This window comes from Peromyscus maniculatus, chromosome X (assembly GCF_049852395.1).
Source record: "Peromyscus maniculatus bairdii isolate BWxNUB_F1_BW_parent chromosome X, HU_Pman_BW_mat_3.1, whole genome shotgun sequence".
NCBI classification, from domain to species: Eukaryota; Metazoa; Chordata; class Mammalia; order Rodentia; family Cricetidae; genus Peromyscus; species Peromyscus maniculatus.
The window spans coordinates 41900580-41972668 of record NC_134875.1 but is presented as its reverse complement, the minus strand read 5'-3'; the positions used below and the strand labels follow the sequence as shown (position 1 = coordinate 41972668).

At 40.4% G+C, this 72089-nt stretch overlaps 2 protein-coding genes across 8 annotated transcripts; both read left to right on the top strand.

Annotated features, from left to right (window-relative positions):
* The first annotated feature begins 15092 nt into the window (after positions 1-15092).
* On the top strand, positions 15093-16199 carry LOC143270817 (periphilin-1-like). 3 transcript variants are annotated; one of them, XM_076561944.1, is made up of 2 exons: positions 15093-15230; positions 15414-16199. In XM_076561944.1, the coding sequence occupies exons 1-2, from the start codon at positions 15113-15115 to the stop codon at positions 16193-16195; spliced, it is 900 nt and encodes a 299-aa protein (XP_076418059.1). In that variant the 5' UTR covers positions 15093-15112; the 3' UTR covers positions 16196-16199. The 3 variants fall into 3 exon arrangements, with proteins under 3 accessions (XP_076418059.1, XP_076418058.1, XP_076418057.1); XM_076561943.1 differs by having other exon boundaries at positions 15093-15739; positions 15860-16199; XM_076561942.1 differs by having other exon boundaries at positions 15093-16199.
* Positions 16200-24073: 7874 nt separating this feature from the next.
* On the top strand, positions 24074-70838 carry LOC102917954 (interleukin-13 receptor subunit alpha-2-like). Of its 5 annotated transcripts, none has more exons than XM_076562875.1 (11): positions 24074-24110; positions 33636-33749; positions 55927-56041; positions 57405-57556; positions 58518-58671; positions 59186-59306; positions 63289-63473; positions 64753-64898; positions 66223-66367; positions 69746-69861; positions 70693-70838. In XM_076562875.1, exons 3-11 carry the CDS (start codon positions 55960-55962, stop codon positions 70747-70749), a joined length of 1158 nt encoding a protein of 385 aa, XP_076418990.1. In that variant the 5' UTR covers positions 24074-24110; positions 33636-33749; positions 55927-55959; the 3' UTR covers positions 70750-70838. The 5 variants fall into 5 exon arrangements, with proteins under 5 accessions (XP_076418990.1, XP_076418989.1, XP_076418988.1 ...); XM_076562874.1 differs by lacking the exon at positions 24074-24110 and adding an exon at positions 25830-26122; XM_076562873.1 differs by lacking the exon at positions 24074-24110 and adding an exon at positions 29233-29278.
* The last annotated feature ends 1251 nt before the right edge of the window (positions 70839-72089 follow it).

Here is a 72089-nt window from a genome sequence, read left to right as displayed (position 1 = left end):
ACCCTCTGGAGTGATGGAAGGATCTTTCTACTAGCACGTGGAGGAGACCCGATCTAGTGTTGGTGTGGCCCTGGAGTTTGGTTTCTGTCTTTCCTCAGGACAGTGAGGTTCCTCTTTGGATTCCTGAGCACTGAATGTGCCCTGTGGCTGCTGATGAAGCCCAACATGACAGAGACCTAATGTGACTCCATGAAAAAAATCTACCCTTCTGATGCCAATAGAGATTGAGAGCCCAATATGGCCAGCTTTGGCAAGCATTAATGTAAGCCTAGGAACTGTAGCCATGAGATTGGATTCTCCAGAAGAGCTGCCAGCTAAAGTCATGCTGGGATCAAGAAAAACGGGCCTTGGCGGTTCGTGTTCCTGGAATTGTATCCATGCCAGTGGATGTCCACACAATCCAGAAGAGAATCTGACATTTCTGCTGCTGCTGTTGCTGTTATAACAATGGCACACACCGCTGCTACTGTTTCTGGGATTACCATTTCATAATTGCTTACTACAGCTAGCACAGTGGAGACCCTGACAACAAAAGTAGCTACCACAGTTAGTTAATATTTCATTCTATTGGGCGTGAGAAATTCAATTCAGTAGTTATATACATCTCAATTGGCTTTGAAAATTATAAACTTATAAACCAAATTTCCCATTGCTTTTGGGATACTAACGAGTATGGCTAGTTAAGGAAGGGAATGGCTCAGTTGCCTTTAGCCTACTGACTATGGGTGAGATAGGACCTCTGTTGGTCTTTTCTGTATCAAACACACAGATTGCAAGCCCAGTGCCAGTTTGAGATCTTTGGCAGCAATTAACCATACAGCTCATACATGATTAAGCCAGTATGATAATGAGTATTCAGAGACGGGTAATACCTGGGTGGCACTCAACATCCTAAGACAGAGCACCTGTGTGGCTTGGGCAGGCGTCTCCATGATGGGTAAGGTGACCTGCTGATGTCCCACGCAACCCAAGTCAGAAGCTCATTTTTTAATAAAAGGGGGACCTGCAGGGCCCTGGCCCCCGTTTTGGGTAACTGTTGCCTTGCTTGCAGACCTTGACCTTGATATCCTCCCAATGATAATTCCCTGCCAGATTCCACCATCCTGACTGCTTAAGGGAAGTTCCTTGTGTGTGTATCCTAAATAAAGAGCTTTAACAGCTTAGGTCCAAGATTGTAAAACATCAGTAGCGAACTTTTACCCTCTGGGGTCCTCCCATTGTGCTGTAAGCCTGTATTTAACCTCCTACCCCCTTCAAGAAATGACATTCAACATTTAAAATTAATATATATTAATAATAATTATACATATAAAATTGATTGAATACTACAAATGTAATCTATGAATACCACAAATGTGATTAATATCATGAGTGTAGGTAATGAATATCATGAGTGATGAGTGTAACTTAAAATAAATAAATAAATAAATAAATAAATTTAAAAAACAATAATGTTACCGTTGAATGAGTGCTTGGAACAAGGAGCTAACTGACTGGAATTAGCCATAGAGAAGCCAGGAATACAGATAGGGAAGTTGGACAGGAAGGGGGAGGGAGGGACTTGTTAATCAAGAGCTCTCTTTGACCTGGGACATGTGGATAGAAGGTGTGCTGGCTGGGTCTCCGGTAAGAAAGGGAAGGTCAGCTGGCCACTCCTTCTGTGCTTCTTTGTGGTAATATTGTGTTCCCCAAAATATTGTGCACCCTAATAAACTTATCTGGGGTCAGAGACAGAACAGCCACTAGATACAAAGGCTGGAAAATGGTGGCACACACACCTTTAATCCTAGCACTCTAGAGGTAGAAATCCCTCTGGATCTCTGTGAGTTCAAGGCCACATTGGAAAAAGCCAGGCATGATGACACATACCTTTAATCCCAAGAAATGAGCCTTTCATCCCAGGGACTGTTGGCAGAAAGGAAAGATATATAAGGCATGAGGACCAGAAACTAGAAGCATTTGGCTGGTGAAGCTTTCAGGCTTTGGAGCAGCACATTTCCGCTGAGATTCATTCTGGATGAGGACTCAGAGGCTTCCATTCTGAGGAAACAGGACCAGCTGAGGAATTGGCAAGGTGAGACAGCTGTGCCTTGTTCTGCATCTGATCTACCAGCATTCACCGCAATAAGTGGCCTCAGGTTTGATTTTATTAATAAGACTCTTTAAGATTCATGCTACACTTCTTTGATCTATAAGGTTTTGACCCAATATCTGATTCTCTAGTTTTCATTGGTAATGGACCCATTGGTAATGGAGCCATTGGTGATGGAGCTCAGCTGTGTGTGAGCTGTAGGGTTAACTGCTGCCATAGATATAAAAGTGGCGCTGGGCTTCCAATCTGTACGTTCGACACAGGAAAGAACAAAGTCCTAACCCGCCCATAGCCAGTGCATTAGGGCAACTGAGCCATTCCCTTCCTTAACGAGCCTTACTGCAAATTGGAGCCTTTGTAAGATGGTATCCCAATAGGAAGTAGACTCAAGTTTTATTAATTTTATAACTTTTAAAGCCAATCAAAATGCATATTACTGCTGAATTAAATTTATCATACCCAGTAGAATGAAGGAGTAATTAACTGTAGTAGCTACTTTTGCTGCTAGGGTCTCCAATTTACTAGCTGTAGAAACCAAGTGTGAAATAGCAATCCCAGAAACAGTAGCAGCAGTGGCTGATAACGCTGTAGTAGCAGCAACAGCTGCAGTGAAGTCAAGTTGTATTTTGGAGCATGTGAGCACCATCTGTGTCTACAGCCATGGTCCACTGGCATGGACCCAACTCCAGGAACATGAACCACCAAGGCCCATTTTCCTTGATCCCAGTGTGACTTAAGCTGGTAGCTCTGCAAAAGAACACCTAAGAACCACAAAGAAAGACAGAGACAGCATACAAGAAGCAGAAGTAACAGTCTCGTTATGGTTACATTTCAAGCTCACAAATTTTAAGGTATCTTTCAAAGGGGGCTAGATGAATTCCAGGGGGCCATAAATGTTGTACAAAGCCATTCCTGAAAAGGTAGGTGCTACACCAGTGTGAAGAGGATGGCAAACATGAAAAAGCTCTGCTGGCATGGTGCTGTTAACAAATGGAGGTCAGTGACCATACTACCAAATGTCAGGGTTGCCCTTTAATCTCCAAGGTGCCTGAGTGACATGTTCTCAAACATTCTTGAAAAAGCAGTTACCATACATTCCCTTCTGAAGAGTCCAACCACATGGCTACAGTTCCTAGGCTTACATTAATGTTTGTCAAGGTTGGCCGTCTTGGGCTCTCAATCCCTACTGGCATCAGAAATAATATTTTAAACTGCACCGTTTTTTCTTGTTGGCTCAGTTTATTCATTAATCACTTAATTTATTTATTTATTTTTTTATGTATTTGTGTGTGTGTGTGTGTGTGTGTGTGTGTGTGTGTCTGTATGTCTGTGTTGTGTTGATTTTCCATAAACCTCAGCTGCAGATGCCTCGTGCAGGTTCTGGCATCCACCATTCTTAGCTTCTTAGCTGCTTCTTGGTCTTTTGAAAACAGCCATCAACTAAAGTAGCTCCCCAGTAAGGGGTGGGGGGTCTGGAAAGCACAGGTTTGTAATGGCATTTCTCCCCAGGGATTCAGTGAAAACAAGTGCAGGAGAGAAGGCTCCACACTTCACAAACTGCTGTGGTATTTGAACTGCCAAAGTCCTACTCTGCTACTATGGAGCCTTTCACCCATGATCATTACTCTTTCCTACTAATTGATACATGCAAATATTCAACCAGTTTCATGTTTCTTGAAGTATGTTTGACGTACATTAATATTGGCCACATGTTACTACAAGAGTATGGATCATGGCTTGATGTACTTGGGATGCCTTAGCTCAAGTAGTATTGCATAGGCTTCTTTCACTCATCCTGTTGGGGTTGGGGGCACTGGAGGTCTAAGAAAAGCCTGTAGTGATGCAGTCCATTCATTCTGAACTGTAATTACCTCAGGTCTCGTTGAAACAAATAATCTAACAACACTGGAGAAACTGTCTTATTGATTTTTCTTTAATTGTTTTTCATTAGTTGTTTTTTGAGAGATTCTTTCTATGTGTTTGATCATATTTATCCCTGCCAACTATTTCTCAACTCATTCCCCCACATTCCTACCCACTTAATTTTGTGTCTTCTTAAAACAACAACAACAACAAAACGTTTCTTTAAGACCAAAGTGTAGTGCCAGATATCCTTGGGTGTTTGTTCTTCAGCTGGAGCAATGTCAACTTCCCAGAACTACACTCTTAAAAGGAAATTGCCCTTCCTTTCCCAGCAGATAACACTTGTCAATAGCTACTAGGTATGGAGGGGGATTGTGTGCCCAGCTCCCACTTCCATGCTGGGATTTGGTCTGCCTTGGGCTTGCACAGGTTTGTTTTCTTTTTCATGGTGTTGCAGTTTGTGTGAGTTCATATGTGCTACTGCCCTACTGTGTCCAGAAGTTCCTTGTATTCCTCCACCACCTCAGATTATTATACTCTTTCTTTGTCCTCTTTTTCAATGATCTCTGAAGCCTGTGAGGGGAGAATGAGGTACCTAGGTTCCCTTTAAGGCTGAGCATTCTTCTGTCTCTTATTCTCTGCACCTTGGCCAGTTGTTGGCCACTATGTTAACCACCGTTTACTCCATTTCAGAGCTCCTTAGATGAGGAATAAGAGATACAATGATCTACGGCTGTAATGTGTAGATGTAACCAACCGTCTTATTAAATAAGAAACACAGAAACAATGTAAAAGAGAAAGCTGAGAGGTCAGAGCTCAGAGCTAAAATCTCACCCTTCCTCCTGCTGTCCCGGCTTCGCGAAAAGAGACCTACCTCCTGTCGGTTCGTTTTTTTTAAAGTATGTTGTTCTGCCTTCTCATTGGTTGTAAACCCAAACACATGACTGCCTCGTCACTGTCTGAATGTACAGCCCCCTAGGTCTTAAAGGCATATGTCTCCAATGCTGACTGTATCCCTGAACACACAGAGATCTTATGGGATTAAAGGCGTATGCCACCACCGCCACACTCTTGCTATGGCTCTAATAGCTCTGACCCTGAGCACACAGATATCTATGCGATTAAAGGCGTGTGCCACCACCGCCACACTCTTGCTATGGCTCTAATAGCTCTGACCCCCAGACAACTTTATTTATTAACATACAATCAAATTAATATTTCAGTACAAATCAAAATAATATTTCAATACAATTAGATTACCACCACATTTCCCCTTTTCTATTTTAATAAAAAGAAAAAAAGCAAAAGGTTATGACTAACAAAAGAAAAACTATATACAAAAGTACAATAACTATATACAATATATACAAGTAATAAATACCTAAACAGGTATTTGACGAATCAGAGAAAATAATTCCATTATCTATCCTATTTTGGTAATTCCAAGATGTATCTAATGTACTTTCTATCCTAATTAATGTTCAACTATAACTAACTAATCTTCAACCATAACTAACTAATCTTCAACTCCCTCAGAGACCCAAGAAGGGAATAATATTAGCTAACAAAAATAAAAACAGGAAGTGCATGCAAGCAACTTCCAAAAAATTTTGTGAGTTGACAGAAACAGGCAGCTGCCTGGGCAGTCACCTGAGGTTTCTCCGCAGTGTTGGGGCATCATCTTCAGCCTATAGGCTTAGTGTATCTGACAGACTCATTTGTGAAGTAGGATGTACACAAGGTCAACAGTTCAACCTCACATTGGGTGAGAGCAGTCCACGTACCAGAAACACCTGAATTCCACTAGTGTCCTGTCATGATTCAGGATTTTAAATTCTGGAAATTGTTGACAGTTTTTTAATTCAGCTGTCCATTCTTCTTGGCTGTGTATATATGGCTTCATCTCAGCATCCCCTTCTTCTCCACATCCCTCTATTAAATGCCAGTCTACTTTTGAGAGGCATGAGCTTTCAGCTGCTGTTCCATTGTACAACAGAATCCATCGGCCCTCTGCCTGTTAAGCTGCCTTCGAAGAAAAGGGCACCGTATCTTTTCCGGATGCGAAGGCCACTTCAGGGATGGGGCCATATTGTCCTGGCCTCAGAAGATGCCTTTTGATAAAGCCATAACCACACTTGTTTTGGCAAGAATCAGTAGTCCCTTGTTTCGTGATCTGTCTGTCCATTTTGTCCTGTTGATTCGAGGATACTTTGTTGTCCAGTGGCTAACTTTTGCCAGAATGAAAGTTGACTCCATATGCAGTTTCTTCAATGCCCATATTTTCTCTAAAGTAGATTGGTACTGCCAGGAGCCGACATGTCTCAAAAAAGAAAAATTTTCTAAGTTATTAAAACATTTTAAATGCCATATTCTGTAGATCTCTGAAGGGTTTGAAGATGACCTGTCTAAAACATCTCTGCTCAATTTTTAAAACATATCTAATATGACTACAAGTTCTATGATAATGTCTAACTACTAGCTTTTATTTCTTTATATCCTAATAGTTGATAATAATAACATTCAAGGATCAAAAATTTGCATTACATTGTTAAATGAATGGTATAAATACAATTAGAAATATACATATAGCATTTTCTAACAATATCAGTTTCAAATTTGTGTACAATATAAAACAATTCAATCCAATGTAAAGTATTTAAAACTAGTAATTGTCTTTTTCTTTTCTTTCTTTCTCTTTTTTTTTTTAAACAAGAACCTTAAATCTAATCTCCTTTGCTTAGCCTTTTTCCTAACCCCTGACAATAACTTGTAACCAACCCCCCTAAATACTGAAAATTATCCCAGACCCAAAACCCATTAAAAAGACCAAAAAACCACCCGCCCCACACCACCTCTTTGGGAATGTGGGCGTCGTATTCTTAAAATTGCTTCCTGCTGGGTATGGGCGAAGTTTTCTTTATCCTGAAAGAAAAATTTTAGGTTAATTGTCAAATTCTAAGAGAGGTAACTATATCCTTCATTATCCAGTCTGTGTATAATGCCAAAGTTCAGGGTTTATCTCAAGTCCTTATTCAAGTAGTCTTTGAGACTGGATCATCTCAGCTAGTCATCTCAAAATTGCTCTGAGCACCTTGTAGTTCAAAGCTGATCTGTGGATGATGTTTGTCAGCTTAATGATATTATTATTGTCCACGTGGAATTGTTGTTGTTGTGGGGCCCCATCTTCTTTCTGGAGACTTCAGTTGATGTTAGGCCTGGCCATGATTTCCTGCAGAAAACTGATAAGAGACTCGAACACAAAAACATATATATGCAGCTAGCCTTTTTTCTAGAATTAGTTAGTACTCTATGTGACCATTCATATCTTAACAAAGTTTAAAATGTATATATATATTAATCTTGTAAATTTTGATATAAAATTTATACTTTGAGAAAAGTTTAAAGAATCAGAATAGAATCAAAGAGTTGAGATTAGTAATAGAATAGTCCCTTAATTAATTTTGCTTTTGTCCTGTACCATAGCAGAAGATGGCTCTTATTCTGGCATGATACAGGGAGTTTGCATTTTCCTTTTAACAACATGCTTGATTTTAAAGAAGGAGAGAGCCATTCTCCAACTCCAAAGTCAGCTTTAAATTTTAATTGAACTGGGACTGTTAGAAGACCAATAGTGTTAAATCTTTAGAGAAAAGCAGAAACAAACATTTAGGAAGACATAAAATTTTTTTTTTAGATAATATATACCCATACACCGTTTCACTCTGTTTCTTGGGATAGATGATTTGTCCCTTTTCTTCAGTTGTCTCATTTGTCCAGTGTTCTTCAGATTCCTTAACCTTCATTCTCCTAAAAGACAAAAACAAAAACCTTTCCCCAAGACTAATTTTGGGGATGTTCCTTTTTGGCAAGTTATTATCTGATTAAATGAAAAGGCATGTGTTATTGATACAAGTTAGTTTAAATTGGATGTTCATGCTGGTTGATGAACTATCACCTCCTCTAATTAAGAGGTCTCTCTTGTTCAAATCGAACCTTTATCAATTTTGATGGTACCCACAGCTTATCTTCTCCTGTAGAAACAAAAGCAAAACCACGTCCCCAATGTAATACATACCCTGGTTTCCATTCTGAGGTCAGCACATCCTTAAAGTATATAGGCTGATTTAATTCTGTAGTTTTTTCTATTATCCAATGTCTCTCTGCAGCTGTTGTTCCTTTCTCATTGGCATTCAGAAAATTCAAAGTTAGAACAGCATTATGCAGTCTATTTCTGGGGGTTTTTGTTACCCATTTCTGTTTATTTAGCATATCCTTTAGAGTTCTGTTTGATCTTTCTATAACTGCTTGACCTGTAGGATTATGTGGTATGCCTGTAATATGCTTTATATTGTAATAAGCAAAAAACTGTTTCATTTTAACAGAGACATATGATGGAGCATTGTCAGTTTTGATTTGTGCAGGTATACCCATGATGGCCATAACTTCTAGCAAATGAGTGATTACAGAATCAGCTTTTTCAGAACTCAAAGCAGTTGCCCATTGAAATCCTGAATAAGTATCGATAGTGTGGTGTACATATTTCAATTTTCCAAATTCTGCAAAGTGAAACACGTCCATCTGCCAGATTTCATTTCTCTGAGTACCCTTTGGGTTACATCCTGCTGGTAATGGCGTCTGATTGTAGAAGGAACAAGTAGGACATTTCTTTATTATTTCTTTGGCTTGTTGCCAGGTTATGGAAAAATCCTTTTTTAAACCTTTACTATTAACGTGATGTTTTTTATGAAATTCTGAGGCCTCCAGCACATTTCCTATCAATAATTTATCAATCTCTTCATTGCCTTGTGCTAGAGGGCCTGGCAGACCAGTATGGGATCGAATGTGAGTTATATATAAAGGATGATTCCTTTTCCTGATTGTATCTTGTAATTGAATAAATAGTGAAGTTAATTCTGAAGCATCAGGGATAAATTCTGCAGTCTCAATATGTAACACCACTCTTTCAGCATACTGAGAGTCAGTTACTATGTTGAGAGGTTCTGAAAAATCCATTAATACCAACAGAATAGCATACAATTCTGATTTTTGCACTGAATTATACGGACTTTGAACCACTTTACTTAAATTTTCTGATTTGTAACCTGCCTTTCCTTCTTTGTTGGCATCTGTATAAAATGTACGAACTCCAGATATGGGTTTTTGCCGTACAATTCGAGGCAAGATCCATTCAGCTCTCTTTATAAGATCAATTCTATTGCTTTTGGGATATTTGCTGTTAATTTCTCCCAAAAAATTACTGCAAGCTCTTTGCCAAGGTTCACTTTCTGTCCATAATTTTTCAATGTCCTCCTTAGTTAATGGTACGACAATTTCTGCTGGGTCTATGCCTGCTAATTGACGAAGTCTCAATTTTCCTTTGTAAATCAAGTCAGAGATTTTTTCCACATAAGTTTTTAATTTTTTATTTGGTTTATTTGGTAAAAATATCCATTCCAATATAATATCTTCCCTCTGCATTAATATTCCAGTAGGAGAACGCCTAGAAGGTAAGATAACCAAAATGCAATCCAGCTTTGGATCAATACGATTCACGTGTCCTTCATGCACTTTCTTTTCTACCAAGGCTAATTCTTTCTCAGCTTCAGGTGATAATTCTCTTGGACTATTTAAGTCCTTGTCACCTTCTAAGGTTTTGAACAAATTAGTCAGTTCATCATTTTTTACCCCAACAATAGTTCGTAGATGAGAAATATCTCCAAATAATCTTTGAAAGTCATTAAGAGTCTGTAGTCTATCTCTCCGAATTTGCACCTTTTGGGGTCTAATTTTTTGTAGCTCTATTTTATATCCTAAATAATTAATAGAATCTCCTCTTTGTATCTTTTCAGGAGCAATTTGTAATCCCCAGCGAGGCAAAATTTTCTTTACTTCTTCAAACATTATTTCTAAAGTATCTGCATTTGAGTCAGCTAGTAAAATATCGTCCATATAATGATAAATTATAGATTTAGGAAATTTTTTACGTATCACTTCCAATGGCTGTTGTACAAAATATTGGCACAGAGTTGGGCTATTCAACATTCCCTGTGGGAGGACCCTCCATTGAAATCTTTTAACCGGTTGAGAATTATTATAAGTAGGCACTGTAAAAGCAAATCTTTCTTTGTCTTTTTCTTGTAAGGGTATTGAAAAGAAACAGTCTTTTAAATCAATAACTATGAGAGGCCATCCTTTTGGTAACAGAGTAGGCAAAGGCATCCCAGATTGTAGAGAACCCATTGGCTGAATTACTTTGTTAATTGCCCTAAGGTCTGTTACCATTCTCCATTTACCAGATTTCTTTTTAATAACAAATACAGGAGAATTCCAAGGGCTGGTTGATTCTTCAATATGCTGAGCATTTAACTGTTCTTCTACCAGCTCTTCTAAAGCCTGGAGTTTCTCTGTTGTTAAAGGCCATTGCTGGACCCATACAGGCTTGTCTGTTAACCATTTTAAAGGTAGAGCTGTTGGTGTCTTTGGAAGATCGTCAGTTATTGTGCCCTGTTCTTGTATAATATGGATGGCTGGTGACCACTCATTAGAACAATATCTTCTAATATTTCTCTCAGTAACATGTGCTAGTTTATGATTTGTTTCTGAGATTGGAGGGATGTTAATCTGAGTATTCCATTGTTGCAACAAGTCTCGACCCCACAGGTTCATAGTTATGTTAGCCACATATGGTTTTAATTTTCCTCTCTGTCCTTCTGGACCTATACATTCCAGCCATCTTGCACTCTGTTTCACCTGAGATAATGTCCCAATTCCTAACAGTTGAACGTTTACCTCCTGAAGAGGCCAAGTTGGATGCCAAAATTCTGGTGCAATTATGGTAACGTCCGCACCTGTGTCTACCAGACCAGACAACAAAACACCATTTATTTTTATCGTTAATTTTGGTCTTTGTTCATTAATAGAAGTTTGCCAAAAAATTTTCTTTATGTTTTCTCCTGAATTTTCTATTCTCTCTGTTTCATCATTCTGACCAGCATGATTTATTCCAATAGGCATTTGGTTATTTAATCGCTCTCCAGAGCAGGCATTTCCTCTATGGCTGCCAGAAAGGTTTGAACTGGATTTGCACTGGGGGCCTGCCTGAGGCCCCTCTGGGAGTTTCCCGAAGACTGAGGCAAAGGATTACCCTGTCTGTCCTTTGTTGATCTACATTCGTTGGTCCAGTGTTTTCCCTTACCACACCTTCTGCATACTCCAGAAGGAAGGGGCATTCTGTTGCCATTGTTCCTTGAAGAAACATTGTTTCTGGAAATGACCTGTCTACAGTCCCTTTTCAAATGTCCTTGCTTTCCACATCCAAAACATCTAACACTCCTCAAACCTTTTGAAATTACTTCTCCTACCCATGTATCATCATGCTCATCAGCTTCAACATTAATTGTTTCTCTAATCCAATCTTCCATAGGTGCAGATCTTGCCCTTAATGGCCTGATTATTCTTTTGCATGCTGCATTCGCATTCTCAAAGGCCAAAGATTCAATTATTGCCTTACCAGCTTCTGAATCCGAGACCGTTCTCTTTACTGCTGAAGCCAGTCTTTGTAAAAAATCTGTAAAAGACTCTTTTGGGCCTTGCTTCACCTTTGTAAATGACTCAGATTTTTTTCCTGGTTCCTCAACTTTGTCCCATGCATTCAAGGCTGCCGTTCGACATAAAATTAGGGTTTGGACATCATATAAACATTGTGCTTGTGCTGAAGCATATTGGCCTTCGCCCATAAGCTGATCCTGGCAAACTTGTACTCCTTTATCCCTCCATTGTTTTTCTATGTTTTTAGCCTCCTCCTTAAACCAAGTCAGAAATTGAAGTCTCTGGCTGGGTTCCAGAACACCTTGTGCGAGGTCCCGCCAGTCCTGTGGTACGATCCTATTATATGTTGACCAAGTGTTTAACATTTGCTTTACATATGGGGAATGCATGCCATAAGATACTATTGCCTCCTTAAACCTTTTTAAATCCAACATTTCAATTGGAGCCCAAGTATTTTGTGTAGCCATTTGATCAGGCATCTGCTATACTGTTACAGGATAAATTAAGGGTGACTGTGTGAAAACAGGCTTTCTTTCTGCAACCTTATGATCCCGACTTGAAACAACTTCACTGTTAATTTCTTCTGTCTGAATTTTTACAGGTTTAACAAGTTCTTCTAACGCTGTTATCCTGGCACTTAAATTGACTATCTTTTTAAATATTAAAATGTGGATTATTATAGTGATGAGGTGCATAATTCCACCAATACTAATATTATATAGTTGTTCCATTGCCAGACTGCCTAAAATTTCGAACAAAAACCAATTTTCTTCCAATGTACACATAAAACCCATTTGTTTTTTAATGTGGAAAAAAATTCTCTTTTAGATAGTTTCCTTTAAAATATCTGATATATTATGACTTACCAAATCTGCGTAGAACAGTAGAAATCCGAGGGGATTTTCAAAGCAGCCACCTAGTGTCCCAGGTGTAAATCCAGAGAGAGAGAGAGAGAGAGAGAGAGAGAGAGAGAGAGAGAGAGAGAGAGAGGAAAGAGAGAACGCACAAGAAAGCGTAGCCGGCTAAAGCTTAAATGCAGCCACGTGTTCCCTCTTGTGCCGAGTCAAGGCTTGGGTCTGGCTTCCTTAAGCTCCGACCACGTGCGTTGGCTTTACAGGCAGGGCCCTGTTCGGCAGGGCAGGTCTGAGTTGTTTGTAGCACCGGCTTTAGGCAAGCTGCTCACAGACCTAGGCCCGGGCTAGAAGTTGCTACCCGGACTAGGACGCCAGCAGCTCGGACTAAGAAGCCGATCGCCGCCGGCCGCCGTGTGCCGCCGCTGCCGCCGCCGCTGCCGCCGCCGCTGCCGCTGCCGCTGCCGCCGCGGGCCGCCTGCCGCCCTTGCGGGAAAGCGGACCTGCCGCCAAGCCAAGCAGTTTTTAATGGATTCTTGTCACGTTGGGCGCCAGATGTAGATGTAACCAACCGTCTTATTAAATAAGAAACACAGAAACAATGTAAAAGAGAAAGCCGAGAGGTCAGAGCTCAGAGCTAAAATCTCACCCTTCCTCCTGCTGTCCCGGCTTCGCGAAAAGAGACCTACCTCCTGTCCGTTCGTTTTTTTTAAAGTATGTTGTTCTGCCTTCTCATTGGTTGTAAACCCAAACACATGACTGCCTCGTCACTGTCTGAATGTACAGCCCCCTAGGTCTTAAAGGCATATGTCTCCAATGCTGACTGTATCCCTGAACACACAGAGATCTTATGGGATTAAAGGCGTATGCCACCACCGCCACACTCTTGCTATGGCTCTAATAGCTCTGACCCTGAGCACACAGATATCTATGGGATTAAAGGCGTGTGCCACCACCGCCACACTCTTGCTATGGCTCTAATAGCTCTGACCCCCAGACAACTTTATTTATTAACATACAATCAAATTAATATTTCAGTACAAATCAAAATAATATTTCAATACAATTAGATTACCACCACAGTAATGATAAGTCAGTTTAATACTATGTGCATTTACAGTATAACATAACAGTAATAAGTTCTCCACTAGGGCCTATGACTGCTAGCTGTATGTTCTTGGTCTGATAATGGTGCTAGTATGGGTTTCCTCTTGTGGAAAGGAACTTAAATCCAATCAAAAAGTGGTTGGTTACACCAATACTATTTGAGCTGCTAATACACCAATGGCCATGTGTTATGATGATCATTGTTGTAGCTCAAAGGTTTCATAGATAGGTGTGACTGATGATGACTTTTCTCCTTTGGTAGCCTGCATAGCATCTTACAGCACATGAAAAGAAGCCAGCAGGGATGAAACATTTAGATCATTACCAACTTGATTCTGCCATGTTCTATGACTCAAGTATGGGTAACTTCAACAGTAGGGTTAATGAAAATAAAAGGCCAAATGTTATGACAATATGATTTTTCCTGTTATATAAATTAATTTTAATAAATTTTACATTTGAACAATATGTTAAATAAATATATTATAAGCTTGTAGTTTAAGGTACTTTAATTTTTCACTAGTGAAATTTATTAGAATATTATGATTTTTTGCTACTATGTAAATTAATTTTGATTCATTTTAAATTTGTTCACTGTTAAATAAATATTTTATGTGCTTCTATTTTTGGCCTTATATGTTTTAAATGTTTATCTACATTTTATTTAATTTTTAAAGTTTTAGAAATGAAAAAAAATCACATCCTTTCCTTCTCTATTTCTTTCCCTTCCATATCCTCTCCTCCTGGATGCCTCTCAAATTTATGTTGTCTTTTCCTTGATCATCACATGCACACACACACACACACAAACACACACGAAAATACACACACCCCCAGCACAAATATATAAATATGATGTTTCCAGTCTATTTCGTGTTGCTTGTATATGTATTTGATTTCAGAGCTGACCACTTGATATTGATAACCAGTTAAAAGGGTGATCCCTGGGGAAGACTAATTCTTTAGCAGTCTGTAGTTCTTTGTTTAGAGTTGGAACCCTATGAGATTTCCCCCTTCAAGTTAGCATATTCATGGGATTGTCCTTATTCAGGTCTTGTTTAGGCAGTCATATTGTTGAAATATCATGGGTGAAGCTTCCATTTCATTTCTGGTTCCTACAATCTTTCCTCTTCCTCTTAATGATGCTCCCTGAGCCTTAGGCGCAGGAGTTTTGTGTGTGTATCTTGGGGCTAGAAACCCCACAATCACCTGTTCTCTGACGTTGAGTGGTTGTGGTTTTCTGCAATGGTCTCTCTCTGTTGCAAAGAGAAGCTTTTTTTGGTGAGGGGTGAGAGCTACACTTTTTTGTAGTAAGTGGAATTCACTTAGGAATTGTACTGATTTAGTCAAGTGGTGGTACTACATTCTCCTGTATGACACATGCCCTCACTAGCCCCATCTAATTTCCTAGCTTTCAAGTACCTGGCATGATTTCCGTGCTGTTGAGTAGGCCTAAGTTTAATTAGAGAGCTGTTGGTGCGGTTTCAGCAGCATTGGTGGAACGTACCTATTGGGGAGTTCCGATGACGAATTTTTAGACAATAACAGATTCTTGAGCTGAGCCATGAGTGTGGTTGGAAATTGAAAGTGAACCGGAAGGGAAGTACGAATTTCTGTTCGCAGAAGTCCATTTCCTTCCAAAACAGATGAAATGTGGTCTGAGGGATGGTGTGACTACAAGCGACTTCCAGGAAAACAAGCACAGGGATGGTATGACTTCAAGCGACTTCCAGGAAAACAAGCGCCTTCTTGGAACCATCCCAGTGATGGCAACCATAGATTAATCAATGTTGTGCCAAAGAGACCACCTCTGGGAGACAAGAGATCTTCTCTGCTAGCCAAACCCAAGGAAGGAGGCTACAGTAGATACTACTGTCATGTTGATTACCAAGAATGGGGCAAGGGCCGCCGTTTTACTCAGGATCCAAGAAGAGCCCCATCCTACAAAAGAGGCCATTATGGCTACCGATGGTCAAGAGATGAGTATTCCACAAGCCAACAGCCTCAATACAGGGCCATGAGAAACGGCTTTAGAAGAAAACGTTTCTATTCTTCCCATTATTCAAGACAACGCTCTCCCCATAAACGGGGCGCTCCTTTTTTGAGAGAATCACGTGTGGGCGGGAAGGACTCCCTACACAGCAGATTTGGATCCAGTCTCAGCAGTAGAAGCAGGATGCACTCCTTCCACCAGTCTCGACAAAGATGTAAAGAGAGAGCCATCCAGTTTTTGAAAACATCATCAAGAGATACTATGCCCTCAAGTTCTTCATCCAAGGTGTTAAAAAGCCCCAGCCGGCTGACTGAGAAGGAACAGGCTGATGCTGCAAACAAGAGGGCTAATGAAAATCCCAAGCAGTCAGAAGAAAATAACTTGGCTGAAATTTCCGAGTTTGAGATGGGATCCAAGGAACCATTACGTATCAACCAGACAGCAGAACCCGAGTCAAACACAACAGCTGGCCCAGAATTGTGTGAAGACAGTCAGCTTAGCATTCGCTCAAAAGCGATTGCATCAAAAATCACTGAGATTGAGAAGGTTTACCGACAAGTTTGTGAAACTTTCGGGATGGTGGTGGAAAGGCTGGTTGAAAAGGATCGTTCGTTAGAAAAATCTATACAGTTTGCAATGAAGCAGAGTTTGCATGAAATAGGTGAGCAACGTGTTGAAGAACTCAAGCATTTCATTATGGAGTATGATAATTCTACTCCAGATTTTGGAGACCCTTTTTAGGAGAATTAGGGCTCGGTTCAAAAAATTGTGTAAAAGCTTCTATATTTCTTACCTTTGGATTGTTTGCTCACCCTTGATGCATGGGGGTGAAGCTTGGTCCTGCCTCAACTGAATGGAAGTACTAACCCTTTTGGAGGAGGGGATGGGGGGAGGGTTTGCTGTTCCCCAATGGAAGTACTAACCCTTTTGGAGGAGGGGATGGGGGGAGTCTTGGGGGGAAGGAGCGAGGAGATGGAGGAGGGATGTGAGGGTGATCTGTGGTTGGTATGTCAAATGAATTAAAAAATTAAAAAATAAAGCCAGTTCATGTACACGGCATAAGTTCTGGTCCCATTGCCAGGGGAGAGGATGAGGGGAGCTTGGGGGGAAGCAGGAGAAGGGGAGGGAGGGAGAACAGTGATTGGTATGTAAAATGAAAAAAACACAAATAAAAATTTAAATAATAAAAGAAACGTGGCAGAAGACAGCAAGGCCAGCTGAGCTCCCCTCACCTTGTAAGTGAGTCAGCGAATAAGTGAAGAGACAATTAGGACATCCCACTCACTTCTTGATCCTTCCCAGCATAGCACTGAGCCACAATACAATTTGTAACTATTGGTACATTAAAAATCACGGTTTTAATTACTGCCCAATTTCATTATCTTCTTTTTTGAGTCAGGGTTTTACCATCTAGACCTAGCTAGACTGAAAACCATGTGTAGTCTGGCCTCAAACTCACAGAGATCCCCCTGCCTCTGCTTCCTTTATTCTGAGATTAAAAATATGTGCCAGCATCTTCAGTATTCTGTTGGTTATAGCCAAGATGTAAGTGCTGCTGTTGCATACACTTTTTCCTTTGGTCCTCCAGCTTACAATTAAAAAATGACATGGAGACATATTATTAATTATAGGCTCAGCCTATCGCTTATGCTTGTCCCACTAGCTCTTATACCTTAAATTAATCCATTTATATCAATCAATGTCGTGCCTCCTGGCTTTTTACCTTTCTTCCATCTTGCACCTCCTGTTTCCTCTCCATGTCCCCTGGTGTCTGTTACATGCCTAGATTCATCTCTCTTGCTCTCTTTCTTCCTGGAAGTCCTGTCTAACCTCTTTCTGCCTAGCTATTGGCCATTTGGCTCTTTATTAAAGCAATCAGAATGTGTCTTGGCAAAGACACATCTTTACAGTGTCCAAAATAATTATTCCACAATACATGCTTAGCAGTATATTGCTAAGCTCTTCATTGTGGTACTTTGGTGTCACAGCTGGGTAGGTGTATTTGTTATTTGCTTCCCTTGGCTGCTTGCACAGCACCCAGGACTATGAAAACTAGTCCTCAGGGTGCAGACTTTCAGATCAGATCAAGCCTGGATCCTTTCAGTCCTGTGTCTGAAGTATATGGTATTTTCAGTAACAGAGATTTATCTGCAACTTCTGTGAGACAGCCAAGGGCAATGTCCATATCCCATATTGTAGCAGGAATCTTAAAAGTTCTTATTAATAAAAACAAACCCGGGACTAGGTATTAGGGTGAATGCTGAAAGATCAGAGAAACAGAAGCCACAGTCACCTCAGCTTGCCAATTCTCAGCTGATCTTGTTTCCTCAAACTGGAAGTCCCTGAGTCCACATCCGAATGGATCTCAGCTGAACTGCACAGCTCAAAATCCTAAAACCTTAACCAGCTCTATTTCCTGGTTTTTATGCCTTATATACTTAGCTGCTTTCTGCCATTACTTCCTGGGATTAAGGTGTGAGTCACCATGCGTGGCTGTTTCCAGTGTGCCTTGAACTCACAGAGATCCAGATGGATTTCTACCTCTGGAATGCTAGGATTAAAGGCGTGTGTGCCATTGTTTTCTGGCCTCTATATCTAGTGGCTTTTCTGCTTTCTGACTCCAGATAAGTTTATTAGGGTACACAATATTTTAGGGAACACAATACCACCACATTTCCCCCTTTTTTGTATAAAATTAAAAAAGCTTATAACTAATACAAGAAAAACTATATCCAATAAGTGTATACAATATATACAGTCAAGAATTACATTAACGATGTCTAGTCCATTAACATTTGACAGATTCAAATGAAAAACTCCATTAATATATAACAATGTCCAGTCCCTTAATATTTGACAAATTCAGACAAAAAAAATTCATTACTTATCCTATTTAAAACAAGTAGTTCCTTTTTAAAAGTAGATTCCGTAACTGACCTTTATACCTTATCATTTCCATATTCTATCTTTTTTCTTTTCATAATAGATTCAATAATCTAGTTTTGTCATTTTTATATCTTCTCTTTTTCTTTTTAGAGTAGATTCAATGATCTACCCATTTATCCTATTATTTATTTTTTTCTTCAGCGTAGATTAAATGATCTACTGCATATCTATATTCTCTTTTTTTTCCTTTTTTTTAAACAAAAACTCTGAATCAAATCTCCTTGTTCAGTTTTTTTCCTGACCATTAACAATTAACAACTTGTAACCAACCATCATAAGCAATGACAATATCCATAACTCATTAAACAACCAAAAACCTCCCATCCCACCTCTTGGGAATGTGGGCATCATTTTCTTAAAATTACTTCCTGCTTTCTGGGGGGTGAAGACATCTTTAGGGAATCCTGAAAAGAAATTTTGTGGTTAATTGTCAAGTCCTGTATCATTTGTCCATTCGTTGCATAATGAGAAAGTGCAGGGCTTGTTTCAAGTCCTTGTTCAAGTAGTCTGTCAGGCTGGATCATCTCAGCTAGCCATCTCAAAATTGTCCTGAGCAGTTTGAAGTCCAATGTCGATCGTTCTGTCTCTCAGAACCATGATTGTTCTACCCTAGAAGACAATATCTTCACAGCCATTTCTCCCCACCATTTGACTTGCCAAATTTTTCCAAACTGACCTTTGTTGATGCTTTCTTGTAACACAACGGTCCTGGCAATTCTTCTCTGAACAAGCAGCAGTAAACCTTTCATCCCAGGTAGCAGCCATCACTGCAGTCACCAACACGATGAGAAGCAGCCAGCATCTTGGAGCAGCAGATGCTGCCTCCATGGTCCCTCGGCCACCTTTTGTGGCTTGGCCACGGCCAAAGCTTCTCCTTAGCGAGCCTCCTAGGCGGGCCTCAAACTCCAGATCCTCCTGCCTCTGCCTCCGTTAGCAAATCCTATGGGAATGTACCACCACAACCAGGTTTCATATTCACATCTGAAGTTTTGGAGGTAGGAATTACAGAAGAATGAGAACAAATGTGCCATTTGACTTTCTGGGTCTGGGTTAATTCACTTAATATATTTTCTAGCTCCATCTCTTTGCCTCTAGATATCATTTTCTTTACTGATGAATAGTATTCCACAGTGTATATGTACTGCATTCTCATTACCCATTCATTAGTTGAAAACTACGTAGGTTATTTCCTTTTCCTAGTCTATGTGAACAGAGTGGCAATGAACAAGACTAAACAAGTATCTGGAGTAGGTATATCAAGAACTGTGGACACATGCCAAAGAACTGCATGGCTTGCTCATAAGGTATGTGTTTGCCTGCATGTGTTCACACTACATGCATGTCATGCCCACGGAGATCAGAAGAGGTGTCAGATCTTCTGGAACTGGAGTTAAAGAATGGTGTTGTGAATCTCTAGGTAGGTTATGGGAATTGAACACTGCAGGGAGTATAGAAGCATCATGTAGCCTCTGTCTACACAACCAAGCTCCTGGTTGTGTCCACCAAAAATATCTCAATCATGGCCTATTGTCCCCTGGGATAAAAAATGAACCTCAGCTGACAAGCACAGGGTTAAGATGCCCTTTTAAGGTTTTGCGTGATTAATAACATGAAGTCCAGTCCTTTTAGAATCTAGTTCCATGACAACATTACAAAATAGTTTGGATAAACATGATGACATACACCTGTTGTTACAACACTTGGGAGGCTGAGGCAGAAGCAGGGTCAATTCTAAGACAGCCTCAGCAGCTTGGGGAAACCATGTCAGAAAGGAAGGAAGGAAGGAAGAAAGGAAGGAAGGAAGGAAGGAAGGAAGGAAGGAAGGAAGGAAGGAAGGAAGGAAGAAGAAAGGGGCTTGGCACCGGTGATCCATGCCTTACATAACACCCAGTAATCAGAAGGTAGAGGAAAGTGGATCTTTGTGTGTTTGAAGCATGCCTAGTCTACAGAGTGAGTTCCAAGACAGCCAGGGTTACACACAGAGACCTTGTCTCAAAAAAGGTAAAGAAAGAAAATTAGTTATACGTTCTATCTGAAAGTTTGACAAGGACTTTCAAAATATAGTACAATTTATACAGACATAGAAATATAAGAGTGAAACATTTGATAAATCTCCTTTAGGGGTGACAAGGTTTTTTTTCTTTTATTTATTTTTTATTGTTTCTGGAATTCACTAGTTAGGAATCTGAGCAGAATGAGTGAAGGTCAGTGAGAGATTCTGCCTCAAAAATTAAAATAAGTTGAAAATCTGGTAAATAGAAAAACTACATTAAGCAGAAAAGCAGCCAGGTATGCTGGCATTTGCAGGTGGGGTATAGCCCAATCATTGAGAAACAGATTGAATCATCAACAGGAATGAACCTACTTTGTCTTTGCTATAAGATGGCTTTCAAGCCTAAGATGGAGGCAGCCTGGTTCATTAGCTGGGGAGATGGTTCAGCACTTAATAGCCCTTGCCATTCTTGCAGAGATGTAGCATTCCCTTACCAGCACATAAATGGCAGCTCCTAAGGGCCTAAACGTCCAGTCCAGGTGATAGGATGCCCTCTTCTGGCCTCTCTGTGAACTGCATGCCTCTGTTACAATTAGGTGCCTGCAGGGGAAACATTCAAACACATGAAACAAAACAGATAGTTTTAAACATACAGAAAACTTAAAAAATAATTAGCACATATATGTTTATATGATGACTGGTTTACCTGAGTGTTTATTAGAGCACTGTGTATGTGCCTGATACCCACAGTAACCAGAAGACCTTGTCAGATCCCCAGGGACTAGAGTTACAGACAGCTATGAGTCACAATGTGAATGCTGGACATAGAACCTCAAACTTTTGGATGAGCAGCCAGAGCTCTTAACCACTAAGCCATCTTCCCAGAGTGCACCCATTCACCACATTACTATTTTTTTTATTTATTTATGTATTTATTTTTGTTTATTTAGACAGAGTTTCTCTGTGTTGTCTTGGCTGTTCTGGACTCACTCTGCAGACCAGGCTGTCCTAGAACACAAAGATCTGTCTGCCTCTGCCTCTTGAGTGCTGGGATTAAAGGCATGCAGCACCACTGCCCAGCCACACATTATTTTAAATTAATTATTTAGACAAGCTTTTGTGTGTGCCAGGCTAGCCTCTAACTCACTGGGGGTCATTTGAAACCTCTGATCCTCCATGACTCTACCACCTACTCATTTCCGTGTCATATATACTGCGTGACCCATGACCCTGTGGTTGTGTAAGCACATGGCACAGCCACGTGATCTATGAGCATGCATGGAATAGCCGCATGGGCCTGTGTGCACAGATGGGACTTAGCTTTTAAAAGACAGGCCCCATGTTCTCTGCCCCCTTCACACACGATTCCTTTCAGCAGGCCTGATCACATCTATCCTTTTTTCCTCATCTTAATAAAAACTCTTGTTAGTGGATTCTGTCGTGTTTCCTGACTTTTCCTTGCTGGGTAAGAGGGCACTAAAAACCATCAGGAGGAGTCTCAAGCTCCTTCCCTTCCCACTCCCTAACAGATGTAATGGCAGCCTGAGTCTTTGCCCCTCCTCCAAGCATCCCTCTCCAAGAGAAGGCAATGGGGATATTGTGAGATTTCTCGCTGACCTTGAAAGCAAAGAAAGACACCTCCTCGTCCAGGAGAAAGACCCTCATGGGCTCCAATGTTCTCCTTCCCCTCCTCTCTGATTTATCTATTTCTACCCTAACAGCCAGGAAGTGAGTAAGGGATAAACAAAGCCTGTGAATTCAGGGCCTTTGAGCCAAGGCTGGGCACCTCAGCAGGCCCTTGGTCATAAGGGGAGCCTCAGCTGGGAAAGAATACTGGGGGTTGGAATTGTAGGGAATGGAGGCGGAAAACTCCACACTGATGGAGGCTTTTAAATGTCAGTTGAGGGGCTGCTGGTGTGCCTTCGCATGTCTGAGAACCTGGGTTCCATCCCCAGTTCCTCATAAAATAAGCCATTTTTAACCACTCCTGCCTTGGGATTTCAGTGCCTTTACTCTTTTACTTTCTACCGAGGATCTGGTTTCAAAAGGATACTCCTGATTGAGACATCCCTAAGGAAAACAAATTAAGGAAATATTATAGAGAAGCCTGTTTTAAACAGGAGGTCCTTTCTGTTGTGATTCTGATGGGTGAATTCCTAGGCTTTTGCTGGTGCTGGAGACAATGCCCTGCCCAAGGCCTAGAGATAGTAAACAACTGCTTGGGCTACTGCCTTTCACATATAAAAAACCGGAAGCTAACTCATCCTCCATCCCAACCCCTCAGGAGTATTTCCCTACCCTAATCTCCCTGGGGCCAGTTACTAGGTAAGTCTGGCCTTGCCCACTGAAGCCACTCAAATTAGCCAGTCATTAACCTGAGCACCTATCTTAACCCCCTTCTTACCTATAGATATCACAACAAAGGGGCTTTTCTACAACCCTGTAACCCATGCCTTCTTCATATCAATCCCCACCCTGCCCACCCTAGTGGGAATCTGACACCCCCACACAGACATACATGCAGGCAGAACACAAATGCACATGAAATAAAAATAAATGAAAATTTAAAAAAAGTATTGTCATCTCCTGAACTATCAGTCTCACTGTACCCCCTAAATAAAAGACTACCCTAACGCAGGATGTGTGTCTGTAATTCCAGCAGTTTAAAGTTGGAGGCAGGAAGATCAGGATTTTGAAGACACCTTAGTTTCCACAGAGAGTTCCAGACAAGCATGAACTACAGGAGACCCTGTCTCAGGTGACAAAACAAACAAACAAACAAACGTGGCTTGATCTGGGACTGGGAGGCTTGGACCAAACCTAGGACCTTACACATGCTAAGCATTCTTCCAAACTTGGCTGGCTATTTTTAGTTCAGTAAAATCATGAAGCAAATGAAAAGACAAGAGGGAAGTCCTATTCCTTCTGTATTTCTGGCCAGTGGAATCGTCCAAAAAAAATTTTAATGTTACTCACTTCTGCACAAGGAATGAAAACATGCATGCAGGGATAAAGGGAGACAGATATAGAGGTGGAGGTGGAGGCCCAGGAGGATAGACACATGACAGAGAGAGACAGAGAGGGAGAGAAAGAGGCAGAGAGATAGAGAGAGAGAAAGGGAGAGATGGGATGGGATCAGAGAGAGAGGGAGAGAGCAAATGAAAATCTGCGTGTGGGGTTTTAGGTGTTTTTGTGTTTGTTGTTATTTTTTTCCATGCAGGCTGGTGGACAGACACATTCTGTCTGTGGACACTTGTTTCTCTTCCATGGATCTGGGCCCAGGGAGGGAATTTTGTGTGAGGATGCCTGGAATAGGGGTGGTTGTGTGCTGCAGGAATCCTGGTGTTTGTGTTAAGAGTCCCTCAGCTTCTATGTTGCCTGTCCTAGGTCCACTTGAATCTCTTGAAGAGCTGAGTGAGTCCTGTGTGTGCCTAGGCCCTGCCACAGGGAGGTGGGTGTCCACAGAGGATACAGAGAGTTCCATTCCTTACAGTGTCTTGGGGATGTTAGAGAATGGAAGGAGACGTTTCCCGATGGTGCCTGGTAATTGGTATAGGGTAGGGTCGGGTAGGAGGAGATGAGGGGTGGGAGATGGAGGACTTTGCAGAGGAGAGGGATTGTGACAGAGCTGGAGGTAGGTCAGAATGGTTGCCTGGTGTTGCCTAGAAGACGGGTAAGGTGGGGTCTGCGGCCAGTTGTTGGTAGACTACAGGACAGGTGGGTGCAATGTTTCTTCTTTTGATGTGTGCTTGTCTCTAGCTCAGGGACCTGGACGGCCTGCCTGTTGAGGGGAGGTTGTGGATGTCCCCGGCGCCTAGTGATCCATGCTTCAGGTGATGTGGGGCAGCATCCACCTGAATGCACTTCACCAAGGAGGCCAAGGTTTTGGAAGGAAGCCCTTCTCCTCTCCCATCTCAATATCAGACCATGGGACCATGGAACATGGGACTCAGGCCCACGACCCTGGAGTGGTGACCAGTACACACAGCTGCCTGCCCTTTTCCCTTGTGTCCATCCCGGAGCGGCCTTCTGCCAGGTGGGAAGCCCGTGCTGGGCCTAGGATTCCATTGAGTTGGGTGGATTCTTGTAGACAGCTGCTGGATCTCTGAAAGCTGCGGTGTGTGTGTGTGTGTGTGTGTGTGTGTGTACTCCAGGGATTACTGTGCCCCAGTACTGTGAGAAGACATAAACAGTGACTCAGAGGCACAGTATGTAACAGTTATGGTGGTCAGCTCTGGGATGTAGGGGAAGCACGGTTTGGCATGTAGGGGAAGCCTTACAGGGCTCCATCGTTCAGCTCCAGCTCAGGTGAGCACAAGTTTTGGAGTGTTGCATCCTGCCTGTGTTTTGGGGCTCAGGGCCGAGCCGGGCCATGGTGGATGAGAGCATTGTGTAGGAACCATCGGGAAGGTGGCAGGCAGGACCGTCCTTTGAAGTGGCCTGCCAGGCAGGTCTAGGAGGTCAGGGCCTCCACCCCCAACCCAAGCACTAGGAAGCTCCCTTGTTAGCCTCATCAAATGTCTCCAGGAAGCTTTGTAGAGAGGAAGATTTGGAAGAGCATAGACAGGCTTGTCTCCAGGTGGCAGGGAGAGTGATTTTCTTCTAGGCTCCATCATGGAAGATGTCAGGAGTGTGGAGGTGGGCCTGTGTAGACTTTCAGTGCTCATTGAAGCAAGGCTTCCTGTTGGGGAGTGCAAAGCATTTCCCGACTGAACAAGGCCTGGCTACCCTGGAGACCAGGATTAGAGTGTACATATGAAGGAGGGATAGAGAAAGACAGAGATAGAGGTGTAATTGGAGGTAGAGGAGGATAGAGAAATGGTTGGGGGGACAGGGAGCCAGAGGGTAGCTGAGAAATTGAAAATCTGCATGTGGGATGTTGGGTGTTTTCGAGTTTGTTAGTGTTTTACTATGCAGGTTGGTGGGCAGACCCATTCTGTCTGTGGACACTTGTTTCTCTTCCATGGATCTGGGCCCCTGGAGGGAATTTTGTGTGAGGATGCCTGGAATAGGGGTGGTTGTGTGCTGCAGGAATCCTGGTGTTTGTGTTAAGAGTCCCTCAGCTTCTATGTTGCCTGTCCTAGGTCCACTTGAATCTCTTGAAGAGCTGAGTGTGTCCTGTGTGTGCCTAGCCCTGCCACAGGGAAGTGGGTGTCCACAGAGGATACAGAGAGTTCCATGCCTTACAGGGTCTTGGGGATGTTAGAGAATGGAAAGAGACGTTTCCTGATGGAGCCTGGTAATTGGTATAGGGTAGGATCAGGAGGGAGGAGATGAGGGGTGGGAGTTGGAGGACTTTGCAGAGGAGAAGGATTTTGACAGAGCTGGAGGTAGGTCAGAATGGTTGCCTGGTGTTGCCTAGGAGATGGGTAAGGTGGGGTCTGCGGCCAGGTGTTGGTAGACTAGAGGGCAGGTGAGTGCAATGTTTCTTCTTTTGATGTGTGCTTGTCTCTAGCTCAGGGACCTGGACGGCCTGCCTGTTGAGGGGATGTTGTGGATGTCCCCGGCCCCTAGTGATCCCTGCTTTGGATGATATGGAGCAGCATCCACCTGAACACATTTCACCAAGGAGGCCAAGGTTTTGGAAGGAAGTCCTTCTCTCCCATCTCAATAACAGACCATCGGACCATGGGACACGTGACTCAGGCCCCAGACCCTGGAGTCCTGACCAGTGCACACAGCTGCCTGCCCTTTTCCCTTGTGTCTATCCCGTAGCGGCCTTCTGACAGGTGGGAAGCCCGTGATGGGCCTAGGGTCCCATTGAGTTGGGTGGAGTCTTGTAGACAGCTGCTGGATCTCTGAAAGCTGCTGTGTGTGTGTGTGTGTGTGTGTGTGTGTGTGTGTGTGTGTGTGTGTGTGTGTGTTAGGGGTGAGGGCCATTCTAGGGCAGGGATGCAGCTGTGAGAATACCCTGGTTTGGCTGCTAGGGGGCGACGCTCAGCCCCTGGTCCCCAAATCCTTGAGTATGTTTCTGAGGCTCCTCCCCTAGAGTCCAGATTGGCATGTGGTTTGTGTAGGATTCCCTTAGGGTCTGGTGTGGGCTCTCCAGTGCTTCTGCGCCCACATGCACACACTCCGCACTTGGGCCCCTTCATCACACCCTCCACCACCAGCCCCCTCTCCAGGTTCCACATGATACCCTCAGGCGGGGCATTCAGGAGCTGGCATGCGCCCAAAGCCGAGTGTCTCAGGGCAGTGCAGGGCATGCGCTAACCAACATCTGTCCACCGCACCCCCACCCGCTGCATACCCTGGGATCCCTAGCAGCAGCCCTAGAGCCTCATGTCTGTGCAGTCCAGGCCTACATGGTTGGCCTCCATCTTGGAACTAGACAGGAGAACTCTGGATGGTTTTGTTTTTTATTTTTTAATTTTTTTTTTTTGTAATTTTTTTGCTTTGTGAAGGGCGGAGGGAGAGCACCCTTCACCCTTGGCCACTGGCTTTCTGGGTGCACTGCTGACATCATGCGATTGCAGTTTGTGGAGTCCACCAGCAAGTCACTGTGCTTCACTCTAAATGGAGGCAGGCCGGCTAGGGAAGGGCTTCCTCCTGGGTCCCACAGGACCAAAGCGGTTCTATTGCCTGCTCCATGACCCAGGGGAGCTGGAGGTGGAAGCAGGGTCCAGGTGACCAGCTCCGGGTGGGCGCCAGAGGCTTGGCTTGCGGGTCACGGAAGCACAGCCTCCCGGGTCCTCTGGGCGCAATGTCAGGCAGGAGCAGAGGACTTCTCAGCAGAGGATTGTGCAGCCTGAGCTGCATCATGGTCGGTGTGGGGAACTTTTCCTGCCAGTGTGCCAGCCTGCCTGCCCATACCATGGTGCACAAGGACACCCTGCCACCCCCTAGCTTTTGTCTGTGCATCCCCAGCAGTACCCACAGCTCACTTCCAGAGACCACACAAACTCTGCCCTGAATCTCTGGGAGGGTCTCAGGGTCTCAGGCCTGGTGGCTAGCCACTGTGGCCAAATGTCTGTCATCCATTTAACTCCTCCTGCCATCCCCTCTCTTCTCTGGCTGCCAGATATTCTCACTGGCTTGCCTTTTGTTCCTTTTACCGGGTTTTCCCTGGATCTGTGCTTCAAGTGGAATTCGGGGCCTGGGACCTGTCAGAAAAGGTTCCTGCTCCAGAAACACATCCCCACATCCCTACAAGGGGTCTGAAAGCCCCCACCCATCATCATCCTCTGCAAGCTGGTTGTGTGTGTACCCAGTAAGGCAGTGTGTTGGCTCAAAGTGAATCCAAGTAGAAGCAGGTCAAGAAGGGTTTGGACTCAGGGGTGCTCACAAACAGGCTGTGTAGGACTTAGGTACCATGGAGGCCAGATTTCATGGCCCCTGCCTCCCCTGACAAGCCTCCCCTCTGGGATGCAGGACTCACATGCAGGCTGCATACTCCTGTCTTCTCCTGCCTAGCTCACTTTGCCTTAAACCCAGGGAGAACTGCCAGGGTCAAAAGTCCAAAATCCCCTTGTCCTGCACTCCCCTGTCCAGGCATCATCTCAGATGGAAGAATACTTAGAGAAGGCTCTGAAATTAACAGAGGCCTCTATCTAGAGTCCTAGAACAGCTGAGCGTGCAGGAGGGCTTGTGTATGTGTGTGTGTTTGTGTGTGTGTGTTTGTGTACACCAGGGATTACTGTGCCCCAGTACTGTGAGAAGACATAAACAGTGACTCAGAGGCACAGTATGTAACAGTTATGGTGGTCAGCTCTGGGATGTAGGGGAAGCACGGGTTGGCATGTAGGAGAAGCCTTACAGGGCTCCATCGTTCAGCTCCAGCTCAGGTGATCACAAGGTTTGGAGTGGTGCGTCCTGTGTGTGTTTTGGGATTCAAGGGCGAGCCGGGGCATGGTGGATGAGAGCATTGTATAGCAACCATCGGGAAGGTGGCAGGACCGTCCTTTGAAGTGGCCTGCCAGGCCGGTCTAGGAAGTCAGGGCCTCCACCCCCAACCCAAGCACTAGGAAGCTCCCTTGTTAGCCTCAGCAGATGTCTCCAGGAGGCTTTGTAGAGAGGAAGATTTGGAAGAGCATAGACAGGCTTGTCTCCAGGTGGCAGGGAGAGTGATTTTCTTCTAGGCTCCATCATGGAAGATGTCAGGAGTGTGGAGGTGGGCCTTTGTAGACTTTCAGTGCTCATTGAAGCAAGGCTTCCTGTTGGGGAGTGCAAAGCATTTCCCGACTGAACATGGCCTAGCTACCCTGGAGACCAGGATTAGAGTGTACATAGGAAGGAGGGATAGAGAAAGACAGAGATAGAGGTGTAATTGGAGGTAGAGGAGGATAGAGAAATGGTTGGGGGGACAGGGAGTCAGAGGGTAGCAGAGAAATTGAGAATCTGCATGTGGGATGTGGGGTGTTTTCGAGTTTGTTAGTGTTTTTCTATGCAGGCTGGTGGGCAGACCCATTCTGTCTATGGACACTTGTTTCTCTTCCATGGATCTGGGCCCCTGAAGGGAATTTTGTGTGAGGACGCCTGGAATAGGGGTGGTTGTGTGCTGCAGGAATCCTGGTGTTTGTGTTAAGAGTCCCTCAGCTTCTATGTTGCCTGTCCTAGGTCCACTTGAATCTCTTGAAGAGCTGAGTGAGTCCTGTGTGTGCCTAGCCCTGCCACAGGTAGGTGGGTGTCCACAGAGGATACAGAGAGTTCCATGCCTTACAGTGTCTTGGGGATGTTAGAGAATGGAAAGAGACGTTTCCTGATGGAGCCTGGTAGTTGGTGTAGGGTAGGGTCGGGAGGGAGGAGATGAGGGATGGGAGATGGAGGACTTTGCAGAGGAGAGGGATTGTGACAGAGCTGGAGGTAGGTCAGAATGGTTGCCTGGTGCTGCCATGGAGACGGTTAAGGTGGGGTCTGGGCCCAGTGTTTGGCAGGCAAGAGGGCAGGTGGGTGCAATATTTCTTCTTTTGATGTGTGCTTGTCTCTAGCTCAGGGACCTGGACGGCCTGCCTGTTGAGGGGAGGTTGTGGATGTCCCCGGCCCCTAGTGATCCCTGCTTGGGGTGATGTGGGGTAGCATCCACCTGAATGCTCTTCACCAAGGAGGCCAAGGTTTTGGAAGGAAGCCCTTTCCTCCTCCCATCTCAATATCAGACCATCGGACCATGGAACATGGGACTCAGGCCCCCGACCCTGGAGTCCTGACCAGTGCACACAGCTGCCTGCCCTTTACCCTTGTGTCCATCCCAGAGCGGCCTTCTGCCAGGTGGGAAGCCCGTGCTGGGCCTAGGGTCCCATTGAGTTGGGTGGTCGTGTCCCTTGGTGACACACCTTCCTGTGTGCTCTCAGTTTTGGGACACCACCACCCCACTGCCCTAGCAGGACCGGGGTCAGCCTGGGAGGCCTCTTCTTGGCTTGTGCCTTGACCTGGAAGCTTGGGTCAATAGACCCAAGGCCATCCCGGCAGCTGTACTGATCACGCTGGTGGGTGGAGTCATGTAGACAGCTGCTGCATCTTTGAAAGCTGCGGTGTGTGTGTGTGTGTGTGTGTGTGTGTGTGTGTGTCTGTGTGTGTCTGTGTGCATCTGTGTGTGTCAGGGGTGATGGTGGGGCGGAGGTGGTGCGCGGGCATGGATGCAGCTGTGTGATTACCCTGGTTTGGCAGCTAGGGTGTGACGCTCAGCCCCTGTTCCCCATGTCCTTGAGTATGTTTGTGAGGCTCCTTCCCTAGAGTCCAGTTGTGGTTTGTGAAGGATTCCCTTAGGGTCTTGTGTGGGCTCTCAAGTGCATCTGAGTCCACATCCACACACTCCCTACTTGGCCCCCTCCATCACACCCTCCACCACCCGCCCCCTCTCCAGCTTCCACAGGGTATCCTCAGGCAGGGCCTTCATCAGCTGGCATGCGCCCAAAGCCGAGTGTCTCAGGACAGTGCAGGGCATGGAGGAACCTGTTAAGGTCAGTAACCTCCATCTGCCCACTGCACCCCCACCCGCTGCACATCCTCAGATCCCTAGAAGCAGCCCTAGAGCCCCATGTGTGGCCAGTCCTGCCCTAGATGGTTGGCCTTCATCTCAGAGCTTTGTGGGCTAGCTTTGGCTTTTTTTAAATTATTTTTTATTTTTTTGCTTTGCGAAGGCCGGAGGGAGAGCCCTCTTTGCCCTTGTCCATTGACATTCTCAGTGCCCTGCTGCCATCACAGGGATTCAGTTTGCCAATTCTGCCAATAAGTCCCTGTGCTTCCCTGGCCATGGAGCTGGGCCGGCTAGGGAAGGGCCTCCTCGTGGGTCCCTGGACCAAAGAGGTTCTCTTGACTGCTCCATGATCCTGGAGAACTGTAGGAGGAATCAGGCGCCAGGCGACTAGCCTCTTTCGCCATGAGGCTTGGATTCCTGTTCATGGGAAGCACAGCCTCCCGGGTCCTGTGGCTGCCATGTCTGGCAGCAGGAGAGGACCTCTCCGCGACGGATTTTTGCAGCCTGGCCTGCATTGGCCTATGTTGTGCAGAACTTTTCCTGCGCGTGTGCATGCCTGCCTGCCAGTACCATGGTGCACAAGGCCACCCAGGAACCCCATAGTTTTTTTCTGAGCCTCCCTAGCAGTATCCACTGCTCAGTTTCGGAGACCATCCAAACTCTGCCCTAAATCTTGGGCAGGTGCTCAGCGTCTCAGGCCTGGTTGCTAGCCAATTTGGTCAAATGTCTGTCATCCATTTAACTCTCTCCGTGCCATGCCCTCTCATTTCTATCAGCCTGGCCTTCTCTCTGGCTTGCCTTTTTTTCTTTTACAAATGGCTTTCCCCTTGAACTGTGCTACAGGTAGAATTCAGGGACTGGGACCTGTCAGAAAAGGTTCCTGCTCCAGAAACACATCCTCAGATCCCTACAAGGGGTCTGTGAGCCCCCCCCCCCCCCCCCCCGCCATCATCTCATGCAATCCTGGTTGTGTTTATCCAGTGAGCTGGAGCTCACGAAGCTGAAAATCGAGTGACTATGGGCAAGTTTCTGCTTTATATACTCCGTAGAAAATGAGGGAAAGAGGGGAAAAGTGGGAAAGAAAGTTAGAAAGGAGAAGGCAAGAGGAATCAGCCTGAAGATCACAGTGCAGGAGGAAGAAGTCAATGGCAAGGAGCTGAAGTGGTATGACTCTCCATGTTTTGCCTTCTGGGCCAAAGCAAAGCAAACACAATCCCACCTAGAGGAATGCACTTAACTCTAACTCTTTGGGACTGTGTTCTGCTATATTGTTTCATCCCTGATCATTTTCAAGACACCAAAACAGAAAAGAACAAGGTGGGAAAGGCTAGTAGCACACAGGTACTCTTCATTCTTGTTCTTCATTTTTAATTCAGAATTTATCTCGGTGCTCCACTGGTTCAGACCTTCAATTATATTTCAGCCAGCAAACATTTTTAAAACATTTGTGTAAAAATATAATTAAAATGGTTTCTCATGGCTTTGTACAGAAAACATACATGGAAGAAAACAAATGAAATTTCTGACTACATCCAGAAAATAGAGATATTCAATATTGTGGAGAAATAGTAGGTTTATTTTTTATTCCTTTGTTATTTGTCTTTGTCTGTGTGAATATATGCTTTGGTGATTCCAAATTAGTGTTAGAGTCTATTGAAGGAACGCTTAGCCTTTAACATTGGTGTTGAGACCCATACTCTAATCTTTATGACTGTACAGCAAGCATTCTTATGTGCTGAGCCATCCTTTTAGGCCAGTCTGTCTATCAACTATGTATCTATGTATCTATGTACCCATGTATCACCTATCTCTCATCTATTTATCTATCTATGCATCTACCACCTATCTCTATCTATCTATCTATGTATCTATGTATCTATGTATCTATCTATCTATCAATCTATCTATCTCTCATCTATCTATTCATGTATCTATCACATACCTATCTATATCTATACATCTATTCATCCATCTATCATCTATCCATTCATCTTTCATCTGTCTATCTATCTATCATCTATCTATCTCTCTATATATATATCTGTATTGTGTATGTGTATAGGTGTTGTGTGTTGCCACATGTACCATGACACTCCTATAGGGGTCAGAGGACAACTTGTGGTAATTGTTTCTCTAGTTCCTCTATATGGGTTCTGGGAATTGAACTCTGGTCATCAGGTTTGGGAGTGAGCACCTTTACTCATGAGCTATCATGTTGGTCCCAGGTTTTCAAAATTAATACTCTTTATTGAAAATGCAATAAGTTGGAACACAGGTTAACAAAATAATTTGAACAAATGGGAAACAGTTGTTAATTGTTGGTGAAACTAAACTTTGGTAGTTCCTGTGTGTGTGTCTGCATGTCTATCTATGCTAATACATGTATGTACATGAGTTTGCGTGATATATGAATATGCATGATGTGTGTGCATTCATGTTTGTGAGTGTGGATGCATATTTGCCATGGTACACATGTGGAGGTCAGAGGACAACCTTGGGTTTCAGGCTTTGCCTTCTACTCTGTTTTAGATCAGGGTCACTCTTTAGTCATTTTCCACTACAGACACCAGGCTAGCTAGCCCAAGAGCACCCAAGGATTCTCTTGTCTTTATTACTTATCTTTCAATGTCAGCACTGGGAGTAGAGAACTGCAAAACCAACTTTTACATGGGTTCTGGGGATTTGAAATTCAAGTCCTCACACTTATATGGCAAGCAATTACACACTGGGCCAGCCATCCAACTCAAACTTCAGAAGATTCTAATTTCCTCAGACAAATGCTCGTACTTCACATGATACCCTTTGATAAATAATCCTAAATTACCTTGACATGTATCTCTCAAATAACACTATCCTGTTACTAAATGTTCGTGGCAACAATCTAAGGAAGGGCAGGATGGGAGCAAGCCTTTACATGGGATGTTTTGTGTCCATATTTTAAAGAGAATAAATGAGAGAACTCGTCATATATGTAAATCCTGTAATGCATAGAAAACATGTCAAAGAAGACATTGTGCTGTTTGCAAATCTGCAAATTTGAGTGACCTTGCCCTGATATTTGGTCATGATAGGATGATGGATTGGACTCATTATTAGTGACTGAATGGGACTGTCATAGAATGACACTATATGTTTGTCTTCAAAGTTTTATTAGTGTATGTTGTATGTAATTGTGGGTTTCACTGTGCTGTTTCCATACATGCATATAATGTACTTTGATCGTACTTACTCCACATTTACCCTGTCGTATCCTCCTTTCTCTCCCTCTTATCCCTGTCTACTTACCAATAGTACCTTTCCTCTTTCATGTCAATTTCTTTCTGTTCTAGATTTCACACATGAGAGAAATCTTCCCTTTCTGACCTTTGTGGTCATTTTCATGGAAAGGATCTTTGTTTCAAAGACTGAATTTCCTGGACACAAGTCTTACTCTTTCCTAAGTGGTAAGTCTCATCTCCTCCACACAGATACAATTGTCTTATGTTTAGGGAAAGAAGACAAACTTAAAGACTAAGTTGATTAAAAATGGCCAGCGATTTAACAATCAATCCTGCCTCTGCACTGAAGCCTTCATAACGCCCAAAGATTTGGGTTCAGGGTGTTCTGGGTAGCTGAATACACAGAGGTGCCTGGAGAAGGCATGGAAGCTCTGTGACCTGTCTCACATACCATTCCAATCACTGAATTATTCATCTTCATATTCTGTAATATTATTTATAATGAATGGAGACATTTAGGCAATGTTTCCCGAGTTTTGTGAGCTATCATAGGAAATAAATGTAACTCAAGAAGGAGGTTATCAGAGCCCCAATTTGTAGCTAAGTTGTATCGGCCCTCAACCTGCCATGATTTTTCAAATAAATTAGACACCCAGATGCTGTCTGTTAGGGAATTGGTTGGTTACTGGTAGAGATAAATGCTTACATATTTGGATGACCTGGGATGAAATAATTTGTATGGTGCCAATTGTGTGAAAAATAGGGAATCCTTTGTTTGTGTTTCCTATTCTTTTTTTCTTAACTTTTATTGATTCTCCGAGGATTTTCCATCATGCATCCTGATCCCACCTATCTCCCCGTCCCCTCTTTTCTATTCTAAATAGTTACATGTACTTGTTGTCTTCAAATTTTGCCCCACCATTGTGTTTTGAACTCTAATTTGTTGTGATTCAGACATTCTACTGTATGCGGTCAATTATAGACAGCACTGTTCACCTTTTTACTGCTAAATCTAATAGTTTTTTGAGGCAGGGTTTCTCTGTGTAGCTTTGTGCCTTTCCAGGAATTCTCTTTGGAGACCAGGCTGGCCTTAAACTCACAGAGATCCACCTGCCTCTGCCTCCCGAGTGCTGGGATTAAAGGCGTGCGCTGCCACACGCCCTAGACTATTCTTAAGCTTCATCTTACTTCATCTAGCAGGAGCTTCTGACACTGCCTGTCATTGTCCTGGTCCTGGAAGAAGTTTCTCCACTTGGGAGAACACTACCAACTAACGTTCTGGCCTCTGCTTTGTCTCCTTTGTACCTTCGTCCTCATACACTGACTTTTCTATATTTGAAGGTTCTAGTCCATACATGTCCATTCTCCTCTACCATACATGTCAATTCTATCTCATCTTCTTAGTAACTTCCATTGTGCCTAAGTACTTTGAGTGTTTCATGGCTCTCAAACTTGTACTTACAACAATGACCTTCCGGTACTCTGTAAAGTCAAGTATCCACCTATTTCTACCATTATTATTCAGGCAGATTAAATGGAACTATTGTAAACTGAACTCTTAATTATTGTCCTCAGAGCCCAGAAATAATTATTAGTTGCCTATGCCAATCTTCTAACTTTGAGTGCTATGAACACAAACTAGGGGAAAAAAAATCTATCTTCTTTGAGCTTAACGGGTAGAAAAAAACTCTTCTTTGAGCTTATCAGGCAGAAAAAAAAATTTCCCATGGAAGCTCTTGGCCTGTGGGCATTGATTCAGGACAGTCTAGATCTAAGATTGGAGAAGCAGGCAGGCATTGTCCCTGAGGTAGACAAAATCCTCTGCTCGTCATCAGTGCCTGTGAAAACTTTCACTCTGCCGACACTATCACTCTATAGAAACATGGTACCGTCTTGGATACTGAAGCCAAAGTTTAGAGAACAGAAGTTTTGGGAAAGCTTGGGAATCTTTCTCTTGGAAAAAAAACTTTGTAAAATCTGTCTCTAAAAAGCCTTTCAGAACTTTCTCTCTGTTTTCTTTCTGTAAAGGACAAAAATAATAATTAGTATGGGAAATCACCTGTGACAAACCTCTTAGAACAGCAAAACCTCTCTAAGTTCTGTCCTTCTTTCAAGCCAGAAAAATCCTCCCTGCAATGAGGAAGGCAGGGCTTGAGTTCCCAAAAATCTCTCTTCTAAGCTCTGTCTCTTCTAGCTAGTAAAAAGCAGTCAGAAATCCCTCTGCAGACAGGCAGATTCCTCCCTGATGGAAGGGGCTGCTGATAAAGCAGTAAATCCAAGCCTCTTGGCTGCAGTTGTACAGCTGCCAGAGACATTATTTGGGGAAGGAGCTGGGCCAGGACCTTTCTGAAACAAAAGCTTTTAGTTTGCCTCACTGACTAGGAGTGAAGCCCTAAGAGTTTTGCCTAAGGCAATAAGCCACAGTCTGAGCACCTGACTAAGAGGCAAAACTGTTCAGGAGCTAGGTCAGATAAAAGATCTAATTAGAGATGTATACCTGTTAAACGGTGGCACAGGCATCCTAAAGCAAGTTCAGGAGAGAAAAATCTCCCATTGCAAAAGCAAAACCCTGTAAAGGGAACTGGAAAGTTTGCCAGCATACCTGAAAGGTTTTCTGGGAAATGTAGCATCAATGCAGGTTTGAAACAGTACTTTATATGGTCTAGTAGCTGTGCAAGAAATTTTTTGCTGAGAGCTTTATGAAAGTTCAATACAGGAATTTCACCCTCAGCCTAAAGCGAGACTTTACAGTAGAACAAACTAAAAGTTCTGCTGTAACAGAAACATTTGTCTGAATTATGGCACAGGAGAGCTGTTATGAATTTGGGTAAAGAGACAGCGTCTAGTTAGAAACCGTTAGCAGCTGAACATCTCTGCCAGTTTTGGAACAGCTTAGAGAGCTCTGTGGCAATAAAGGTGACTTTGGGGTGTGGCTTTGTCTCAAGAATGTTGCAGTTCCCTAGCAAGAAGTGTTACAACTCCATAGCAACAGAACTCACTAAATCCCAGCATTAAAAGAACCATTGCCAAATATACTCTTCTTTGAAACTCTCAAAAACTTTTAGAATAATACCAGAGCTGACTAAACTCTGAACTTTAGAAATGATTTGCATACTTCTGGTTTTGTTAATAATTTAGCTAAAAAATCTTTTCTAGATGTTAAGAAATATCTTTGCTAAGATAGTCCTATAGAGTTTCTGTAAGAATATAAGCTGGGCGGTGGTGGTGGTGGTGGTGGCGGTGGTGGTGGTGGCGGTGGTGGCGGCGGCGGCGGCGGCGGCGGCGGCGGCGGCGCAAGCCTTTAATCACAGCACTCGGGAGGCAGAGGCAGGTGAATCTTTGTGAGTTCGAGGCCAGCGTGGTCTACAGAGTGAGATCCAGGACAGGCGCAAAGCTACACAGAGAAACTCTGTCTCGAAAAACTTTAAAAAAAAAAAAAAAAGAGTATCTAAGGCAGTCCTATAATAAGCCTGTAAGAAGTAAAGATGCTAATTGTAAACTTAGGTATCGTTTCTTCTAGATGTTAAGGTTTATAAAATAGACCTAGAGAATGTAAGTAAGACTTAGGTAAGGTTTATAAAGTAGATATAAAGGGTTGAGTAGGACTTAGGCTTTGGGGAATAGTCCTATAGAATGTAAGTTTATTATGTAGGCTTAAATGAGACTTGTGTAAGGTTTACAAAGTAGTCCTATAGAATGTAAGTTTAAATAGGTCATAGAGTTAATCAGAAAAATGTAGGTTTAGAGTATATAGGCTTTAGGTCTAAGGATATGGTGAAGGTTGAATAGAGGGAGGGATAAGAATCCACGGCGGATGGCAGACTTGGCAGTTCCAGAAACCACCAATAGTGGCAAGAAGCAGCTCCAAATACTGTTAACTTCAAAAAGTAGCAGCAGAAAGTAATGTCCACTTCTGAAACCCATGAAACGTCATAGCCTCCCAAGCAACAGATGCCAAGAGCCAGCGAAAGCAGAGCCAGCGACTAGCGCCAAGGGTCCGCAGGCTTTCAGCCGTAAAGCTAAGCTATGAGAAAGGCTAAAGATGGGCAGCAGCTCAGAAAGCCCAGCAGAGATGCCCCGCTGTGGGAAAGGTGAACAGCAAGGTTTGGCAACCTTGGAGACTCTACACCATGAGAAGGCGAACGGTGGAGATGCCCAGTGGTTTGCGTCGCCTGGGGAAAGATGAAGAGCGAGCAGAGCAGTGGTGAACAGCAGAGACCACAGAGTCGAGGCTGCTTCCAGAAGTTGCTGACGTGCTGTAAAGCAGGAAGCTATGGAGGTGAGAACCGTACTCCAGGCTGAATAGCCCAGCCTGAGGCATTGCTGAGACTGACTGCAGCTGGAGCTCCCAGCAACAGGATGTGACTGCATTCATGGAGTTGCCCTGAGGCTACATTCCTTGTACAACAGGACAGCATACACAGATTCCAGGACCCAGTCTGCTGAGCACTTGGACGGTCAGCAATGCAGGTAATTGGGTTTTCCTCTCAATGCTGGGGTTGCCTTGGGAAGGCCACAATTTCAGCTAAAGGCAGCTAGCTGAAGGAACCTTGAGCCCGTGTGGCTATGAGGTGAAGCTCTCTAGTCTGGTCTGGGAACAGCCTGGTTCCGGAAGGCTATAGACTGCAAAGCGCAGCATAGCTGAAAGTGAACATTTCAAAGAGACTTGCTTGAACTGAAAAGTTTTGGTTATGGGACTTTTTGTATTTGGAACTGTTTGCTTCAGAGTCATTACACCTCTGACAGCTATACACAGACTTAAGGGCAGCTAACAAGCCAGGCCCTGACTACAAACACTCAGAGGAACTTTTAGGAAAGGTACCAGAACTCTTTTTGAACTTTCGGACTTAAGAAGTGAAATGGACAGTAATGATTTCATTACAATGGGACAGTTTGAATATACTTATGTATATAGATGCTATCAACAGTGATGATGAAACGGTTTATGTAAAAGTGAAACTGCTTAGCTGGGCGGTGGTGGCACATGCCTTTAATCCCAGCACTCAGGAGGCAGAGCCAGGCGTATCTCTGTGAGTTCGAGGCCAGCCTGAGCTACCAAGTGAGTTCCAGGAAAGGCGCAAAGCTACACAGGGAGACCCTGTCTTGAACCCCGCCCCCCCCCAAAAAAATAACTGCTTATAGAGAAATTTAGGTTTTCTAACTAGGTTTGAGGGTTTTTGTTTGTTTGTTTTTCGAGACAGGGTTTCTCTGTGTAGCTTTGCACCTTTCTTGGAACTCACTCAGGAGCCCAGGCTGGCCCTGAACTCACAGAGATCCACCTGGATCTGCCTCCTGAGTGCTGGGATTAAAGACATGGGCCACCACTGTCCGGCAAGATTTATTTTAAAATATAAAGAAAAGGGAGAGTTAATATTCCTCAGTATATTTAATTCAAAAAAATATTTTCGTGTTACCGAGTGAATTAATGTTATGTTTTGTATAGTTCTATCAAGAAATTGTTCTTGAATGTAGGTTTGTAGGATGAGAGTAGGTTTGTAGGAAGGTTGAGTAGGAAATACAATTTTGTATAGTTCTGTTTCTTAGAATTATTATGTCAAGTTTGATGCAGTTGCATCAAGAGTTTTTTCTTAAAATATAAAGAAGAGGGACCTGTTGGAGCCCACTAGGTTTCCTAGTTGCTGTACCCAGCAGGACTGCATAAGAGGTTCATTGGGCCATGGGCCTGGGTACCAGGTGACTGTAACTAGCAAGAGGGAAGTCTTTTGCTCCACTCCTTGGCATTGTTATAAATAGACCTTTGGAATAAAGTTCTGGGCCAGTGGATAAGGATCCAGGCCCACCTGAGTCTATCTTGTGTTTTCTGTCTGTTCTCTCTCCCCTCTTTATTTCTTTTTTTTTTTTTTTGGTTTTTTCGAGACAGGGTTTCTCTGTGTAGCTTTGTGCCTTTCCTGGAGCTCACTTGGTAGCCCAGGCTGGCCTCGAACTCACAGAGATCCGCCTGGCTCTGCCTCCCGAGTGCTGGGATTAAAGGCGTGCGCCACCACGCCCAGCCTCCCCTCTTTATTTCTAACTAAGTCTCTTATCCCTCATTCCTCAAGAATTCCTGGGGTAAATAAGTGTGGGGGCTGGTCGCCCACACCCAATACACCAGTAAATTATCCCTGCGTCGTCACCGCTGTCAACCTGTTCCAATTCACTAAGTGCTTTACTCTGAGTCATTGTTCTACCATTTTCTTTCATGCGATAGTTTTCTAAAATATAATTTATGAGGCTGGGGAGGTGATTCCACCATTGATATGCTTGCTGTACAGGCATGAAGACCTGTGTTCAGATCCCAGCCTATGTAAAATGTTTGGCAGATGGCCATGGGTCTTCTGTAATCCCAGTGCTGGGAAAGCAGATAGAGGAGGATTCCTGGGTTTTGCTGGCCAACCAGACTAGACAAATTGGCAAGATCCAGATCCAGTGGGAGACCATGTCTGAAAAAGGACAATGGAGAGTGACTGAAGAAGATAACTGATGTCAGCCTCTGGCCTCCACAATACATGTGCACACATACATATATAGCTATGCACATATGCATGCATACACTAACACATAAATAATTAAAGCAAAATATAATTTATATCATATCAATATGCTCATATTGTCCAGCTGCTTCCCGTTTCACTACAAATAAATGATTACATCCCCTTGCATGCCTAAGTAGATGAAATTATCTTCCAATCTTTCCTAATCTCAAGCCTGGTATGATGGCAAACTTCTCTAATTCCAGCACTTTGAAGACAGAAATGAGAGTATCAGGAGTTCAAGGTTAGCTTCTACTATATAGCAAGTTTAAGGCCAGGACCAGAAACCTTATTTACAAAAACAAAACAACATTAACAACACCTATACACAGACACACAGACACACACAGACACACACACACACACACACACACACACACACACACCTCACATCAAACCACAATACCAAACCAGCCTTTCCTATCTCTGTCTCACTGGTCTTGCTATTCCAGGAACTACTAAGCTTATTACTGCTATAGGGCTTTAGATTGTGCAATTTCTTCTCCTTGGAAAATTCCTTCCCTGTATCTAATCCTGGCTAAGTCCCTCACTGAAAATCTTAATATCATTTTCTCTGAGAGACATTCCCTCATGATCCTATCAAAAATGACCACCACCATTCTCATTCTTGATATCCTGCTTTGCTTTCTTTTGCACAATTCATAATTATTTGATGAGTACACATCTGTCTCCAACACCAGAAATGAAGGCAAATTATTTTTTATTGTTCAATGTTGTATGTCCAGTACTTATAACAGTACATGGGAGATAATAGGCTCCTAACATTAATTTCTGTAAAGTAAACATGTGATATAAATACTTCATTGTATTTGCAAACACTTTTTCTATAACTGAAGACATAATATGATGCAATATATTATGATCTAGTAAATACCAGTCCCATGTTTTTTTCAGCCTGTGCCTTGTAGACATGAAAGAACAGACTGGTAGAATTATCAGCAAGGATTCTAAAATCTACTGTTGCACATTGTGCATTGTGTTTGTAGTGAGTATTGAGGCTCTGGATGACAGCCTATTCCTTGCCTTTGAAGTAGTTACATGATGTGAATGTTTTGGGTACAGGACACACTATTTACAAATCAGTCTTTGAAAGCATCAGAGGAGGAGGAGGAGAAGAAGGAGAGGAAAGAAAGAGAGAGAGAGAGAGAGGGAGAGAGAGGGAGAGGAAGATTGCTTGTTACATTCTGAACAGTGATCTCTCTCAAGACAGTGCTTTGCTCTTCAGCTATAAGGTATATTAAAAAATAACAATTTAATGATTTTAAGAATTATTTTCAGGGCTGGAGAGATAGCTCAGTGGTTAAGAGCACTGGCTGTTCTTCCAGAGGTCCTGAGTTCAATTCCCGGCAACCACATGGCGGCTCGCAACCATCTGTAATGAGATCTTGTACCCTCTTCTGGCATAAAGTTGTATATGCAGATAGTGCACTCATCTACATAAAATAAATAAATAAATCTTTAAAAAAAGAAAAATATTTAAAAAAATATTATTTTCTAATTGATGCCCTACGTAAAAATGTAAAGCCTTGATCTTTAGTGGGTTATATGAAAAGCATTTTGTTGCTTTGTTGGGTGGGATTATAAAATAATAAAGATTTGATCTGCTCAAATTAGAGACAAATTTTGAATTGTGTCAACACTGCACAGATGCTGAAATGTGTGAGGTGATTTTTGAATGTATGATTTGAATATAGATGTTAGTATGGAAGCTCAACGGCAAATTTTGTAGCTTGGATAGCACTTCAGGAAACTTGCTTGCCAGATTAACTCAGGATACCATATCAGAAACCATCTAAAGGGGGAATAAAGAATAAGATGACGCTTATGCTTTAATAAGATTTGTTGAACATATTCTGTAAATATTAGTAAACACTGATATCAGCATGCAATCTTAGCAGGGATGTAAATATAATAATGTTGTATCTAACAGAGTGCTTAAATTATATATTAAAATAGAGATCCCACCAGTGTTTAATTAGCATACTATTACCTTAATCATTCAGCATGTACCTATATTCCTTATGTCTTACTTTTGCATGAAATTATTTGCATGATTTGATTGGTGGCAGCCATGATAAAATTGTGAGGTTCAAAGTTATTTGTTTTAATGTATATGAAATCATATTCAGAATTCCTTACCTGCTTATCTATTGTGGATCATGTTATTTACATGTTATTATCAAAATTACATTTGACTCACCACTAGTTCATAGGCTGATTGCAGTATTAGTGATGCATGAATCAATCTCAGCATGCTATTAGGTCTCAAAACCTGGCAACTTCCCGACATTTTGATTCTGATGCTGAGTCATGGCCATACTCCAGGCGCTATGAATAATTTACACTTGTTGGATGATGTACTTGAAAGATTAGTGATCCAGCAATGCCATACTCTTGAGTCATGTCCTAAAACCATGACTAGAAGCACTAGAAGCACTTCAGACTAACTGATGCAATTGAGTACAGCATCCTAGGGATAACTTGTATGAAAGACAATGGACCATCTCTAAGACCGGTTGTAAGACTGTGTTCTCTGTTTAAAAGGTGCATGGGATTTCGAAAAAGATAAACATCTTTGCTTGTTTAGCTTTTATGACCTTCAGAAATGTTTTTTTATAAACTTCAAATGCTTCCTTTTTAATATTGAGGTGATAAAATCTGCTATCAACACTTGAGAAATTTAAATGTGGTAATCTGTATGAAGTATTGGGTACAGAGAATGACCCTTGGTAAAGGCTAAGTAAACTACAGACCCTATGATGTTTTGTAAAGTCATATGGCAAAGTTGCTATTAGAGCCTCAAATTCATTTCTCGTTTCACCTGTAGATCACAATTAATCAAGGAATCAAAGTCCTCCCTTTCCTTTTCTTACATTAACATGTTACTTCTTCCCATGTCCTGTTATAAATTGCTTTTATATTTTTAGATACAATGAAATGTGAATAGAAAAATATCAAATTTTGTAACACTAATTCTTTTAACCCTGAAGTATTCTTTAAAAAGCTGCTTATTGACACTATAAAATTCCATTAGTCTGCTTATAATAAATAATTATTTGTCTCTGGAATTTAGTCACTTCCTTTGCAAACAACTATAATGAAAAAAAAACATGATGATTTAGGTAGTTTAAAGGTATTATTTACTTTATGCCCACATAGAAAGGCTTTATTTTCTTTTATCAGCAAAGCACCACATTATATATTATATTATTGGACTAGAACAATGGTTCTCAATTTGTGGGTCGTGACCCCTCAGGGTGGAGGGTGGTTGAATGGCCCTTTCACATGGATTGCCTAAGACCATTGGAAAACTCAGATACTTACATTACAATTCATGACAGTAGCAAAATTATAGTATGAGTTAGCAATGAAGTAATTTTATGGTTGGAGGTCACCACAACATGAGGAACTGTATTAAAGGGTAGCAGCATTAGGAAGGTTGAGAAGAACTGCCTTAGATTATTTTCTGTCTCTTCCTCCATTCACCTCCTGTTGTCAACTTTATGGCTTTTGTCAACTGTGGGACCTTGTGCCAACCAAATCACTTCTTTCTTACTGTTTGCAACACTGATTCTCAAATCTACCGGCTAAACCAATTAAAAAAAAAAACTACTTTTAAACTTGTGGAATCTCAACAAATATAAAGAACTTTTGTCATTAACTATCAATACAGGCAGAATAAGGGATCAGCAAAAGTACTTGAAACTGGAGATTAATTATAAGTGCCTAGTTATCAACACTGGGGTATAAAATCTAACAGGGGGCAAGACAGAAGCAAGTTATTTTCAAGTTCTGACTAGTGACAAGATCCTTGCAAGTAAGCCTCTTTCATGTTTATAGAGCAATTTATTATTTTCAGAGTACTTGGATATACATAATCTGATTTGATCGCCGAGAAACCCCAGCCAGGCTTGTATTATTACCTCTGTTTTATAGGTGAAAGATATAATTTACTTCTAAGCCCACTAGTTTAAGCGCCAATAAAACATAGGTGGTTATTTATACTAGTAAACTTCTCAGCTATAATGTATTACTTTCCCCAAAATAATAATTGTGAGCTCTTAAAATACTTTGTCATAATTAGAAATTTGCCCTAGATGGCATTTAGCACCACCCAGAAGCTTTTCTTGCTTGTGATTTGTGGAATCTTTGTCCTGGACCTCTAGCTATTTCAGGAACACCTATCTTAAGTTTTTCAGTGTTCTTTATTATCTGGCAGAATGGGAAACAGTAGAGATTCAATTTAGTGTCTAATGTGGAGAGGAGCAGACAAAGAGGGCTTGTGATAACTGCCTGTGATAATACATTTCTTGAGAAACCATATTATTGGTAAGTACCTGGAGCTTTTCCAGTAATGCAAAGATTATCCAGCCAATTCTTGATGTGTGTGCATGTGAATGCATGAATGATTCTCCTCTCCGTGTCTCTCTCTATCTCTTTGTGCGTGTGCACACACGTGTTTTTGCTTGTGATGGAACTCAGAGCCTTGCTCAGGCCAGGGAGACTTTCTACCACTGAGTTCAGTTTTCAGCCTCAGCCTCAGCCAAACCTTAGAGCAAAGGAGATTTGTTGTAATATTTTGAAGAGGTGGGGAAGGAAGGCTGAAAAGAGGAAATCACTGTAGGTTTGCCATTCAAAAGGAGACTGCCAACGAGAATCTGTGTCAGCAATAGTGTTACATAAAACCAAGTGGGTAGAAACAGGAAGTTGCCTTTCTTATTGCTCTTAGGCATGGAAAATACCTAGCAGTGACTTTTGTCCATGGCTCTGGTTCTACATTATTTAGATTTAAATCCTTACTTCAGCATTTACAGTCTGTGTGACCTGAGGCATATTGTTCAACTTCTGTGTGTCTCAGCTTCTAGTTTCTATGATGTCATAAAATAGTATGAAAGGCCAAGCATGATTTTAAGAACTGTGTGAATATATGCCTGTAAAGTACATAGTACTCAGGATGCATTGTAGGAGATATTATTATTATATACATTGTGACTTGCTGTTTGGTTCTTATGCATGATAAAAGATTTATTTGGATGTTACCAGGCAAAACAATACAAACAAACAAAATCCCCTGTACTCAATGCATATTTATAGAAGTTTTCCTATATGAGAAATATGATATAAAAAGTAAATGGTATGGTGGCTGGCTTGAGTAGCGACAGTCGGTTGTGGAAAATTGGGTGCGGTGAGGCTTTTGATGCAATAGGTGCAGACTGACTTCTTAGGTCAAGAAAATGAAGTGGCTAGTTATTGTCATGATGTCCAAAGACCTGGTTTTTAGTCCTACATCTGCCACTGACAAGTTGTACAAATTGGGACAACTAGTCTTCCTCTTTGGCTGTTAGTTCTTGATTAAAAAAATAATTGTATTTCTATCCAGATGAGTTGTTTGATGTGTGTCCAGTGTGTCAGAGACATTTCAGATTGTGTATGTGTGCATTCATTACTTCCCCTTCCTTTTGTCTTCAGGTTTCCATCTACCTTGTGCAGAGTTCCTGGAGCCAGTGCACAAGTGCCAATCTCAGTGTGTTAGTGATAGTCCTGCAAGCAGGAAGCCAATGATAGGATTGTCTTTCTGTTCCTTTTGGAAGGCATAGGCTGGCTCCAAGGTGTAACTCAGGAACTTATGTAAAAAACTTATTCACAAATGGCTCCAAGAGCCATCTGTCCTAATTTGTATGCTTAAGTGTTTTGGACTGATAGAGAAAATGGTATTTAATAGCTGGAGTCGAATTTCAGTAGCCTGTGGGTAAAAATGAGACAGATGATTTTAAAACTTTCTACTAAGATCCCATAATTTGATCCCAAGACTCTAATAGGTCACAGTTGAAGTCTGTCAATATTGGAATGTTTTAGGTGAGCTGATTGAAGAGGGTGGAATAAGAGAAGAGCTATACGTTCCACTTAAACTGTGAAGGAGAGCAGAAAGGTGGTTCGCAAATCATTAGATGCATAAGCTTTAATTCTCAAATTTCCATGAAAATAGTTAGTCCCAAGAATAGAGATTCAAAGAGAAATGTGCAAAATTAAGCATGGTAATTTTTCCTAAATTATAATTTAATTTTCTTCTTCTATTTTTGAGATTATAACAATTCCATCTCCCCCCTTGTCTTTCTTACATACAAAATCTCCCATACACCCCTCCTTGTTCTCTTTTAGTTCATATCCTCTTTTTCATTAATTGTTACAACCATATCTGTATAGCTCTTTCCAAAGCTCAGAAGACACAGTGGAAAGGATGTAGGAGCCTGAATATGACAAGACACACAATAAAATGTCATCTGGATATGACAGAGCCATTGGACTCACTGAAGATGTGGCTATTTGAATAAGACCCACAAAGATGGGGAAATGGGCTCTTGAGCAACTCACAACAGTTAATGGTGGTTGGGGAAGAGTGTATCATTTTTGTTGGTAATGTAGCCACTGATAAGTTGCCCCTGCTCCAGTAAATAATCTCCCATCTATGCTCATGTATACAGCACTAACTAAACTCAGTTTGTCATAAGCAGAAAGAAGACACAAATGTAGATGGAAGATTGTTGAGAAGTGTTTGAGCAGGAAGGAGGAGGTTAGGAGAGGGAAATGGAGGTCCAAAAATTACTAAATTTCATTATGTACATGTATAAAATTCTCAAATAAGTTAAAAATGAAAAAAAGATTTTTAAAATGAAGTAGCTATTTGTATGTTAATACTTTAAATTTTAATCATAAAAACAGTGTTCTTCAGATCTAGAAAAGCTCACCTTGCATCCTGTGGCAATAAAATGCTATTAGAGTTTAGAAGAGAAAAAGAGAAGTCCTGATTTTCCCTTTAGATGTATCACTCCTCTTGTGAGTGGTGTGGACAATGTGTTGGAGACAGGAATAGCTGGATAAGATCCTTGATGACAAGATCAGTTAGAGTTAAGAGTTGTGATGAGGAGACAGAATGGAAGAGGGAAGAGGTGAGGAAGGCTTAAAGACTGAGAGGTGGCAATGATATGTGTAGATGTAACCAACCGTCTTATTAAATTAGAAACACAGAAACAATGTAAAAGAGAAAGCCGAGAGGTCAGAGCTCAGAGCTAAAATCTCACCCTTCCTCCTGCTGTTTTTTTAATAAAAAGAAAAAAAGCAAAAGGTTATGACTAACAAAAGAAAAACTATATACAAAAGTACAATAACTATATACAATATATACAAGTAATAAATACCTAAACAGGTATTTGACGAATCAGAGAAAATAATTCCATTATCTATCCTATTTTGATAATTCCAAGATGTATCTAATGTACTTTCTATCCTAATTAATTTTCAACTATAACTAACTAATCTTCAACCATAACTAACTAATCTTCAACTCCCTCAGAGACCCAAGAAGGGAATAATATTAGCTAACAAAAATAAAAACAGGAAGTGCATGCAAGCAACTTCCAAAAAATTTTGTGAGTTGACAGAAACAGCCAGCTGCCTGGGCAGTCACCTGAGGTTTCTCCGTAGTGTTGGGGCATCATCTTCAGCCTATAGGCTTAGTGTATCTGACAGACTCATTTGTGAAGTAGGATGTACACAAGGTCAACAGTTCAACCTCACATTGGGTGAGAGCAGTCCACGTACCAGAAACACCTGAATTCCACTAGTGTCCTGTCATGATTCAGGATTTTAAATTCTGGAAATTGTTGACAGTTTTTTAATTCAGCTGTCCATTCTTCTTGGCTGTGTATATATGGCTTCATCTCAGCATCCCCTTCTTCTCCACATCCCTCTATTAAATGCCAGTCTACTTTTGAGAGGCATGAGCTTTCAGCTGCTGTTCCATTGTACAACAGAATCCATCGGCCCTCTGCCTGTTAAGCTGCCTTCGAAGAAAAGGGCACCGTACCTTTTCCGGATGCGAAGGCCACTTCAGGGATGGGGCCATATTGTCCTGGCCTCAGAAGATGCCTTTTGATAAAGCCATAACCACACTTGTTTTGGCAAGAATCAGTAGTCCCTTGTTTCGTGATCTGTCTGTCCATTTTGTCCTGTTGATTCGAGGATACTTTGTTGTCCAGTGGCTAACTTTTGCCAGAATGAAAGTTGACTCCATATGCAGTTTCTTCAATGCCCATATTTTCTCTAAAGTAGATTGGTACTGCCAGGAGCCGACATGTCTCAAAAAAGAAAAATTTTCTAAGTTATTAAAACATTTTAAATGCCATATTCTGTAGATCTCTGAAGGGTTTGAAGATGACCTGTCTAAAACATCTCTGCTCAATTTTTAAAACATATCTAATATGACTACAAGTTCTATGATAATGTCTAACTACTAGCTTTCATTTCTTTATATCCTAATAGTTGATAATAATAACATTCAAGGATCAGAAATTTGCATTACATTGTTAAATGGATGGAATAAATACAATTAGAAATATACATATAGCATTTTCTAACAATATCAGTTTCAAATTTGTGTACAATATAAAACAATTCAATCCAATGTAAAGTATTTAAAACTAGTAATTGTCTTTTTCTTTTCTTTCTTTCTCCTTTTTTTTTTTAAACAAGAACCTTAAATCTAATCTCCTTTGCTTAGCCTTTTTCCTAACCCTTGACAGTAACTTGTAACCAACCTCCCTAAATACTGAAAATTATCCCAGACCCAAAACCCATTAAAAAGACCAAAAAACCACCCGCCCCACACCACCTCTTTGGGAATGTGGGCGTCGTATTCTTAAAATTGCTTCCTGCTGGGTATGGGCGAAGTTTTCTTTATCCTGAAAGAAAAATTTTAGGTTAATTGTCAAATTCTAGGAGAGGTAACTATATCCTTCATTATCCAGTCTGTGTATAATGCCAAAGTTGAGGGTTTATCTCAAGTCCTTATTCAAGTAGTCTTTGAGACTGGATCATCTCAGCTAGTCATCTCAAATTTGCTCTGAGCATCTTGTAGTTCAAAGCTGATCTATGGATGATGTTTGTCAGCTTAATGATATTATTATTGTCCACGTGGAATTGTTGTTGTTGTGGGGCCCCATCTTCTTTCTGGAGACTTCAGTTGATGTTAGGCCTGGCCATGATTTCCTGCAGAAAACTGATAAGAGACTCGAACACAAAAACATATATATGCAGCTAGCCTTTTTTCTAGAATTAGTTAGTACTCTATGTGACCATTCATATCTTAACAAAGTTTAAAATGTATATATATATTAATCTTGTAAATTTTGATATAAAATTTATATTTTGAGAAAAGTTTAAAGAATCAGAATAGAATCAAAGAGTTGAGATTAGTAATAGAATAGTCCCTTAATTAATTTTGCTTTTGTCCTGTACCATAGCAGAAGATGGCTCTTATTCTGGCGTGATACAGGGAGTTTGCATTTTCCTTTTAACAACATGCTTGATTTTAAAGAAGGAGAGAGCCATTCTCCAACTCCAAAGTCAGCTTTAAATTTTAATTGAACTGGGACTGTTAGAAGACCAATAGTGTTAAATCTTTAGAGAAAAGCAGAAACAAACATTTAGGAAGACATAAAATTTTTTTTTTAGATAATATATACCCATACACCGTTTCACTCTGTTTCTTGGGATAGATGATTTGTCCCTTTTCTTCAGTTGTCTCATTTGTCCAGTGTTCTTCAGATTCCTTAACCTTCATTCTCCTAAAAGACAAAAACAAAAACCTTTCCCCAAGACTAATTTTGGGGATGTTCCTTTTTGGCAAGTTATTATCTGATTAAATGAAAAGGCATGTGTTATTGATACAAGTTAGTTTAAATTGGATGTTCATGCTGGTTGATGAACTATCACCTCCTCTAATTAAGAGGTCTCTCTTGTTCAAATCGAACCTTTATCAATTTTGATGGTACCCACAGCTTATCTTCTCCTGTAGAAACAAAAGCAAAACCACGTCCCCAATGTAATACATACCCTGGTTTCCATTCTGAGGTCAGCACATCCTTAAAGTATATAGGCTGATTTAATTCTGTAGTTTTTTCTATTATCCAATGTCTCTCTGCAGCTGTTGTTCCTTTCTCATTGGCATTCAGAAAATTCAAAGTTAGAAGAGCATTATGCAGTCTATTTCTGGGGGTTTTTGTTACCCATTTCTGTTTATTTAGCATATCCTTTAGAGTTCTGTTTGATCTTTCTATAACTGCTTGACCTGTAGGATTATGTGGTATGCCTGTAATATGCTTTATATTGTAATAAGCAAAAAACTGTTTCATTTTAACAGAGACATATGATGGAGCATTGTCAGTTTTGATTTGTGCAGGTATACCCATGATGGCCATAACTTCTAGCAAATGAGTGATTACAGAATCAGCTTTTTCAGAACTCAAAGCAGTTGCCCATTGAAATCCTGAATAAGTATCGATAGTGTGGTGTACATATTTCAATTTTCCAAATTCTGCAAAGTGAAACACGTCCATCTGCCAGATTTCATTTCTCTGAGTACCCTTTGGGTTACATCCTGCTGGTAATGGCGTCTGATTGTAGAAGGAACAAGTAGGACATTTCTTTATTATTTCTTTGGCTTGTTGCCAGGTTATGGAAAAATCCTTTTTTAAACCTTTACTATTAACGTGATGTTTTTTATGAAATTCTGAGGCCTCCAGCACATTTCCTATCAATAATTTATCAATCTCTTCATTGCCTTGTGCTAGAGGGCCTGGCAGACCAGTATGGGATCGAATGTGAGTTATATATAAAGGATGATTCCTTTTCCTGATTGTATCTTGTAATTGAATAAATAGTGAAGTTAATTCTGAAGCATCAGGGATAAATTCTGCAGTCTCAATATGTAACACCACTCTTTCAGCATACTGAGAGTCAGTTACTATGTTGAGAGGTTCTGAAAAATCCATTAATACCAACAGAATAGCATACAATTCTGATTTTTGCACTGAATTATACGGACTTTGAACCACTTTACTTAAATTTTCTGATTTGTAACCTGCCTTTCCTTCTTTGTTGGCATCTGTATAAAATGTACGAACTCCAGATATGGGTTTTTGCCGTACAATTCGAGGCAAGATCCATTCAGCTCTCTTTATAAGATCAATTCTATTGCTTTTGGGATATTTGCTGTTAATTTCTCCCAAAAAATTACTGCAAGCTCTTTGCCAAGGTTCACTTTCTGTCCATAATTTTTCAATGTCCTCCTTAGTTAATGGTACGACAATTTCTGCTGGGTCTATGCCTGCTAATTGACAAAGTCTCAATTTTCCTTTGTAAATCAAGTCAGAGATTTTTTCCACATAAGTTTTTAATTTTTTATTTGGTTTATTTGGTAAAAATATCCATTCCAATATAATATCTTCCCTCTGCATTAATATTCCAGTAGGAGAACGCCTAGAAGGTAAGATAACCAAAATGCAATCCAGCTTTGGATCAATACGATTCACGTGTCCTTCATGCACTTTCTTTTCTACTAAGGCTAATTCTTTCTCAGCTTCAGGTGATAATTCTCTTGGACTATTTAAGTCCTTGTCACCTTCTAAGGTTTTGAACAAATTAGTCAGTTCATCATTTTTTACCCCAACAATAGTTCATAGATGAGAAATATCTCCAAATAATCTTTGAAAGTCATTAAGAGTCTGTAGTCTATCTCTCCGAATTTGCACCTTTTGGGGTCTAATTTTTTGTAGCTCTATCTTATATCCTAAATAATTAATAGAATCTCCTCTTTGTATCTTTTCAGGAGCAATTTGTAATCCCCAGCGAGGCAAAATTTTCTTTACTTCTTCAAACATTATTTCTAAAGTATCTGCATTTGAGTCAGCTAGTAAAATATCGTCCATATAATGATAAATTATAGATTTAGGAAATTTTTTACGTATCACTTCCAATGGCTGTTGTACAAAATATTGGCACAGAGTTGGGCTATTCAACATTCCCTGTGGGAGGACCCTCCATTGAAATCTTTTAACCGGTTGAGAATTATTATAAGTAGGCACTGTAAAAGCAAATCTTTCTCTGTCTTTTTCTTGTAAGGGTATTGAAAAGAAACAGTCTTTTAAATCAATAACTATGAGAGGCCATCCTTTTGGTAACAGAGTAGGCAAAGGCATCCCAGATTGTAGAGAACCCATTGGCTGAATTACTTTGTTAATTGCCCTAAGGTCTGTTACCATTCTCCATTTACCAGATTTCTTTTTAATAACAAATACAGGAGAATTCCAAGGGCTGGTTGATTCTTCAATATGCTGAGCATTTAACTGTTCTTCTACCAGCTCTTCTAAAGCCTGGAGTTTCTCTGTTGTTAAAGGCCATTGCTGGACCCATACAGGCTTGTCTGTTAACCATTTTAAAGGTAGAGCTGTTGGTGTCTTTGGAAGATCATCAGTTATTGTGCCCTGTTCTTGTATAATATGGATGGCTGGTGACCACTCATTAGAACAATATCTTCTAATATTTCTCTCAGTAACATGTGCTAGTTTATGATTTGTTTCTGAGATTGGAGGGATGTTAATCTGAGTATTCCATTGTTGCAACAAATCTCGACCCCACAGGTTCATAGTTATGTTAGCCACATATGGTTTTAATTTTCCTCTCTGTCCTTCTGGACCTATACATTCGAGCCATCTTGCACTCTGTTTCACCTGAGATAATGTCCCAATTCCTAACAGTTGAACGTTTACCTCCTGAAGAGGCCAAGTTGGATGCCAAAATTCTGGTGCAATTATGGTAACGTCCGCACCTGTGTCTACCAGACCAGACAACAAAACACCATTTATTTTTATCGTTAATTTTGGTCTTTGTTCATTAATAGAAGTTTGCCAAAAAATTTTCTTTATGTTTTCTCCTGAATTTTCTATTCTCTCTGTTTCATCATTCTGACCAGCATGATTTATTCCAATAGGCATTTGGTTATTTAATCGCTCTCCAGAGCAGGCATTTCCTCTATGGCTGCCGGAAAGGTTTGAACTGGATTTGCACTGGGGGCCTGCCTGAGGCCCCTCTGGGAGTTTCCCGAAGACTGAGGCAAAGGATTACCCTGTCTGTCCTTTGTTGATCTACATTCGTTGGTCCAATGTTTTCCCTTACCACACCTTCTGCATACTCCAGAAGGAAGGGGCATTCTGTTGCCATTGTTCCTTGAAGAAACATTGTTTCTGGAAATGACCTGTCTACAGTCCCTTTTCAAATGTCCTTGCTTTCCACATCCAAAACATCTAAAACTCCTCAAACCTTTTGAAATTACTTCTCCTACCCATGTATCATCATGCTCATCAGCTTCAACATTAATTGTTTCTCTAATCCAATCTTCCATAGGTGTAGATCTTGCCCTTAATGGCCTAATTATTCTTTTGCATGCTGCATTCGCATTCTCAAAGGCCAAAGATTCAATTATTGCCTTACCAGCTTCTGAATCCGAGACCGTTCTCTTTACTGCTGAAGCCAGTCTTTGTAAAAAATCTGTAAAAGACTCTTTTGGGCCTTGCTTCACCTTTGTAAATGACTCAGATTTTTTTCCTGGTTCCTCAACTTTGTCCCATGCATTCAAGGCTGCCGTTCAACATAAAATTAGGGTTTGGACATCATATAAACATTGTGCTTGTGCTGAAGCATATTGGCCTTTGCCCATAAGCTGATCCTGGCAAACTTGTACTCCTTTATCCCTCCATTGTTTTTCTATGTTTTTAGCCTCCTCCTTAAACCAAGTCAGAAATTGAAGTCTCTGGCTGGGTTCCAGAACACCTTGTGCGAGGTCCCGCCAGTCCTGTGGTACTATCCTATTATATGTTGACCAAGTGTTTAACATTTGCTTTACATATGGGGAATGCATGCCATAAGATACTATTGCCTCCTTAAACCTTTTTAAATCCAACATTTCAATTGGAGCCCAAGTATTTTGTGTAGCCATTTGATCAGGCATCTGCTGTACTGTTACAGGATAAATTAAGGGTGACTGTGTGAAAACAGGCTTTCTTTCTGCAACCTTATGATCCCGACTTGAAACAACTTCACTGTTAATTTCTTCTGTCTGAATTTTTACAGGTTTAACAAGTTCTTCTAACGCTGTTATCCTGGCACTTAAATTGACTATCTTTTTAAATATTAAAATGTGGATTATTATAGTGATGAGGTGCATAATTCCACCAATACTAATATTATATAGTTGTTCCATTGCCAGACTGCCTAAAATTTCGAACAAAAACCAATTTTCTTCCAATGTACACATAAAACCCATTTGTTTTTTAATGTGGAAAAAAATTCTCTTTTAGATAGTTTCCTTTAAAATATCTGATATATTATGACTTACCAAATCTGCGTAGAACAGTAGAAATCCGAGGGGATTTTCAAAGCAGCCACCTAGTGTCCCAGGTGTAAATCCAGAGAGAGGGGGAGAGAGAGAGAGAGAGAGAGAGAGAGAGAGAGAGAGAGAGGAAAGAGAGAACGCACAAGAAAGCGTAGCCGGCTAAAGCTTAAATGCAGCCACGTGTTCCCTCTTGTGCCGAGTCAAGGCTTGGGTCTGGCTTCCTTAAGCTCCGACCACGTGCGTTGGCTTTACAGGCAGGGCCCTGTTCGGCAGGGCAGGTCTGAGTTGTTTGTAGCACCGGCTTTAGGCAAGCTGCTCACAGACCTAGGCCCGGGCTAGAAGTTGCTACCCGGACTAGGACGCCAGCAGCTCGGACTAAGAAGCCGATCGCCGCCGGCCGCCGTGTGCCGCCGCTGCCGCCGCCGCTGCCGCCGCGGGCCGCCTGCCGCCCTTGCGGGAAAGCGGACCTGCCGCCAAGCCAAGCAGTTTTTAATGGATTCTTTCTGGTCACGTTGGGCGCCAGATGTAGATGTAACCAACCGTCTTATTAAATTAGAAACACAGAAACAATGTAAAAGAGAAAGCCGAGAGGTCAGAGCTCAGAGCTAAAATCTCACCCTTCCTCCTGCTGTCCCAGCTTCGCGAAAAGAGACCTACTTCCTCTCGGTTCGTATTTTTAAAGTATGTTGTTCTGCCTTCTCATTGGTTGTAAACCCAAACACATGACTGCCTCGTCACTGTCTGAATGTACAGCCCCCTAGGTCTTAAAGGCATATGTCTCCAATGCTGGCTGTATCCCTGAACACACAGAGATCTTATGGGATTAAAGGCGTGTGCCACCACCGCCACACTCTTGCTATGGCTCTAATAGCTCTGACCCTGAACACACAGATATCTATGGGATTAAAGGCGTGTGCCACCACCGCCACACTCTTGCTATGGCTCTAATAGCTCTGACCCCCAGACAACTTTATTTATTAACATACAATCAAATTAATATTTCAGTACAAATCAAAATAATATTTCAATACAATTAGATTACCACCACAGATATGTACTGATAGGAAAAACGGGCAAATCTGGGATAGTGGAGAGCAGACAGTGATGATTTCATAGTTATGAAGAACTAGAACAAAGTTCTTAGTTTTCTGAGATTTTCATGTAGATTTTTGAATTTGTGAGTCAGATTATTTCAAATGCTGTCATTTTTCTTAGAAAAGAGCATACCTCAGCATGTTTTGTTTACATCTAGGAGAAATGGTTTCTATGACTATATGGGTGTCCAAGTTTCTCCTATGCAGTAGTAGGGACATTCTGCTGGGTTTGATATCAGTAGGAAGGCTTCTGGCAGCCCCTATATCTTAATCAGAGTATCAATAAGTGTGTATGGTTGAGGTTTTACAGTTTTCTTTATTTGGGTTAGTTTGGATTCTTAGGGGACAAGAATCCTCTTGTTGCAACTGCATTGAGCCCGAGGTTGATTTCCATTTCCACGGATCAAGGGGCACAGTTTCTCGTCTCAGTAGAAAGTACACAGAGAACTCCCAGAAGTATTATTAGTTACACTCACCCACACGATTATTTAAGTATGATAAAGTCAACCTGTTGTCTTCTCCCTTCTTAGAGTGTAGGCTTCATCACACTAAATCCTGGAGAAATGACTTTTATGGGTGTGGATACCAGATGCCTGGGTCTCTTTCTTCTTTGCACAATAATTGGACATTCTTTGGAGATAAAAGGTAAATGAATAAATTAAATTCCTTTTAATGGAGTAGTCTTAAAAAATACAAATGGTGTTTTCACTCTGTATCATGGAAGTGCAATACCAGTAGATAGCATTATTAGTAATATTTCCATGATATAAAAAAATGTGTTTTTGGAAGTTACTCACATGTATAAGGTAACTAATGATCATGTTCTCTTAGGTAAAATGCCAAATTTGTCAAATTATAAAATAATTTCCAGACCTCTTGTATAGGATTCTTTGAGGAAATGAATAAGTATTTGAAAATTATGTTCTTCTAGCCCAACTTGAGTCTTATGACAATTGGATAAAACAGAAAATGGAAGTTTAATTAAAGTATAAAAATAATCTGAATTTCTCAGCATCTAATGGAACATTGAATTTGACACAGATTTCTAACCTTAAGGATGAAAACCACAAGGGTGTTGTGTCATTCTCAATGAAGAGTTTAATCAGAATCCCTAGTCAAGGTGAAGTACTGAATCAAACAGCATTCAACAGAGAGAATTAGCCAAATGATAACACGAAGGCAATACTATAGTGCTACTCGACTTGTTACTTAGAAAGTTTATAGGAAGGCTTGGTTTGCCAAACCAAGTTAACTCCATGGACTACTCACAAGACATGCTTTAAGGTGCTCAGGCATAGTAAATATGTTTTTCTACCTTTTTTCACATCTATCATAATGTTTTATGTAGATCATAACAAGATACTGAATTATTATTGATTGGTTCTCACTACTAGAAACATTTATATATCTATCATTTATATAATATTATACAAATTTTGGTGTATATGTTCACCAAGAAGGTTACACAGCAAGTGTATTTCTGTGCAGCCATAGTTCCTAGAGAGGCAAAAATCACATTTTGCTTATGTAGTTTCTTTAAAAAGAACAGCTGCACAGAAAAATTATGGACTTCAACAGATTTATTTGTATAACAGAAGCTTCTCCCTTTTCTAATGTACCATTTGAAGATTATTTTAGTATATCCACAAAGTTATGGAATCACTACTGCCATCAATTTCCAGAATTCCTTCACTCTCTTCCAGAGAACTCCTGTGTCTCTGGTGACCACTATTCTACTATCTTCACCCATGGTATTTAAAAGAAATCACTGGATATGTGGTTTTATGAGACAGGTTCCCTTCCCTTAGCATAATGTTTCAGGAATTTTCTAATTATAACTTTTTATCAGTGCTTTATTCTTTTTATAGTTAAATCATATCCCACCATATAGAAATGCTTGAATTTTTATCCAGTAATCAGGTGATGGGTGTTTGAAAATTATTCACATTCAACAGTATTCATCATGAAATACAAGACAGATATAAATATTTTCTTAATTTCATTTCAGTTAATCCTCCTCAGGATTTTGAAATAATGGATCCTGGCTTACTAGGTTATCTCTATTTGCAATGGAAACCTCCTGTGCTTATGGAAAACTTTAAGGAATGCACATTGGAATATGAGTTAAAATACCGAAATGTTGACAGTGACAATTGGAAGGTAAGTGAAACATGGCTTGCAACATCAGAGTGAGCTGATCATTAGATCTTTTCTCGTAACCCTGACTCTATTAACCACTACTTTGTGTGCCGTAACTGTTCTATCAGTATATGAAAGCTGTCATGTGAGTTTCTGTGCATCTTCATGAATATATTTTCACCTTGTCCATTAGTAAGACAACCCTTGGAAGTTCAAGAAAGAAAACTAGGTCTTATATAACTTGAAGAACATTTGTATATTTTGCTGTACATTTACAGTTTCTTGTTATATCAGTTCATTTCTACAATTCTAACAAAATATCTGATGTTGAGTTAAATCTTCACATGCACATCACAGAACATGGCATTGTTCTTTACATGTATGGCAAGATTTCATTGAACGCTTATTGAATTGTCAACTATTTATACAGCAACTATTGTGTTCATTCAGAGCTCTGTTGCAGAGGGTATTCCATTGGCTCTGTAATGCAGATAGGTAGTTTCAATGAGCAATTCAAGTTCAATATTTATTGAACGAAGTTTTAGACAAAATACTTGGTAAGTTTCAGAAACATAAGACTCTATCGTAGATGATTTCATCCTTTAAAAACTTACCAATTGTCCAGTTTTCTTCAGATACCCCTGAGACTTTTTTTATTTTATGGGATTCCTGAAAGTTTCCTGAAAGTGACAAATAATTGGCCATGCAATACACATATTGTTGAAAATTATTTAACTCCAAGTTGTTAACAGCTCATGCCCCATCACAGAGCCTTTCCCCTTACTAAATGTTTTCTGTTTTGTTTGTTTCAAATGACCTTATCAAATAATATCTTTTACAGAGGTGATCTCTGCCAGAAATACATCTGGGGTACTATAGCAAATAATTATCTTAGATTTTAATAATTGCTGAGTCTTACTAATGTGGATCACCTTTCCATATATTTCTAAAATGGACTGTGTTTCATCTTTTTATCAAATAGACCATCAATACTAGGAATCTAATTTACAAGGATGGGTTTGATCTTAACAAAGGCATCGAAGGAAAGATACGTACGCATTTGTCAGAGCAGTGTACAAATGGATCAGAAGTTCAAAGTTCATGGATGGAAGCTTCCTATGGGATATCAGATGCAGGTTAAAAGTCTCTTTATTCATATTTCATACTCTCAGAAAAAATCCATGTAGAGAATAAGTTCCCTAACCCTTATTTAGATGATTGTATACATAGTAAATCATGTGATGGTCAGACACAAAATAGAATCTTTCTTAGCCTAAGTGTCTTGGGTTTCTGAACTCATTAAACCAACAAACTTTGTTTTTTAGTAAATCTACATCTTATCAGTAGAGTCCTCAGCATGGAGCCATATTAGTAAACATGAATGGGTATTTGCTTAATCGCTGAGAACATCTTGTAATAATTTAATACTTAGACATAAACTAGCGTCAGTAAATAAGCCCTCAAATGTTTTCAAGTTTGCAATATCCTCTTTACAGTGAAGTGATCTCTGATAGCTTCCTTTTGCACTGTTTCTCATTATGCTGATTGCTAAATGGAGTAGCAGGGCCAAAGGAAATAAAATTGCATAGTGATTACACAGAAGATTTGTCACCACGTCTCTCAAGTATTCATAGTTTGTTCATTTCCTAGGAAGCCTGGAAACGAAAATTCAGGATATGAAGTGTATATATTATAACTGGCAATATTTGGTTTGCTCTTGGAAGCCTGGTAAGGTAGCACATTCTGATACCAACTATACTATGTTTTTCTGGTAAGTAGTTTTATACTTAGAATCCCTGTCAAGATTAGCTCACAGTACAATCAACTATATTCCAACTGAATTACCACCACTTTCTTCACCAGAGTTATATTTATGATGATATTCATAATTATGTGAGAATTTCAGGCTGAAGATAACTGTGACTATTCTATACAGGATGAAATATTATATATAATATTTATTATATTATATATAATATTATATATTATATCCTACACATAGATGGGTTTATAATTTAAAAGTTTGCATATATTTTATACACTTAGATTTTAAAAGCAGTTATCTGTTAAACTGAATCTTCTTGCTGTTTGTTTTGTGTCTGTTCCTGAAGCTTTTACACATAGAGCCATTTAAAGATTTCATTTCCTGTGCATGTTTAATATTTAATACATTCTGGTCACACTCCCCCTCACCCCTTTGTTTCCTTCCCTCCCTCTCAACAAGCCCCCTCCTGCTATTGCCTCGTTGTTTTAATTCTCACGTTGTGGTCATCAGAGTTTAACTAGGGCCACCTGTGTGGGCGTAAGTGCAGAGCATGGGTGACTGATCAGTGAAAACATAGTCCGCTCTGCCAGCAGCCAGGTTCTTAATTGTGTTGTGGTAAGAAAATCACCACATTCTGACATTCTTTTGCTAAGTTGCACATCTGTTTTTCATTTCCCACATCTACTGTAAGAACCTTCCCTTAGACTCCTCCCATTCCTTACCTGGATGACTGCCGTGACCTCCCAAATGGTGTTTGCTCTGATTGTGGCATTTTTTTTCATTTTTTTTGAGACAGGGTTTCTCTGTGTAACAGCCGTGGCTGTCCTGGAACTCATTCTGTAGACCAAGCTGTCCTCGAACTCACAGAGATCCGCCTGCCTCTGCCTCCCTAGTGCTGGGATTGAAGGCGTGAGCCATCACAGCCCAGCTGATTGCAACATTTTTCCTTCCTGCTTGTTTTGCACACTGTAGCTACCTTTTTCTTCCTTGTGATTTTTGTACACCACCCCCTAGACCATATAACCCCAGTGGCTACACATTATGCCCAGGATCAAATCTAGGTTGCCTTTCAAGTCTTTACCTCACTGCATCACTACCTTCAAAACTGGAGTCTGCTATGGCCAGTATCAGTAACTCTGTTCAGTATTGATTCATCTTCAAATTCTTTTTCATGACTTTTGTGTATCCTGCAATCTGGAATGGCCTCTGGTTCACCCCTTTACCAGTTCTTTTTCATCCTTCCAGGCCTATGTGATGGCTAAATTCATTGACCCTTGGCTGATCATGCCATTTTCTGTTCACCTTTGCTGCTGAACTATTGCTTCTTACAGCTCTTTCTTTGTTGTTCAGGTGGTGCTTAAGCATATCTCTATGTATAGTTTGTCTCCTCAAGTTCTTTTTTTTTAAAGATTTATTTATTATGTATATACAGGCCAGGAAAGGGCACCAGATCTCATTACTGATGGTTGTGAGCCACCATGTGGTTGCTGGGGATTGAACTCAGGTCCTCTGGAAGAGCAGCCAGTGCTCTTAACCTCTGAGCCATCTCTCCAGCACCCCCACTCATTTTTAAAGACACCTTTTTTTTGTTTTGGTTTTTCAAGAGACAGAGTTTCTGTGTGTAGTTTTGGTGCCTGTCCTGGATCTTACTCTGTAGACCAGGCTGGCCTTGAACTCACAGAGGTCCGCCTGACTCTGCCTCCTGAGTGCTGGGATTAAAGGTGTGTGTCACCAAAGATGCCTTTTCCTCAAGTTCTTTAAAGATTGGTGGATGTGATCCAATTCTTACCTTTCTCTTACCTAACTATAGAAGGCCACACTCACAATAGATTAATACTAAATGTTAACTAAATGAATGAAAACAATGATAACATTGATAAATGGAAAAGCAGAAATTATGCATTTACTAAAGAAAGACAGAGCAAGAGAAGACAAAATTGTAGTATTTGTGATCTTTAAGCTCAAACTGTGATTGTGTCTTATAAAAGAAAGACATGATATATAAATGATCGGGTATAAAGGATCAATGCTTTTGAGAATTGGGTTCTAAACCCTGCTCTGGCAGCAGGTATCTGGGTAGATTTGGGTAGACAATTCCTCTGGGGAAATGTTTTACTTTCTATATCTTGAATTGGATGGATACATTTCTAATTTTTTGGTCACTAAATCAATAAATATTAAACATTTATTAAATGAAAGACATTGCTCTTGATTTTGAAAGACACAACAAACAAAAGAGGAAGATACACTTCACGTTGTCACTCATGCTTAACATAACCTTATCCTTACTTAGTGGAATGGGGAGGAATAAACCTTAACATTTTACAGATTGTGAATCATTTTCACTGACAAAAAGTCATGAGTCGAGCATCAACTGGACATAGTGATGTATACCTGTCATCCCAGAGTTTGGGAGGGTAATGTATAACAATCATGAGTTTCACACTAGGTCCCTGGGCTACATATTAAGTTTCAGGTTAGTGTATAGTGAAATCCTGTGTCAAAGCACAATAAATAAACAAAGACAGTCCTAGATAAAAAGTCTCCCAGGCTGTAAGCAGGCAATTTAACCAAGAGAATACAAATTATAAACACTTTCCTAAAGTAGGACACTTGGTATAAAGTTCACTTAAGAGTCTAGATATGTTCAGTAGCTCCTTAACAGTTGCTGTGTTGGTCTCATTTCAGAAGGGATTTCTGCTTTTTAAGCCAAAGTCACATTTTTCACTATAAGCTAGTCTTTAGAAAAATATATGAGGAATTATTGCTTTATGAATCAGTTGCTAACAACTCCTTCCATTTCCATCAGCTGCATTGCTGGAACAAAGCTAACCTTGATTGACATGGTAAAATTTCTTAAGAAAAAGGGAAAATTACACTGTACTTGACAAACTACTTTACCTTGTTCGTTTCACCCCCTTCTCTAGCTGGTTTTTCTCAGACTTACAGAATAGTGTATTATAACATCTGTAGCTGAAGAGTTTCTTTCCAGATCCTGCCAAGCCCCGGCATGCCTGCAGCCCACTTATACAATAAACATACAGATTCTTGTATTATTTAAACTGTTTGGCCTAATGGCTCAGGCTTCTAGCTATCTAGTTCTTCCATCTTAAATTAACTCATTTCTATAAATTTGTACCTTGCCACATGGTTTGTGGCTTACCAGTGTCTTACATGTTGGTACTCATGGTGGCGGCTGGTAGCATTTCCTCATGCAGCCTTCCTGTTCCCAGAATTCTCTTCTCTGCTTGTCCCGCCTATACTTCCTGCCTGGCTACTGGCCAATCAGCACTTTATTTATACAGAGTGATATCCACGGCACAGAAGATTTATTTTTGTTTTATAAAACTTAGGAATGTTATATATATGTATATGTATATATATATATACATATCTGCTTTTAAATCTGCTTTCACTTCAAATAATTCTCTCAGTCAAATATTATCAAGGCTACCTTACTATTGCAAATCTTTGATTCAAAAACTTTGAGTCAACAAAAACTAAATTCATGAATAATGATACTTGAGTTTCTTTGAGATCTTATGAAGATTCATATTGAACTGAAGCGCCATGAAATCAACTATGTCTGTTTTTCTTGCTGGTGAATATACAGTACTTATCATTGCATGTAGCAAATAGCATTTTTCTTCATATAGTATACTTTTTATAACAACTTTGTTTTGAGAATGTTGTACATAAGAACCATATTTACATTGTTTCTACCTTTCCCTCTCCTCCCTACAACTGCTCTTGTGACCTCTCAAATTCATGACCTCTTTTAAAAATTGGTATTGTTACATATGTATATATATATGTGTGTGTGTGTGTGTGTGTGTGTGTTTATATATATGTATATATATAATCTACTGAATCAATATACTATGCTCATATGTATATTTCAGATAATATCATAAAATGATTTAAAACTGATCACTGGGATAAAAAAAGATGCTACTAAACAATTCCTGAAATATTTCTTTTGTTATAGGTATGAGGGCTTGGATCATGCCTTGCAGTGTTCCAATTATCTCCGAGATAATGAAAAAAAAGTTGGATGCAAGCTTTCCAACTTGGAGTCATCAGAATATAAAGACTTTTTTATCTGTGTTAATGGATCCTCAAACATGGAACCTATCAGATCCAGCTATACCGTTTTTCAACTTCAAAATATAGGTGATGTGAACAAATAATGTGAACTTCAAATCCATTCGTCCTAGTTTTGGCTGTTTCTAAGGAAGCAGGAGAGGCAAGAGGAGAGAATGAGATTTACAACAGCGATTGAAGTGCAAATCCAGAAACATAAAGGCCGTAGAGTAGATGAGGAAGTAGAGATGTTATTGAGTGAAATATAAAACAGCGTTATTTTTAGAGATCATAATTCATTTTCCAGCTTGAAAGAGTCTCTGCTATTTAGTGTCAGTGAATTACTAATTGTAGACTCTATTAACCTTGGTTTCAAATGACAAGCCATTGAAAACCAAAACATTTTTATGCTTTCTGAATTTGTATTCTTCATTTTAACAGTTGTACGAGTGAGAGGTTCTAGAACTGGACAGACCTAGCTTTGAACTCTGGGTCTATCATTTTCTTTTTCTTTTTTCCTTCCCTTTCCTTCCTTTCTTTCTTCCTTTCTTTCTTTCTTTCTTTCTTTCTTTCTTTCTTTCTTTCTTTCTTTCTTTCTTTCTTTCTTTCTTTTTTTCTTTCTTTCTTTCTTTCTTTCTCTCTGTCTTTTCTTTCTGTCTATCTTTTCTTTCCTTCTTCCTTTCTTCCTTTCTTTCCCTTTCTCTCTTTATTTCTTTTTCTCTCTCTTTCTTTCTTTTTAAGACAGGGTCTCACTGTGTGGCACAGGCTTTCCTGCAACTCACTCTGTAGACCATGCTGGCCTTGAACTCAGAGATTCGCCTGCCTCTGCCTCTCAAGTGCTGGGACTAAAGGTGTGTGCCTCCATATCCTGGAGTCTACCATTTTCTAATTGTATGAGTTTCGGTGATTGACTTAGGTCTCTGTTTCAATGTCCTTGTCATGTACATGAAGACAGTAGATGACCACACAACCCCCTGGTGCAATGTCAGATGTATGGATCATAAGATTAGTTAGAAAGTATTCACAATAATAATAGCAGTGGTGGTTTAGTTGCTGTTTCAAAAGTTGCAAAATGGGGAAATGATTGCAATAATTTGGGTCTTCTTATTTTTCCTATTGGCCTTAAACATTTATCACTGTGGAATTTATCAAGAACAAATGAACAAAAGTGAGTTTCCCAAATAACCAAATTTCTCAAGAAGTTCATCTTGATTGGCAAGCAACGTTGTTTTTCAGTGACATCATGAGAATAATCTTGAGCCACTTAATTTGTCCCTGAAAGTTTGTGTTGGAGTGTCCCCAGCTTTGGGTGAGGGCTGCTGCTAACTTAGCGACTTTCATGTTGAAACGGTTGCCTTCTGCTTTTTAGTTAAACCATTGCCACCAGAATTCCTTCATATCAGCGTGGAGAATCCCACTGAGATGAGAATGAAATGGAGCATACCTGAAGGGCCCATTCCACCGAGGTGTTACACTTACCAACTGGTGGTCCGAGAAGACGGGATTTCCCGGGAGGTATGCTGTACTTACCTGCTGAAATCAAAACTAACATTGAATTACAACAGGGTACTGAAGAATCCAAATCTGTTGCTGCTCAAAAGAGCGACGGACCATGACAAGTATTTCTGTTTACTTTCCAGAAGGCCAAATCCAGTGGACAAAGGAAATATTTTTAAAAAGTACAACTAAATCATGCCAATTTTAAAGTTGCAGAAGACCCTGGAGACAGTCTAGTTACTTGTTTCCAATTTTGTCTTAATAAATTAAATTACAAAACCACACACACGAACACAGAAATCACTTCTTGAGACACAACCATGAGGTCAAAATTAAGAGTCTTCAGGAGTATAAGAGATTTTCTAGAGAAGTGGGGCTTGTAACAGGGATGATGGTTGTGAAATTAATTACTTCCAAACATCAAGGATTTGGTGACTTCTTTAAGCCCACTTTGGTGTATGTTGCTTTGATTTATTTGTTTCCAATTTAGAGATTGGTAGAGACAAGAAGGTGAACTACTGGTTCTCAATGATTCAATTCATATACAGAAGAGAAGAATGGTAATGAGTTAGTATCCTTGTTCCAGGAAGGAGAATTGATTTCACAAATAGATGTATATTCAAAACCTGAGTCCCAGTCCACTTAAGTCTATACTACATATTCTCTAGGCTCTGAAGATAAGTAAATGAAAAGCAATCATAGCTTATGAGAAGAACTCTGTAGCACTTTGAAGAGGAAACCTGGAATAATTTCTTTCGTTTTTTTTTTTTTTCTCTCATGTGATTCTTGTGAGAGCTTTCCCATATTTTGTGGTAATCTCATATCTGAAGTGGCAGTCTTATGCCAATTCCTGAGGACTACTATGTGGGCCTTCAAAAGTAAATCAGAGCAAAAAGAGTAGTGGATACAGTTTGAATATGGACATTCCAGTTTTCTGAAAATCTGCATTCACATGAAGTTGTTGTTGTTGTTTTTTCAGTAACTCATCTTATGCAACCTTCCTTTTCCCCCTTATACAACCCGGAATATCAGGCACTAATATAGACATATTATGGACAACATTATGGACATCAAACTATGTAGAGTTGTGACATATTACATATATTGTTTTTTATTACAAGTAACCAATTATTGTGATAGAACAAAAGATTAAATTAAATACAGATATGAAGTGGAAGAAAAATGACTTCAAAAATTGTGTACAGCGATGACCTAGGATTATACCTTTCTAGTATCTCAATGCAGGTGTTTTATGTCCCAAACCATTTTGAAGCTGAGAGATGAAATCACTGCAGTTGTACTTAGGTCAAATAAACACACTGTATTTTTTCTTGGCTTTCAGTCTGCCACAGATAAAAATGACATGAAGCTGAAAAAGAGAGCAAATGATAGTGAAGAACTGTGCTTTTTTGTAAGAAGTAAAGTCAATATATATTGTGCAGATGATGGAATTTGGAGTGAATGGAGTAAAGAGGAATGCTGGGAAGGTATGCACTAAAAGGAACTAAGTATCTTGGGACTGTTTGCTAGCAAAATTTATTTCCACTCAGTGTGCTTGTAAATTGGAGCTTAAAGGGTCTTGTGCGTCATCTATCAAAGAGGAGAGAGAGCAAGTATCTCAATAGATGATAGGCTTACTGAAAATCTAATATTCATTTGGAAGTAGGAGTATTATTCTGCTATAATAGGAGTATTTTTGTTTGTTTGCAATGAACATTTCATAGTCCTTCTTGCGGGGAGGTCCAGAGTCCATTTTAGTCAACATTTTTTGTGCTTTCAATTTTCACAAGAACAGAACTTTAAAAGTAAGGGGTGCAGCTGACTCCAATTGTCTAATACTAATTGAGACATTTGGTTTCATGTCTGTTGCTGTGATTAGAACATCCTGCCCAATAGCAGCTTGGGGAAGAAAGGGCTTCTTCAGCTCATGGTTCCTGGTTACACAGTCCATCCAGGCAGAGAAGTCTAGTTGGCAGAAATTTAAATCCACCCCTCACAGCAACAGTAAAGAGAAGAAAGCAGTGAGTGTGCATCTGACTACTGCTCAGACAACTCTCTCATTTTTATTCAGTCAAGAGCCTGTCCCAGGAAATGATGCTGCCATATCCAGGGTGGGTAGTCTCACCTCAGCACAAATAAGAAAATGCTCACAGGCATGCCAATAGGCCAACCTGCTCTGAACAACCTCTCATGAGGCTCTCTTCCCAGATGATTGTGCAGCACAGCAAGCTGACAATTACAACCTACCATCACAGATTCTGTAATTAGGGAAAACAATCCCTTTAATATGAAAGTGATTTATGATAATAAAGAGATATTCAAATTTCATAGCGATGTAAACTGAAAAGCCTAGAAGGTGACACATAATATGTTTTAGAATATATTAACATCATTACAAATTACTGAGGCCAGGGCCTGGTAGCACACCTTTAATCCCAGGACTCGGGAGGCAGAGGCAGGTGGATCTCTGAGTCCAACCTGGTCTATAGAGTGAGTTCCAGGACAGTTAAGACTACACAGAGAAACCCTGTCTTGAAAAATGAAATAATATAACCACAAAAAATCCCCACCAAAAAACCAACCAAACCAAATTACTGATAATTATGCAAAATTGAAGAAAATCACTTCAGCATTGCTTGTTTAGGTCTTCATATATGGATGCAGCTGTAATAAATGTACAAATATAGACAATAATCTTTTTATCAATTGTTACTCTTTCATATAATTTGACTAGACTGGAATCTTCCATTCTACCTCCCTACAAATACAGTAGAATCATTGTTCAGTTTTGTTCATTAAATATTTTTAGAGTACCTATTATAGACCAGATTCCAAAGACTGGATATCCAGCAGTAATTATTACTCTTGTCAAGTCTATATTATTCCCAAGTTGGGAAGAAATAAATAACAAACAAGCAAAATGTATTATACAACAACTAGGGAATATGGAGGAAAATAGTCAGGGTAGGAGGAGTTCAAGTAAGAGATGTGTGTGATCAGAGAGAACACTTACTGATTCTACAGTTTTCATTTTCGTTTCCACTATCAGAAATCTGGAAAACTCTCTCTCTCTCTCTCTCTCTCTCTCTCTCTCTCTCTCTCTCTCTCTCTCTCTCTCTGTGTGTTTGTGTGTTGTTGTTGTTGTTGTTGTCATGAATTATATTTTGTCATTAGCCCATAAATTGTATAAAGTGGACTTGGTGATTTTTCTTTACCACATTATAAAAATGTACATCTTTTTTCATTACATATAATCTCACTAGGAATTTGATGTCTGAGATTTGTTTTGTCCTGACAGGTATCTCTTGGTAGATTCTTAATTTAGATTTATAAGTTAGGAACAAATTATTTTTGGAGTTGCTTGTAGTTTTATGTTTTTAGGATACATTTCTTGTTGGGTATTTCAAGTTGTAGATAACAGGAAAATTACAAGTATGCATATGTTTATATATATATATATATATATATATATATATATATATATATATATATATATTATACATATATACATATATTTAGTTTAAAAGAATATATTTATTCCCCTGCTGTTCTGGAGAGTGAAAATCTGAGCTCACATCACTGACCACACTCAGGTCCTCAGAAGGGTTTTTTTAGGACAATTAAAATTTTAATACTATTTTTGTTATTTTTTGAGGATTTTATGTGATACATTTTGATCATATTAAACCCCTCAACTCCTCCCGTATCCGCCCTCACCTTTCGATCCTCCTAAATTTGAGTTGGCATTTTATATCTGCTGGGAGAGGGAGTGTCAGCTTTCTTTAATAACATGAGCCCTGATCATTTGACCCTCCATGTCCCATTCCCACAACAGTTGGGCAACACACACTGGACTTGATGGGGGGGCGAGTAGTACAATAATATTTTGGCAATAAAATAACTTCCTTAGGAATTGTCTTGACTATAGAACACAGAGTCTCATGAAAAGAACTGTTTGCCCTGACCTTGTTAATTTTCCATGTCCAGAGAATTTTCTTGTTCGTTACTTCTCTGGAAATTACCTCTGTAAATCTTTACTATCCTAAGCATTAGAATTTGACTCACAATTTTCTAGAAACAACTAAGTTCTGAAGGGAAAAAGACAAAGACAAATTGGGATGGGGTACATTTATAGGTCTGGCTCTAAAAGGTGACATGCTGTATGTTATTCCAAAACAAGTCAGAGAAACCAGACTTGGAAGGACAGATTTGTTTAAACTATCACCACTGACAGTTCTCAAGATGCAGAAGCAACATTAATGCTTCACTCCTGGGTCTGGTGATCTCTTGGTATTAAAATGCTCTCCTAACATTCGACCAACTAGTGTTGCTAAAACAAAAGAAAAACTACAAAAGAGAGAGAAAAAAGGAAATGTCACATCTAAATGCCAAACAGACAAGTCACCTTTTGTTCTTCAGTTCAGCCTCTAAAGTATGAGACAAATTTTAAGAGGTGACCTTGTTAAGTTAGCGTCATTACCCTCATGTGTATCTTTATTAAAGATCAGAACTTCTTCCTGAGTTAGGAGATAATAGGACTTATTTGTTTAATCACTTCTCTCTTGTGTGTTTTTAATGAAAAAAATGTCACAACATAAGCAAAATCATATGTGCTTTGGGAGTTATTTTTCTACTCTAAATGGGATAGATGTCACAGTTCAGCAAAGTAGTTTCTTCTGTATGAAAAGTTCACAAACAAAAGGAATGCTAACCTCAGACCCAACTGTGGTGTTGGTGCAATGGTAAGTATGTCAGCTGAACTCTGTTTATGCAATACTGACAGTGGATTTATGAAATAATTAAATTTCAAAGGTCTTTATAAACCTTTAACATTTCTCCTTTTATTATGATTTTTTTAATCCTAGGTTTCGCAGGGCCAGACTCAAAGATTATTTTCTTAGTACCAATTTGTCTTTTCTTTGTATTCCTTTTATTACTTCTCTGCCTGATTATGGAGAAGGAAGAACCTGAACCACCATTGGTAAGTTGTTTAAGGTTATATCATGTTTTAAACAGCACAAAACACACATGTCTTAAACACACAAAAATAATGCATTCAGAACTCATGGACCTGCATTTTATACTTTAGCCTGCTCACTATGAGGTACAATTGATTCTATAAACATTATGATGATATCATCAGAAGAGAGTCATCCAAATTTGATACTAGAAAGCCACATTTGGGGGAGTGGTGGTGAATTTTGTCAAAATGGAAGGAAAACCGAGAACATGAAATGTTACAGATCTGTAGATTAGAAAACAGTCCAGGGCTTGAACTCCAGGAGACAAACAGGATCGGGAGGAGGAAGGTGAGATAGGTGACAGGAGCTTGAAACAGCTGGTCACACACATTTCCAGACAAAACAACGAGGAATAAATGTAGTCGTGCTTACTGTTCAGCTTACCTTCTCCATTCTTACACAGCTCAGGACACAAGTCAAAGTAACCGTGCCACTCACAATGGGATGGTCTTCTTCTCATGTCAGTTAATGGAATTAAGATAATCTCTCACAAATGTGAGCACAGGTCAACCTGACCTGGAAAATCTCTCATTGAGATCCCCTTCAATCCCAGATGATCCCAGATGATTTGAAGTTGTGTCAAGTTGATGCTTAAAACCAACTGTGATGTAGACTTTAAGGAAAAACTGTGTTTGGAGAAAAAGATCTTAATACTGTGTGTTGTAAAGATATAACTGGTGATAAGCAGGTGATATGTTTCAGTTCTCTGCTGGTTATATTCTGAGTTGTTAATATTAGTGAAATTGTATTCTTAATGATTTGCTAGTGATGGAACTCTTTTTGTATTTCAGAGCTTCCATATGGATCTGTACAAGGAACCTTATTCTTATGAAGAGACCCTCTGTTAAGCTACCTTTTCCAGGCATAGAGCCACCCAGAATGAGTCATATTAAACTCATTTTCTCTTCAAATTTCAAATACAACTTATTGCAAAACAGTGTTTGTCCTGATATTATTGGGGTTTTAATCAGGGACTGATTATGTATCTCAAGTTGGCGCAGCATGGGCTTAGCATGTGATAGTCCTGACTCAGCCTTTCAAGTACTGGCATTACATATGTGTGAAACATGCTCATCTTCATTATTGCATTTAGGTACACTTTATGGTGCACCAACTCTTAGCAGATAGTAAACTTACTATACTCTAGTAATCATTTTGTTTTCACATAAATATATGGTGAGAATTCTGTATGTAGAGAAATCAAAAGATGGATCAGATTTTATTCAGTGTTGCACTGATAAAATAACATCATCGTTTTTTTTTTTCTGCCTGATAACACCTTTATTGGCATGTGGGAATCAAGAGAGCAAACAAAAAGTATAGTGAGAATATAAACTCACAAAGTCTGTCCCAGTAACATACTTCCTCCAGCAAGGTTCAGCCTCCCAAAGATTCCACAACCTCCCTACTCAGCACCACCACTGGCAACTAAGTGTTCAGATAACTGAGCCTATGGGTAACATAAAATAACATCATTTTGCAACTTGAACTAACCTAAGGAGATACTGCCAAATCTAGGAAGATGAGATTTCATGGTTTTGTGGATTGTTGTTTTAAATTGAATTCTGGGTGAAAGTATTCACCACAAATAAGAATGAAAGAAGCTTTAAATACATCCCCAGTTCTGTGAGTATCCCATTTCACAAAAGAAAATGATGCTATAAGGCTAAAAATAATGTACTGCCCAGGGACTATACTTGAAAAGTTCATGCACAACACAGTAAAAACATGGGAATCCCCTGTGTTAGTTATAGGCAATCTTTCATTTAAAAATACTATTGTGTGTGTGCACACACATGTCCAGGACATGTTCAAGGACAACTCTCAAGAGTCAGTTCTTTCCTTCCACCCTGGGACTTGGCTCTCACACTAAGGTCGTCGGGCTAGCATAGCAAACTCCTTTACTTGCTAAGCTTTTTGTTGCCTTGTGTTTCTTCATTTTTGACAGTGTTATGGCTTGTGGGGGACAGGGGTGTGGTGGTGCAAGAGGGGGCAGAACATCAATGATCATATCAGAATTCAGTAATATTTTAAAAGTACATCCCAAAGGTAAATAACTTAGCTTCCTTGGTGTAGTAGACAGTTTAAAAAATATGTATGGAATAATAGACTCCAATTTTCAGTCAAGAATCAAATCTCCTTTAGATTAATATTTATGCAATGTTACACTAAGTAAAGTGTCCTCTGG

What these genes read in the sequence shown, in the direction of transcription:
- LOC143270817 (XM_076561942.1), top strand. Translation starts at nt 15,113, where the DNA reads ATGTGGTCTGAGGGATGGTGTGACTACAAGCGACTTCCAGGAAAACAA.
- LOC102917954 (XM_076562871.1), top strand. An exon ending in TTGACAGTGACAATTGGAAG is followed by an intron (nt 57,557 to 58,517) that starts GTAAGTGAAACA and finishes TTTATCAAATAG; the next exon opens with ACCATCAATACTAGGAATCT. An exon ending in AAGAACCTGAACCACCATTG is followed by an intron (nt 69,862 to 70,692) that starts GTAAGTTGTTTA and finishes TTTGTATTTCAG; the next exon opens with AGCTTCCATATGGATCTGTA.